General features: G+C 55.1%; 3 protein-coding genes, 17 non-coding genes and 1 pseudogene across 21 annotated transcripts; 16 read left to right on the top strand and 5 right to left on the bottom strand.

The window, feature by feature from the left end:
• The first annotated feature begins 333 nt into the window (after positions 1 to 333).
• Positions 334 to 6,352, top strand: ZNF213 (zinc finger protein 213). Of its 2 annotated transcripts, none has more exons than XM_047087747.1 (6): positions 334 to 583; positions 1,708 to 2,214; positions 2,941 to 3,064; positions 3,255 to 3,325; positions 3,543 to 3,666; positions 4,679 to 6,352. In XM_047087747.1, the coding sequence occupies exons 2-6, from the start codon at positions 1,816 to 1,818 to the stop codon at positions 5,407 to 5,409; spliced, it is 1,449 nt and encodes a 482-aa protein (XP_046943703.1). In that variant the 5' UTR covers positions 334 to 583; positions 1,708 to 1,815; the 3' UTR covers positions 5,410 to 6,352. The 2 variants fall into 2 exon arrangements, with proteins under 2 accessions (XP_046943703.1, XP_046943702.1); XM_047087746.1 differs by having other exon boundaries at positions 334 to 821.
• Positions 6,353 to 7,551: 1,199 nt separating this feature from the next.
• Positions 7,552 to 12,493, top strand: LOC124518050 (caspase-14-like). Its single transcript, XM_047087828.1, has 11 exons — positions 7,552 to 7,626; positions 7,711 to 7,851; positions 7,961 to 8,156; positions 8,268 to 8,356; positions 9,022 to 9,129; positions 9,266 to 9,433; positions 9,980 to 10,202; positions 10,531 to 10,647; positions 11,080 to 11,151; positions 11,642 to 11,745; positions 12,380 to 12,493. Exons 1-11 carry the CDS (start codon positions 7,552 to 7,554, stop codon positions 12,491 to 12,493), a joined length of 1,407 nt encoding a protein of 468 aa, XP_046943784.1.
• Positions 12,494 to 13,288: 795 nt separating this feature from the next.
• On the top strand, positions 13,289 to 13,361 carry TRNAR-CCG (transfer RNA arginine (anticodon CCG)). Its single transcript has one exon. It is a non-coding gene; the product is annotated as a tRNA-Arg (tRNA).
• A 1,512-nt stretch (positions 13,362 to 14,873) lies between these two features.
• On the top strand, positions 14,874 to 14,946 carry TRNAR-CCU (transfer RNA arginine (anticodon CCU)). The gene has a single exon. It is a non-coding gene; the product is annotated as a tRNA-Arg (tRNA).
• Positions 14,947 to 22,314: 7,368 nt separating this feature from the next.
• On the bottom strand, positions 22,315 to 22,387 carry TRNAK-CUU (transfer RNA lysine (anticodon CUU)). The gene has a single exon. It is a non-coding gene; the product is annotated as a tRNA-Lys (tRNA).
• Positions 22,388 to 22,632: 245 nt separating this feature from the next.
• Positions 22,633 to 27,565, top strand: LOC124518049 (collagen alpha-1(I) chain-like). Its single transcript, XM_047087827.1, has 4 exons — positions 22,633 to 22,660; positions 22,911 to 23,432; positions 25,219 to 25,283; positions 25,491 to 27,565. The coding sequence occupies exons 1-4, from the start codon at positions 22,633 to 22,635 to the stop codon at positions 25,596 to 25,598; spliced, it is 723 nt and encodes a 240-aa protein (XP_046943783.1). The 3' UTR covers positions 25,599 to 27,565.
• On the top strand, positions 23,416 to 23,487 carry TRNAP-UGG (transfer RNA proline (anticodon UGG)). Its single transcript has one exon. It is a non-coding gene; the product is annotated as a tRNA-Pro (tRNA).
• Positions 26,268 to 26,340, bottom strand: TRNAK-CUU (transfer RNA lysine (anticodon CUU)). The gene has a single exon. It is a non-coding gene; the product is annotated as a tRNA-Lys (tRNA).
• Positions 27,566 to 29,360: 1,795 nt separating the features above from the next.
• On the bottom strand, positions 29,361 to 29,432 carry TRNAP-AGG (transfer RNA proline (anticodon AGG)). Its single transcript has one exon. It is a non-coding gene; the product is annotated as a tRNA-Pro (tRNA).
• A 195-nt stretch (positions 29,433 to 29,627) lies between these two features.
• TRNAK-CUU (transfer RNA lysine (anticodon CUU)) lies at positions 29,628 to 29,700 on the top strand. The gene has a single exon. It is a non-coding gene; the product is annotated as a tRNA-Lys (tRNA).
• A 2,682-nt stretch (positions 29,701 to 32,382) lies between these two features.
• On the bottom strand, positions 32,383 to 32,454 carry TRNAP-UGG (transfer RNA proline (anticodon UGG)). Its single transcript has one exon. It is a non-coding gene; the product is annotated as a tRNA-Pro (tRNA).
• A 1,285-nt stretch (positions 32,455 to 33,739) lies between these two features.
• On the top strand, positions 33,740 to 33,812 carry TRNAK-CUU (transfer RNA lysine (anticodon CUU)). The gene has a single exon. It is a non-coding gene; the product is annotated as a tRNA-Lys (tRNA).
• Positions 33,813 to 37,239: 3,427 nt separating this feature from the next.
• Positions 37,240 to 37,311, top strand: TRNAP-CGG (transfer RNA proline (anticodon CGG)). The gene has a single exon. It is a non-coding gene; the product is annotated as a tRNA-Pro (tRNA).
• Positions 37,312 to 42,642: 5,331 nt separating this feature from the next.
• TRNAR-CCU (transfer RNA arginine (anticodon CCU)) lies at positions 42,643 to 42,715 on the bottom strand. The gene has a single exon. It is a non-coding gene; the product is annotated as a tRNA-Arg (tRNA).
• Positions 42,716 to 43,861: 1,146 nt separating this feature from the next.
• Positions 43,862 to 43,934, top strand: TRNAK-CUU (transfer RNA lysine (anticodon CUU)). The gene has a single exon. It is a non-coding gene; the product is annotated as a tRNA-Lys (tRNA).
• A 2,497-nt stretch (positions 43,935 to 46,431) lies between these two features.
• TRNAP-UGG (transfer RNA proline (anticodon UGG)) lies at positions 46,432 to 46,503 on the top strand. Its single transcript has one exon. It is a non-coding gene; the product is annotated as a tRNA-Pro (tRNA).
• A 1,152-nt stretch (positions 46,504 to 47,655) lies between these two features.
• On the top strand, positions 47,656 to 47,727 carry TRNAP-AGG (transfer RNA proline (anticodon AGG)). The gene has a single exon. It is a non-coding gene; the product is annotated as a tRNA-Pro (tRNA).
• Positions 47,728 to 51,489: 3,762 nt separating this feature from the next.
• Positions 51,490 to 51,562, top strand: TRNAK-CUU (transfer RNA lysine (anticodon CUU)). Its single transcript has one exon. It is a non-coding gene; the product is annotated as a tRNA-Lys (tRNA).
• Positions 51,563 to 52,015: 453 nt separating this feature from the next.
• On the top strand, positions 52,016 to 52,087 carry TRNAP-AGG (transfer RNA proline (anticodon AGG)). The gene has a single exon. It is a non-coding gene; the product is annotated as a tRNA-Pro (tRNA).
• A 2,501-nt stretch (positions 52,088 to 54,588) lies between these two features.
• On the top strand, positions 54,589 to 54,661 carry TRNAR-CCU (transfer RNA arginine (anticodon CCU)). Its single transcript has one exon. It is a non-coding gene; the product is annotated as a tRNA-Arg (tRNA).
• Positions 54,662 to 59,305: 4,644 nt separating this feature from the next.
• LOC124518095 (uncharacterized) lies at positions 59,306 to 59,406 on the top strand (annotated as a pseudogene).
• Positions 59,407 to 60,948: the final 1,542 nt, after the last annotated feature.

Raw genomic sequence — 60,948 nt, 5'->3', positions numbered from 1 at the left:
CTTTCCCTTCTCGCCCTTAAGTGGGCTTTTAGATTTTCAGAGAAATCTGAAAGCACGAATCTAGACACAGACCTGAGTATGGGGGTATTGGTGGTGAGGCGCAGGGCGCCACTGCCTCCTGATTGGCCAACTTTGGAAATTCTCCCCGTTCATTGGCTATCCATCGGGGAGAAGGCGGACTCAATTGGGCGAACGGCCTCCTGGGGCGTGTAGTTTGAGGGCTTGTTGCGGTGCATGCGCCTTGTTGTTTCCCGGCGAGCCCCGCGCGAACTTCCGGCGCAGGGACCTGGCGGCGGAACTAGGAACGCTGGGCGGTTGTGGGCGGTGTGTATCCCGGGGGCGGGTCCCGCGACGCGGGCCGCCGAGCTCCGAGATCGACGTCGGGGCTCCGGCCGGGGTCGGCGTCCCGAGACGCAGGCCGAAGGGGGTGCGTGCCTCTGGGAAGTGCCGGGGGTGGGGACGCGCCTGTGTCCACTACCCACCCGCTCCCTCTCAGCTGCGCGCAGGCGAGGCCGCCGGGGTCGGAGCGCAGGGCTCCGACCAGGTCCGCCTTCTCGCCCGCCGCGTCCTGCGAGCGACCCTGGTGAGTCCCTGGCCCTCTCCGAGCGCAGCCTTCTCCATGGTCACTGGAGGATGAGGATGGAGAGCGTACCTTTCAGGGGCGTTGCGAGGAGTGTAAGAACAAAGTAAATAAAGTGCTTAGTGTGTAGTAGAGGACTGGAAACGACGTGAATCTCTTACTGGAGCGCATTCGTACCGTGGAATCTCGCAGAGCGGCTAACGAAGAAGCATTGTTAGGTGGAAAAGCAAGTTGCAAAATAGTATGTGCAGTAAGATCTCGTTTATATAAACACCCCCCCCCCCACACACACACACTTGGTTTTCCCCGTTTCTATAGATACCTTTTCAGTAGATGGACAGGGGAAAGTCTGGGAGGTCATATGTTATGCTGTTGATGGGAGGGCGCAACTGAATTACGGGAGTTTCTCTTTTATGTGTTTCTGTATTGTTTAAATCTCCCTCCCCCCTTTATTTCGATGGTCTGTGTCACATTTTTTTGTTCAGAGAGCAATTAAGGAAATTTTCAAAATCCATACTTTTCAGGAGTATTGTAAGAGTAGTGATGTAAGGGATAAATTTGTGTCATTCATTCATACGTACCTGCGGGTAAATGGCTTAGACAGGTGTCTCTGTGAGCTCTTCGCTGGCACCCAAAGTCCGGGATGTGTTTTGGAATTCGGAAGTTTTCAAATTTGAGAACGATAATACAGTACACATGGTATATCAAGTGACCCCACCAACAAAATTTGCAGCAATAGATAATAATCAAACGTATTAATTACATTTTTTCTCACGGTGTAGGACACCTACAGAAATACACATGGTTCGTACAGCTTGATGAATATTTACAAACTGAATCCATACAAAAATGTTTTTGCTGTAAAACATATGAACATTTCCATTTAGTGAGATAAATGGAGACCATAAATACGCTCATATCAGTAGGCCAGGGAGTAAAAGCCTGGGAGCTTGGGATTTCAGAGCTGAGGATAAGGAGCTATGGACCTGTTTGGGCAGAAAAAAGAGAGTCACAGGAGCAAGGAGATCAAGGACAGCCGAAAAAAGATTTCAAGGCCAGGAAAGGCCAGGAGCAGGCTGGTGTTTGCTCATGAACTGCCTCCCTCCTCCTTTTTGCTCTTTCCCCAGGAGTCCTCGTCCAGATGCCCACCCGGCTGCCACAGGAGATTCCTCTGGGAGACTGAGGGGCAGGCTCGCAGGCCCAGATTGAGGCCAACCAGTCCTTAGGCCAGGGGAATGGCAGCACCCCCAGAGCCTCAGGATGAGGCTCCTGGGGAGGGAGAAGGGCTTCTGATCGTAAAGGTAGAAGATTCCTCGTGGGAGCAGGACTCCGCCCCGCGAGAAGACAGCAGGGATTCTGAGGCCTGCCGCCAGCGCTTTCGGCATTTTTGCTACAGGGACGTGGGCGGGCCCCACGAGGCCTTCAGCCAGCTCTGGGAGCTCTGCTGCCGCTGGCTGCGGCCCGAGCTGCACACCAAGGAGCAGATCCTGGAGCTGCTGGTGCTGGAGCAGTTCCTGAGCGTGCTGCCCGGAGGCGTCCAGGACTGGGTCCGCGAGCGGTGTCCCGGCAGTGGGGAAGAGGCCGTCGCCTTGGTGGAGGTCCTGCAGAAGCAGCCGGCGAAAGCGTGGCCACAGGTGAGGGGCCCCTCCCACACCCAGGGCCCCTGGATGGCTCCTGGCTGAAGGGAGGTGGCCGTCTCCTCTCTTAGAGGAAGTCCTCCCTGGAAACGAGTCCTCCAGGGGTGGTAGGGATGCGGGGCCAGAGGGAGCCTCCGCAGGAGTACATCATAACAGGTGTTGCGGTTCTGAAAGACACTGTCCAAATGAGTCGTTTAGTTTTGGTGGCTTTGGAGGGCAGCGGCAGGATCAAAGTGGGCGTGTTCCAGGAAGGCAGATGTTAGCTCCACACAGGCTCTGCAAGTGTTCATCCGTGTTCCGCTGTCGGCCGGGCCCTGGGGGTACAGTGATATGTGTCATGACAGCACCAGAGTGGGTGTGAGAAGCTAGCTGTCCGTGTGAACCCTGCTGTCTGGGGGGTGTTCGATTTTGACCCTTGGGGAGGTGCTAATGAGTGGCTGGGGTGTGGGGCCCGCCCTTGGCCTGGAGATCTGCCCCCACATCCCCTTAGTAAGTGGCTCTGTGATTTTGGCTTTTGGGGGCCGTCCTTGCCTCATGCTTGATCGGGGAGTGCCCTCGGGCACACAGAACATTCTCCTCTGGATTTTCCCGGGACCCATATTGATGTCCTTCCCCACGCCCCCTCCTCCTGAGGGACGTGTCCTGTGTCTCCTTCCCAGGGATTAAGCTCTGTCTCCCCCGTCTGATCTCGGTGCTGATGAGCATGTTGTGGTTCCTGCACAGGAAGTGCCCTCAGAGGAGGTGGAACCCGAGGCCACAGTCCAGGGACCCCCGGCCAAGGGGCTTCCCGTGAAAGTGGGGGCACGAAGCTGGCCACCTGTACTCTGGGAGCAGCACAGCCATGGCGGTGAGTAAGCTGGTGGGCCACAGGTGGCTGGGCAGGGGCCCGGCTCCTTCCCGCTTGTTGCCTTGAGGGTAGCGGAAAGGTTATTTCTGTTCCAAGGAGCCTGGGAAAGGGTGCTTGTGTGTGTGTGTACGTGTGCGAGATCTGGCCCCTGGCCTGGGCTGGCCTCTCTGAGGGTCTCTTCTTTTTTCAGCCCAGCTGCCTGCTCGTAAAGAGGGGAGTAGCGGAGAGAACACCGGCACCAGCTTTGCCTCTGATGTCCACGTGAGTTACTAGTCCCTGTGTCCCCCCTGGGGCCCTCTGTGCTGTCACGTCCCTAAAATGAGCCTCGTCTTCTCATCAAGACCTCTTCTATCCATCTTGGTCCTGCCTGGACCTGTCCTGTTCCCCATCCCAGCCCCCATCTTGTCCCCACCCATGGCTTGCCTGGGGAGGAGCCCTGAGTGGCAGTGCCGAGCCAGGTTTTCTCACCTCACTCCAGGGACCTGTGACGTTTGGAGACGTTCCCTTCTATTTCTCCCGGGAAGAATGGGGGTCCTTGGACCCTGCTCAGAGGGATCTCTTCTGGGACATAAAGCGGGAAAACTCCCGGAACGTTGCCCTGGGTAAGCAGCGGGTGCAGCCAGGATCCCTGGGGTCCTTGGCTCTTCTGAACTGGAGGCGGCACCCTTCCTAGGGGGTCCAGCGCTGGATGGTTGGCCCAAGCAGGCCACACACTCCTGTATGTCCCGCTGGAATCCTCAGTTTTCCCACACCAGTCTTCGAGCTGGCTCGAAAGTGGGCTTTTCCTGGGTCTTTCCAAGAGCACTGGGTGATTTCTTATTTGTGTTAATGTTCGTTTTTGTTTGCCTGTGAGGGTGTGTTACCATGTGAGGGGTGCTTGCAACGTGCCCACACTGTGCTGAGCTCTCATACGGGCATTTTCCTGTGATTCTCACAGCCTGGTGCGTAGAAGTGTTGTCCCGGCTCCCACACAAGGGATCTGAGACTCAGAGAGGCCAAGGGACTCTGAAGTAGTTGTGAGGTCCCCTCGCCTGCCCCACGAAGAGGTGCTGACAGCGAAAGCAGCTGCCGGGCGTGTGCCAACGCCTGGGCCCCGCCCTTCGGGGGCCACCCTCCTGGGGCCCCTCTCCAAGCTAGAGGCTGTCTGAGCACTGTCTGGGCATCATCTCATTTAATCCACATGACCCCATGGGAAGACGAGGATCACTCCCTGTTGAACTCTGTTCTCGAGTCAAGGGACAAAAGCTGGTGGGGTGAGAGCAGCCACATAGGCCGAACCCGTGTGGTTCCTCAGTTTCTGGTAAGAAGCCCTGAGAGCTTGGATAATTTGCAGACTACCTAAGTGGATTCAGTTCTAGAGTTTGCAAAGCCAGGGTTCGGACCGTGGCACACCGGGCCCCAGTGCGGACACGGGGGTGGAAAGGTCAGGGGTGTGATCAGGCAGTGTCTCTGCAGGCGGATCAGCCCAGCCGGACTCCTTCCTTGCCTCTGCCTGCGAAGTGTTTCTCTGCGGGCATTTTATCAGGCCGCTATTTTATGGACGAGGAGGCGGAGGCTTGGGTCTCTGTAGCCCAGGGCTTTCTGATCCTGACTCCCGTTTCTGCCTCGCCCCAGCTCTGGTCCCAGAACCCAGTGGAACCGAAGAGGCCGCCCCCTCTCGGCTTGCAGGCTTGGGGCCCGAGAGCCAGAGCGAGCGGTCCCGGCTGGAGGAGGCCGCCACGGCGCTCCAGGGCCAGGCCGGCGGTGGCGGGGGCCGTGGCGGCGACGTGACTGTGTCCTGGAGCCCCGAGGAGGCCGAGACGTGGCGGGGCGAGGCCCGGCCGGGGGCGCCCCTGGGGCGGGCCGCGGGGGCGCGGAGGGGGCGGCCGCCCACGCGCCGGCGGCAGTTCCGGGACCTGGCGGCCGAGAAGCCGCACAGCTGCGGCCAGTGCGGCAAGCGCTTCCGCTGGGGCTCGGACCTGGCGCGCCACCAGCGCACGCACACGGGCGAGAAGCCGCACAAGTGCCAGGAGTGCGAGAAGAGCTTCCGCAGCTCCTCGGACCTGGTGCGCCACCAGGGCGTGCACACGGGCCAGAAGCCCTTCTCGTGCGCCCAGTGCGGCAAGAGCTTCAGCCGCAGCGCCTACCTGGCCGACCACCAGCGCATCCACACCGGCGAGAAGCCCTTCGGCTGCAGTGACTGCGGCAAGAGCTTCTCGCTGCGCTCCTACCTGCTGGACCACCGGCGCGTGCACACGGGCGAGCGGCCCTTCGGCTGCGGCGAGTGCGACAAGAGCTTCAAGCAGCGCGCCCACCTCATCGCCCACCAGAGCCTGCACGCCAAGATGGCCCAGCCCGTGGGCTGAGGGCTGGCGGGGGCCGCGTGGCCCAGCCGGGGACGGGGCGGTGTCTCCCCCCACTCCGGGCTTCTCCACCCGTGGGCGTGGGCGGCCACCATCCCTGCGCCCCTGCTCGGCCCCTGGGCCTGGCCGACACTCCCGGGGAATGGAAATCCCCTGTCTGTCACCTCCTGGCCATTCCCTGTCTTGCCCCTGGGGTTTCTCTTGCCGCTCTGGCTTCCTGAAGCCCCAGCACGTTCCCGGCCCCTGGCCTGGTGGGGGGCGGGGGCGGAAGGCCAGGGTGTCAGGGATGTGTGAGGACATCCGTCGTTGGCGGGGCTCTGGGTCCCCGCCCCCCAGCCTTGCTTGTCCTGTGGCTCATGTTCCCTGCACCCTGCTGGGGCCCTGGGCCTGGCCCTCTGCCCTGCCAAGCTGTGCCTTCCGGTGGGTGCGGAGGACAAGCCTTGAGCCACAGGGTGCTGCCAGGCTCTGGGAGGGACAGCCCAGACCTGTGAGGATCTGGGTCCCCGGCGTGGCCGCAGGGGCTTTTGGCCCTACACCCCCTCCCGCGGCCAGGCCCTGACCACTGCCTGTCCGGAGGTGGGGAACTGCCCGCCTCTGCACTTGGCTGACTTGCCCCCAGTGAGTCCCTGAGGGCCACCCCTTGCCAATCTAGTGAGGGTGGTGGTGGCTTCAGGGACAGGAGGCTGACAGTATAGACAAGGACGGGGCCTGTGGAGGCTGGCTGCTCCCCGCCGCTCCCCTCTCCAGAGGTGTGGGCTTTGTAATACTTAACACTAGCACTCTGTCAGCACTTGTCGCTGACTCCTTAAGCACTGCATTCCACAGCGCCACCTGCATTGTCTGCAGATTGGCACTCCCAGGGACAGACCACAGGCTCTCTAAAGGAGCTGGGCCCTGCTCTTCTCAAAAGGGCAGCAGAGGACTTTGAATAAATGTGGAAACTTCCTCCAGAGTGTTCTGTTGATTATGTGGTTGCTAGGGGTGGGGGGGACCTGGAACTCCTACTTCTGGGCCTCCTGGCTCGGTTGTCCTGGTGGTACTGGTACTGGGTGGTCACCAGGTGGAGCCACATTCTTGGCTTCCGGGATGGCTGGGTCCCAAATTACAGCCACGAGTGTCCGGACTCTCATCCCTCATCAGGCAGTGCCTGCCCTGGACCGGGGACAGATGAGGATGGGATAACTGGGGGCACCTGCACCCCCCACTACCCCAGCAGGACAGTGGGGGAGCTGAGTGGGTCTTCGCCAGGCCTCACGGGTGAAATGAAGAAAGGGGCTTAGGCGTGGGGTGTGTGGGGAAGCAGGACTCAAGCCGTCTCAGTGCTCAGATCCCTTAGTGGGAGGGGCCTGCTGGCTCAGAATGGGCCCTGCCCGTTTCCCACCCAGCCCTTGACATCTGACCCTTCCCCTCCCTAGCCTGGAGCCCACACAGAAGTGGGGGGTGCACAGTCAGAGGTCATCCTACCCCAGCAGAGCCCTCCCGAAAGGGGGTGGGGGCGGGCGGAGACAGAATGTTCTGTCCCTTACTCTGTGTGCCAGCCCCTCTGGCCCGAGAGCACTTCCTCAGCCAGCCGCCCGTGTAACACTTGCTTCCTCCTGAGGTCACTGCGATGGACCCCTTTTCCCAGATGAAGCGACTGGAGTCTCACGGTGGACACATGACTCCGGTCGGAGTTTTCTCCCTGTGGGACGGCGCCCTTCACCCCTCCTCCCACCCCTGTGTTCAAGGCTGCAGTGTGCACGTGGGTGGGTGCTGTGCACGAGAGAGTGGGGGCTGGCGGAAGCCGAGCATGGACGTTTTTGGTGCTGGTGGCTGGCTCCGAAGGGAAACACTCCCGTGTAACGAGATCAGATAGGAGGTGGGCCAGGAGCTAAGAATAGGATTGGGCATATGCTCCCGGCTCAGGTGAAGGTGTGCCAATGCCAGCCAGAGAGGAGCCCGCTGGGGCCAGGGGACAGAGCAGGCCCTGGGGCGGTGGGGCCCGAGACCCAGGGTTCCAGGGAAAGGGGCAGAGTCCGGCTCAGCTCATAAACAGAGCTGATAGGACAGGGCTGGAGGGGGGAGGGCAAGGATTGGGAGCCAGGGCGTTGGCATGGGGGTCAGGGGGTAAGCTCTGTGCTCAGAGGAAGCCCCCACCCGGCCCCCATGGCTTTCCTGGTGGCTGGGACCCTGCAGGTGGCCTCACAGATCGCAGATGCTCGAGAGAGCCTGGGAAGAAAGGTAGCCGGGGCGCTGCCTGGCCTAGCCTGTTCCCGGCTCTCAGCGGAGCCCCACCCCGGTGCAACTCTGGCCTTGCCTCCCCAGGGGAAGTACAGCATGCGGGGCCCAAGGGTGGCCCTGACCCTCAGCAGCCCTGAGGTGTCAGCCTCTATAGTCGCTGTCCTGGAGGGCGTGTTCCGGACCCTGGGCTTTGAGAGCTGCCAGAGGAGGGAGGCCTCTGTCCAGGTGAGTCCTCACCTGCCTCCCGCCTCCACGCACCCCCCCCCCCAACACCACCACCACCCCTGCTGGTGAGCCTCCCGGGACTCAGGCCCGGCCTTTGCTCTTGCCCTAGGGCTTCCTTGGGGAGCTGGCCGCTTTCCGGGAGCAGCTGGATGCCCTCGGGGGCCCTGTGGGCTGTGCCTTAGTGGCCTTGGTGGCCCCCAGTGGGCAGCTGAAGCAGCCCCAGCAGCTGGTCCGGGAGCTGAGCCGCTGTGGGGCCCTCTGGGGCCGCCCCAAAGTTTTCCTTCTGCTCTCAAGTGCTCCTGGGGGTGAGTGGGCTGGGCAGGGACCCTGGCTGCGGGACAGCGCAAAGCAGAGGTGGGGGAGGGCAGGGGGGCCGAGACCCACCTTTCAGGCCAACGTGCTGTTTCTCCACCCAGCTGCCCCCGAGCCCGGAGCCTTCCTCGCTGGCTTGAGCGAGCTGTGTGGCCGCTTTCCTCACTGGTCTCTGCTGCAGCTGCTGACAGAGGTCGGGGGCCCAGGTCGGGGGGAGGGGGAGTCCCTGGGAGGGGGGCTGTGCCAGTCACTTCCCCTGGCTCTGCTGTACTGTCCTGAGCCTGTTAGATCAGTTGGCTTGCACTTCTGCCCACCCCTGTTCACACTCGCACAGCGACTGTCCTGTCAGACCGGGGGTCCCTGGAGGTCAGAGTTGGGAATGATCCAGGTCTGGTCTGGGCTCAAGGCCCAAAGGTCTCCCTGGGCAGTTGGGTAGCCGCTGGGTGACCCTGGAGGTGAGGGGTGGCCCCTGGCTCTGCCCCACAGCTTCCCCTGCCTGGCACCCTCCCCACGTGGTACCCCCCCACGGTGAGCCTTCCCAGACAGGCTCCAACCTGCTCTAGGGAGCACCCATCTCTGGGCCGGGAGTGGTGCCGTGGATGGCACGGCCGCTCTCCACTTGAGGACGCCCCTGATGTTGAACCTCAACTAGGACCTCCCCTTTGTGCCCTCCCCTTCTTTTGTCTGTCTTTTCCTCCCTTAATTCTGCTAGGGGACCCCAAAGAGACTGCAGGAGCCGTGAGCCGGCCAAGCTGTTCCCTGAAGCCAGCGTCCTGTTCCCTCCCGGAACCGTGCCCCCCCCCCCCCCCCCGTGGAGCAGCCCCCTGAGGCGTTCTCTGGCCTCACCCCCGCCCCCAGGTCTTCTGCAGAACAGCTGAAGAGTCCGAGGCCACCTACTGTCCAGTCCTTCGGAGCTCCTTGCGGGGCGCACTGTGCCTGGGCGACGTGGAGCCCCGGGGGCCCGAGGTGAGGGGGACGGCGTGGGGTGAACCATGTGGCAGCAGTCGCGAGTGGGAGAGAGGCTCCGGGAGACCTGAGGTGGGGGAGGTGAGGAGCTGGGAAGCTCGCAGACCACGCCGAACGCTCCTGTGCTTGTCCGTAGCCAGAACCCAGCCCCGCTGCTCGGTATGACCTGTCCGGGACCAGGGCCGCCCTCCTCCTGTCCGTGATCCACGGCCGGCCCGGGGCCCAGCACGATGTGGAGGCGCTGGGGACCCTGTGCCAGGCCCTGAGCTTCAAGACCACGCTAAGGACAGACCCCACGGCCCAGGTGAGGTCTGGTGGTGCCCTAAAGGAAGGGCGCCCCCAGCCCCAGGACTCCAGCGACTCTCTCCCGGGCCCCCCCCCCCCCCCGCCCCTTGTCTGCCTTCAGTCCTTCCTGCTGCGTGCGTGGGGAGCTCACTCCCCTGCCTCTGGGCGCCCAGTCTCCAGGGCTCCTGCAGCCTCCCACACTGGCTGACCCTCTACTCCTCTGCTCCAGGCCCCAGCTGCACCCTCGAGCTTTTCCTGGGAGGGTCTCGGGTTCCTTCCCCGACACCCGTCAGCTCATTGCCCCTCACGCGTCTTAACTTTCTGGAGCAGCCTCCCCGTTGGGGCCAAAGGCCCAGCTGTAAGAGGCTAGAGCCACACGTCACCTCCAGTTGGGCCATGCCTTGTGTTGCAGTGGGGGGTTAGAAAGAGAACTTCCGCTGTGGCCTGAGGTGGGCAGGAGGTGGTAAGTAGGGTGGGGGGGGGCTGGACAAGCCTCCCCGGAGGGCCACCAGGTATTGGGGAGGCCATGGCCCTGGCCCAGGCCTCAATCTCGTCCCCACCCCAGGCTTTCCAGGAGGAGCTGGCCCAGTTCCGGGAGTGCCTAGACGCCCACAGGGCCCCAGTGAGCTGTGCCCTTGTGGCCCTGATGGCCCACGGGGGGCCACAGGGACAGCTGCTGGGGGCCGACGGGCGGGAGGTACGGCCAGAGGCCCTGGTGCAGGAGCTGAGCCGCTGCAGGGCCCTGTGCGGCTGCCCCAAGATCTTTCTGCTTCAGGCTTGCCGTGGGGGTGAGTGGGGTCCTACCCCCCACCTGCCTCCTCCCGTCCTAGCTTCCCACACCCAGCCCTCGGCGACCCAGGACTTGCTGTCCACCTTCTTCAGGAAGCCTGAGCGCTGGTGCTTTACCTGTCCCATCTCCGGGTCTCTCCGGGCCTCTCCTAGAAGTCAAGTCCACCAACTTGAGCACTTCACCCTCAGCTCTCGTTGTTCACTGCTCTGGATTTTCTAGTCTCATGGGGCTGCCCTGGAGTTCTGGGGGGTGGGCTATGGGCCCCTGGAGACCCCCCCCCAGGTGTCTGCTCAGTGAAAGGGCCTGTGTGTCCCCTCCTCTTCCAGGGCATAGGGACGCCGGTGTGGGGCCCGCAGGTCTCCCTTGGTTCCGGCGCTGGCTGCGGGCATCACCCACCACCCCCTCGCATGCCGATGTCCTCCAGATCTATGCTGATGCCCAAGGTGGGCGTGCCTTCCTTCTGGAGGCTGGGCTTGGCCAGGGGCTACTGGGTGGCCTCTCTGGCCTGCATTTCCAGGGCTCTGAGCTGGGGGTCTGCTGCCCCCAGCATCCTCTTGGCTTTGCCAAGAGGTTGGGAAGGAAAACCTTCCTAAATTGCAAGGGCCTTTGAAAATCGAGGGCTTCTTCCCCTACTTGAGCCTCGAAACAACCTCGGAGTCAGGAAGGTGAAATAGCTCTTCTAAGGTCACAGAGCCGATACGTGATGGGGCTGAGCTTTGAGGTTTTGTTTGGTTGTTTTTAGACTGCAGTTCTGATTTGCCTTTTCCGCCCTGTGTTCATTCCACTGCCCTGGGTGTCCTTGAGCCGGACTGAGGGGGCAGCCCCGGGGCTGGTAGAGTCCCAGGGTGCTGGGTAAATGCTGGTCTTTCTTGCAGGCAGCTCTCCCTTCCCCACTGCAGGGAGCTCTGACCAAGCAGACATCCTGACGGTCTATGCAGCTGCCGAGGGTAAGGGGACGGGTCATCAAGAAGCCCTGTTACACGGGGCCCTGCATCCTGGCTGGACATCTGGAGTGGCTTGAGGGACAGCCAGGGCGTGGCAGTTGGGGCACAGGGGCACTAGCCCCTTTTCAGTTAGGCCATCTTCCTCCCATGTCTATTATTTATAATAACAGTAATGATGGTGAGCGTATATTGAGAGCTGACCGTACGGAGGGTTGCAGGTCCGTGAGGGCTCTGCCCGGTGCCCAGAAGGTGGTAGGTTCACAGTGAATATGTGTTCCACGTTCAATGCAATTGTGTATTCAGTCCACAAATATCAAGCGACAAGTTGTTCCAGAAGCAAGAAATTCCTGCTCTTTGCACCATCCCCTTGCCAGACCCCTGGGGTCCTGTCTCTTTGCCACCCCCCCTTTTCCCCCAACAAAGAGCCCCTGGGGATTGGAAGGCCGCGGTCCTGTCCCGAGTCTGACGCTCTGACCCTGGTCTTCTGGCCTAGGCTGTGTAGCCTATCGGGATGAGACAGGCTCAGACTTTATCCAGACGCTGGTGGAGGTCTTCAGAGCTGACCCTGGGAGAGAAGTTCTGGAGCTGCTGACTGAGGTGTGTCGGGGGAGAGGCAGAGCCCTGGGGAGGGGGGCTGGGTTCATCCTTCTCGCCATCTCTTAACTCTGTCCGTGAGCCACACTCGCCCCTCGGTGCTGGGCGCTGGCCGGGCGAGATGGACGGCAGTTATTAGCCACATGCACTCCCTTTCCGCCGCGGAGAAGACGGGGGGAGAGAATCCGCCTGTCACGCGGGGCCCCTGGGAGTTGCAGTCAGGCGCAGAGTGAACCTGCAGGGGCTGTGGGCCGCAGGCTTTATGGGGGGGGGGTGCCCCCTGCTTCCTGCAGGAGGAGCTGATTGGCTTGTTTGAATAATTTCACTACCTGCAGGGAACTGAAGCCCCTCAGGTTAAAAAAAAAAATGTTCATGTTAATGTATTTATTTTGAGAGAGAGAGTAGCGAACGGGGGAGGGGCTGAGAGAGAGGGAGAGAGAATCCCAAGCAGGGTCCGAGCTGTGAGCGCAGAGCCCCACGCAGGGTCCATCTCAGGACCCGTGAGATCATGACCAGAGGGGAAACCAGAGTCAGACGCTCAGCCGGCTGAACCCCCCCCCCCCCCGGGCGCCCCTGAAGCCCCTCAGATTGAGGCCAAGTGGAGCGTGGCTGGGTCTGACTGGCGTGGGCCTCGCAGGTCAACCGGCGGGTGTGTCAGCTGGAGGTGCTGGGTCCCGACTGCCCGGAGCGCCGCAAGGCCTGCCTGGAGATCCGCAGCTCGCTGAGGCGCCGGCTCTGCCTGCAGGCCTGACCGCGCGCCGCTGCCCCGGGGGTGCGGCCGGTGGGAGCCACAGCCCGGCGCCGCCGCCGACTCCACCCGCGGCCCCCCGTTCCTCATCTGTCAGTGGGGGCGACAGCCCGGGCGCGGGGCTCGGCCGGCGTGCTAGAAGCGTCTGTGCATGACCGAGAATGCGTCCGCTCGCGGGGAGGCGGGGCAGCGGGAGGCTGCAGGCAGGGTGCTCGGCACCCAGTAAGGGTGCATCTGTGCTCCCGGGAGCCAGGCTGGGCCCTCCTTCCTGCGGGCGGAGGGGCTGAGGAGCCCAGCACGGGCCAGGCTGGGCTGGATGTTCCGAGCAGGGGCAGCCGGGGCCCACGTCGCGGTCTCAGCTCCCGCACCCCGGCGGCGCCCCGCGCCGGGGCCGCGGAAATGCGGGAGACGCGGTCAGAGTCTAGTCTGGAGGCATGACACTCTGGACCGAGCCTTGCAGGTGGATCGGTACTGTGAATGAGGGGAAACAGGGCCTGGGGAGCGCTGGGCAGCTCCCGACTCAACGCGCTCCGGGGCCACGTGGGGGAAGAGTTCCAAAGGCGCCTGTTAGGGCAGGAAGGGCCTGCGCGGCCTCTCCGGGGCTCGAACTCGTAAGCACAAGTCGGAGGGCGGTTCTCGCGGAGCCGCCTGGGCTCCTCTCGGCGCCGGGCCCCGGCTCCGCCCACATAAAGCCCGAGGGGGCGGGGCTCCTTGCCAGTAAGAGCATGCGTATTGCGGTACAACACGCAGGCGCCTGAATCAGCTTTATGAGAAACGCGGTGGGAGCGCCACCGGCGGGGCCGCGTGGCCTAATGGATAAGGCGTCTGATTCCGGATCAGAAGATTGAGGGTTCGAGTCCCTTCGTGGTCGCTGCGCAGCTTGTTTTTCTCCCTCCGATTTGCCTTTTCCCTCGGTCGGGACTGCGCCCTCCGCGAAACCCTAGGTCGCCTGGGCCGTGCCCCGCCCGCTGCCCCGCCCTCCGGCACCTCGGCAGCCGCCGCGCGCCTGCAAGGGCGGAGCTCAGGAGCCAGCGCCTGGTCCGCACGCCCGCGCCCCCGAGGAGCTGCGAGGCCCACCGGTGGCCGGAACCTGAAGCCACCGGCCGCGAGTCCCGGGGCCCACTAGGCACTGGCTGCACGAATACAGTTCTGAGGACCAGAGCTGTCGCACATGAGAGGTTGGACCTTTGGGCGCGGGGGGCGCGCGGGGACGCGCGGGGGGCATGGGAATTGTTCCAAGGGCTCAGGAGACAAGTGCGTTCCAAACTATAATAGATTATCGTGATTAAAAAAAAGTTTTGGGAATTCTGGTGGCGGTTGGATGATATTGTGCATGTAACTGATGCCACTGAATTGAATTGTACGCTTAAAAATGGCTAAATTGGCTATAGCGTTATATACACATTTTTAACAGAATAAAATGTTTTAAAAATCTAATAGATTATTTGGATTTCTTGCAACGATAGCGTACCCTTAAATGACTAGCGTGGGTGTATATTTAAACGTTTAAATATAAACAATATGCCCAGGGTTGGGTTATCATTTTACCTGGGGAAAAAAATGTCTCCACTTGAGGAACTGTGTTCTCGCCAAAGGATTCTGGCTAAGCCAGCTCACCTAGGTGACTTGACCTCCTCCCACCTGGTGACCGCTGGGGCAGTGGCAGCCGGAGCCCACATTCCGGAAGGTGCGCGCAGGTACCCTGGGGTCATGTGGGGTGTTACCGTGTTTGTGGTGCTTCGGTGGTTTGAAGCTTCTTTAGGACCAACATTTTGGAGGTGAGAAAGAACACCCATCCTCTGGTGGGAAAGCTAACGCTGGGCTCTCATCCTCACGGGCACAGCCAGCCGGTCAGATACGGGGCCACTAGGGAGGCCACTGAGCTCTGTTAAAAGCGCGGAGACCTGAGCCCAGGTAACACCTCTTGTCTGCGGGCCAGTGTAGGGAGGAGGACAAGGACAGGGACGGCGCTTTTCCCACTCTCCCGGCTGGCACCCCCGTCCTCTCCTCTCCGACGTTTTGCATAGCCAGCTCCTTCTTGCTAATAGATAGTTACCAACGAGCCCGGATTCTCCCGCAAGGAGAAGGAAAGGGCTCGCCCAGGCTTTGATGCCCAGGCTTCTCGCACCCTAAGCGAGGATCACACCGTAGGCCAAAGAGCTGAGCTGACACCTGTGGCCCCGGTTCTTTAGGTTCCATCTGCGTGTGCGCGGTCCCTCCGGGGTCCCAGGACGCTCAGGAGCGGGTGAGCGCCGGGTGAATGCGGGTGCTGAGGGGCAGGACGGAGACCGGGACGGAGCGGGGAGGCTGTGCGTCATTTGTGGGAACCACGGGGAGGTGACCGAGAGACTGGTCTAGGACCATTACGAGGGATCTGCCGCCGGCCCCGGTGGCCTAATGGATAAGGCATTGGCCTCCTAAGCCAGGGATTGTGGGTTCGAGTCCCACCCGGGGTACGGGGGGTTAAATTTTAGACCTCTGCCAAAGAAAAAACCGAATCGATTCCCTAGTGGAGGAAGCAAGTTCCTGGAGTTTTTCCAGAGGCAGACCTAAGCTACTGACAATTCACTGCAACTCGGTTTTCTAATAAGGGGTGCACGTTTCCAGCTTTCACAAGAGAATACTTGCGTCGTTCAAATTTTTCAAATAACCATCCATTCTAGCATCCTTTTCTCGTAATATAAAGGAATAATTGTTCGTTTTCCCAGGTGTATTAATTTTATTGTGGTTTCATATATTTTTAAGAGTTCTTATCTTTTATAAACAGATCCAGTCATTTAGAGATTAAATTATATGACAACTGTTGTGCTTTAAAGCAGCGGGCCGAGTGCTGACTATGGTTAGTAATGTGTCCCGCATGCCTGAAAGTTGCTGTGAGAGGAGATCTGGAACCTTGTCACCACGCACACAGAAAAAGTAACTATGTGAACTGCTGGATGTGTTGGCTTCACAGTGGTAAATATTTCACAAATGTATTGGTAAATGATTGGTAAATATTTCACAATCACATTGCACACCTTCAATGTATTTCATTGTTATTTGTCAATTATATCTCAATAAAGCTAGGGAAAAATAATGAGTTGGATGGAGGTGTAGACGAAACAAGCCTATCTGTGAATTGATAATGGCTTAAACTGAGGGGCAGGACACATTATACTATTTCTCTGCTTTAGTGCATGTTTGAAATAGACTATAATAAAGCGTTCTCTCTCGGGGCCCCTGGGTGGCTCAGTCAGTTAAGCGTTGGACGTCGGCTCAGGTCATGATCTCACGGTTCGTGAGTTCAAGCCCCGCCTTGGGCTCTGTGGTGACAGCCTGGAGCCTGCTTCGGATCCTGTGTCTCCCTCTCTCTCTGCCCCTCCCTTGCTCATGCTCTGTCTCTATCTCTCAAAAATAAGCAAACATTTAAAGAGAGATAAAAATGAAGCTTTCTCTCCTTTTAATCCATGCGATCTCTGTCTTCACCCCGAGGTAAGAATCTCCCAAGCTTCGCGACAGGAAGCAGAGTAATACTGGAGCTTTATAAACGCATATAAAATACAGTTCTCTTTTGCCTTTAGAAACCACTAACGAGACTTCTGTTCATCCAGCTTCGGCCTTGCTTCTTCCACTCTCCCACACATCCGGGGCCCCGTTGCCCCCACTGGAGTCAAGGACCTCATCTCAGTGCCGTGTCTCCCGTCATCGAGGGCGACCTGAGGAGAATGGGGGCCACAGAGCTATGCAAGGGTGCTGCTGCTTCCCGCTTCCCTCGCTGACATTTCCCAGTGCCTCGCTGAGAGGAATGTTCTCCGGGCGCTCGGGGGCGGGGGGCGGCTGTGCCCGTCGTGTGTGACACATCCCCGCCGGCACTGCCGTCTCCCTGTCTTCGGCTTCCTTTCTCTGCTTGAAGTTCTCACACGTGTCTCCTTAAACATAGGCTACCACGGAGTTCAACGCTGAGCCAACCAACCAAGAAACCTCAGAGAGCCACAGTCAGCCGCACAGGGTAACGTGTTAAATACAGGCTTTCTGGGAAGTGCCGCCCCCTCCAGGTCAATAAATTCACCAGCCGCAAAGCCAAATCGGATCTCATCCTGCTCGCTCCAACACCCTTAGCTTCATTCCCACACAGATCCCCTGGGTTTCTGCTGGCCTAAAGGAACACCACTGCCAATTCTTTTGGTGTCTAAGGGATCTCCTCCCGGGTCAGCTCTTGTCCTCAGCGCCCACAGCGTGCTGGTCTGACTGCGGTTATGGGGCCCGGCTCACAAGGGTGGTGGGCGTGGGCTTGGCGGAGGCGTGGCTTCCCCTTGCGAGACAGCCGCTCCAGCTGAGAGGATTACAGCACGTTCAAGCGCAGGAAGGCTACTCTCCGCAGATTCCAGGCTGATTTTGCTGGCAAGGGAGCTCCAAGTGGCTGGGGGCATTCGAGACCCCCCAGAGGTCTCCGTGCCTCGGGCTCCACTTCTGCATCACCGTCGCCATTTCTTTCACACAATAGATGTCCCGAGGCTGGGAACCCAACTTCCATTGTCATTCTACAACGTGCACCGTTTACCTACGTGTTTGATCTTTATAGCCATATCAGCCCTGCAGCTGTAAGAGACGATTTGGGCTCAAGGTCGAAAGGTCTGGTTTTGTCATTTTCTTTCAGTGAGCCAACCAGCGCCCCCAGAAGAACCCCTTTCACGCCACTATCCTCATAATCACCTTTACTGCCACGGCAGTATAGGACAGCAGCCGCAGGGTCCTTCAGGGCGATGCTTTGGTCAGCACTCCATCACAACCGACCAGGTGGCGTGCGGCTCGATCTCGATGCCACCACATGCCGTGGATTACCAGCAACCCCTTTCCCGTTGGCAAGGAGCTCAGTGGCATTTGAGCCCAAATTCATTACCAAATCAGGGTCCAGGCAGCAGTCAGAAAACCCATCCGTGGGTGTTGGGGAGAAAGAGGGAAGGTTGGTTAAAGGGCACAAACTTTCCATTGTGAGACGAATAGGGTGAGGGGATCTCACATACAGCATGGCGATGATAGTTAATACTGTATCGTATGCTTGAAATTTGCTACGGGAGTGGATCTTCAGTGTTGACCACACACACACACACACACACACACACACACACACACACACACACGGTGACCATGTGAGATGATGCATGTGTTCATTCACGATTACCCTGTGTTGATTATGGTAATCATTTCACAATGTATACATATATCAAACTATCACATCAAACACCTTCAGTATACACGGTTTTTGTCAATGATATCTCAACGAACCTGGGGAGAAAAGAAAAGCCATCTGTTATTTTAATGAACCATGATTGAATGAACAATGATTCACTAGATATAAAGAGTTGCTAAAGGGGCAGTAAAGAAGGCAGAAAGCAGTTACCACCTATAGGGCTGGGGTGGGGGCGAGGGAAGAGGTTGGGATTATTAAAAATCGAAGCTTGGAGGAAGCCTTAAGGAGCTGAAAAGCAGATGTTGGAGAAAGAGTGCCTCTCAGCTGGGATGGGTGTCTCTGAGTTCAGAGGAGGGTCCCGGGGACCTCAGGCAGCTTGTGCCGGAGTCTCTAATGAGCCGTGAGGAGGCTGATTCTGTGAGTGTGGGTAAATGTCAAACTGGATTCAGTTGTTGTTCCTGGGATGAACCGTTGCTGCCTGGATAGAACCGGTGGTGGTGGTGGGAACAGAAAACAGGAAGTAGGGACTCCTTCCTCCTCCTCCAGCCTTTCAGTCTATGCCTCCTGTGGGCCAAAGCTAACAGGGATCGGCTGTTAAAGCAATCACCAAGTAGGGTCTGGAAGGGTGAGTTGGAAGCCGGCGATAGCAGCGTTCTAATCGGCACACCTGCTCTGTCCTGCTTCCTGAACGTGTTCAGGAATGAACCCATTGCTCAGAAATCCCTGCCTCGGGCTTGCTTCTGGGAAACTTGTCCTTCAACGGTTGGAGCCGGACTCTAAGAATGAGATTCTAAAGTTGAACCACCCGCTGGCCGCCTGGCCCGGAGGACACAGCACCCGTGGTGGGAGGGTTTTGAGAAATGCAGAGCAGGTGTCGAGACTTCCGGCCTGTGCTGACCGGGGATAGACCAGAGGAGCTGGGAAGTGAACTGCCCATGTCTCCGGGTGCCTCACAGACACAGCGGGAAAGATCTGGTCGAGACCGTGGGATTATGCGGCTGTTGTTGTCTTTTTTGGTAAGTTTCAATTTTAATTCCACTTAGTTAACATTCAACGTAATATTAGTTTCAGGTGTACGATATCATGATTCAACACTTCCATACATCGCCCTGCGCTCATCAGGCCAAGTGCGCGTCTTAATCCCCATCACCTATCCCCCCCCCGCCCCGTGCCCCCACCCTCTCCCCTCTGGTAACCATCAGTTTGTCCCCTATAATTAAGAGTTTGTTTCTTGATTTCTCTCTTATCCTTTTCCCTTTGCTTGTTCTGTTTCTTAAATTCCACATGTGAATGGACTCACACGGTATTTGTCTGTCTCTGACTGGCTGATTTGGCTCAGCGTAATACATTCGAGCTCCATCCGGGTCATTGCAATGGCAAGATTCCATTCTTTTTTATGGCCGAGTAATATTCCATGGTGCATCTACACCACGTCTCCTTTATCCATTCATCAATCAATGGACACTTGGGCTGCTTCCATAATTTGGCTGTTGTAGATAACGCCGCTATAAACATCAGGGTGCATGTATGCCTTTGAATTAGCGTTCCTGTATTCCTGGGTAACTACTCAGTAGTGCAATCGCTGGGTCATAGGGTAGTTCTCTTTGTAGCTTTTTGAGGAGCCTCCATACTGTGTTCCAGAGCGGCTGCACCAGTTTGCATTCCCACCAGCAGTGCAGGAGGGTTCCTTTTTCTCTACATTCTTGCCACCACCTGGTGTTTCTGGTCTTGTTGAGTCTAGCCCTTCCGACGGGTGTGAGGGGATAGCTCATTGCAGTTCTGATTTGCATTTCGCGACAATGAGTCATGTTGAACATCCTATCATGTCTCTGTTGGCCATGTCTTTGTCTTCTTTGGAAAAATGTCTGTTCATGTCTTCTGCCCATTTTTTTATTTCAAAATAAAAAAATAAATACATGTATTATTAATTATTAATAAACAAATAAAATCTTTTTTTTAAGATTTTGTTTTTTAAGTAATCTCTACCCCCAACATGGGGCTAGAACTCGTAACCCTGAGATCAAGAGTCGCAAGCTCCCCTGACTGAGCCAGCCAGCTGCCCTGTGTCTATTTTTTAATTGGATTATTTGGTTTTGGGGTGTTGACTTGTATAAGTTCTTTATGTATTTTGGGTACTAACCCTTTATCAAATATGTCATTTGCAAATACCTTCTCCCATTCCATAGGATGCCTTTTAGTTTTGTTGATTGTTACCTTTGCTATGCGTAAGTTTTTATTTTTATGAAGTCCCAAGAATTTATTTTTGCTTTTGTTCCCTTTGCTCAGGAGATGTATCTAGAAAGAAATTGCTACGGCTCATGTCAAAAGCGTTACTGCCTGTGTTCTCAGGGTTTTTATGGTTTCCGGTCTCACATTTAGGTCTTGAATCCATTTTGAATTTATTTTTGTGTATACTGTAAGAAAGTGGTCCAATTTTGCCAAGACCATTTGTGGAAGAGACAGTCTTTTTCTCGTTGGGTATCCACTCCTGCTTTGTCGAAGATTAACTGACCATAGAATCGTGGGTTTATTTCCGGGTTTTCTATTCTGTTTGATTGATCTCTGTCTACTTGCATGCCGGTACCATATGGTTTTGATCACTACAGCTTTGTGTTATAAGTTGAAGTCCAGAATTGTGATGCCTCCAGCTTTGTTTTTCTTTCTCAAGATTGCTTTGGCTCTTCAGAGCCTTTTAGGATTTTGAGGATTCTTTGTTCTAGTTCTATGAAAAATACTGTTGGTATTTTGATAGGGATTGCCTTAAATGTGTCAATTGCCTTGGGCTGTATAGACAGTTAAACAATATTTGTTCTTCCTACCCAGGAGCATGGAATTTCTTTCCATTTCTTTGTGTTATCTTGAATGTCTTTCATCGGTGTTCTATACTTTTCAGACTCCAGGTCTTTTCGCCTCTTCGGTTAGGTTGTTGTTGAGTAGCTTTACCGCACGGACACAAAAGAACGACAGACCCATGTCAACTAATCACCCGTTCAAAGCACTTGGGCAGAACCCAAAGCAACCCACGTGCCCTTCGGCCAACAAAGCCCAAGAACAGGCTGGGGGCCTCAGTGTGAAAGTAGCAGATCTTGAGGAAAAGGTGACCCTCCTAGGCCAATGTCAGAGTGCTGGGAGGGAAGACGTGAGACCCAGAGACTTGGAGTGGGGGTAGCTGAGGGCGGGTGCGGGGACAACCTGGAAGTCTCTGGGCCCAGGCTTCCACCCGCCCCCACTCTGTTCTGTTTCCCCGGAGAACTCTGATACACACAGTCTGTTTGGGACGGGTAGGGCGCCCCAGCCCGGCGCCAAGCGGTACCCGGCAGGTGCCTCCTCACTCCCCAGCCCACTCCCCACCCCCCACGGCAGCCTCGGTTTCCCGAGCCAGGACCTGGGGTGGCTGGATGCCAGAGCACCATAGGCACCCGGAGGAACGGACCCCCGGAAGCCCCAGATTCGCAGACGACCCGACGTGGTGATCAGGACTGGCATCGTCAATCCTTTGGGCTCTGCTACCCTTTCACAGAAGGGAAGCCATACTTCTTTCCTGGCTGCTTGCTCTGGTGGGAGCCGGACACCGACCTGTACTCGGAGTATCCCGTGATTTCCAGTTTTCTTTCTACCTTAGAAAGGGGAGAGGAGCTGGGACAGGGCTGGACAGACGGTCTCTTCCCTGTCACTTCCCCGCCGCACCAGGAGGGAAAGCCTCGGAAGGCAGGGGGCACGGTATTGGAGAAAGGGAGGGTCCGCGAGGGGATACAGAATGGGGGCCCCATGCAGGCCTCCGTTCAGGGCCAGAGTCAGTGAGTTTCCACCTTTAGCTGGAAATCCACTCCAAGTACTCTTTCGTAGCTCTCCTTCAGCCTTTAGAGCTGAGACTTAAACTCCTAAGCAGTGGGTTCGAGTCCTAGGTTGGGAGCTATGTTATTTTGGCCTGGTTAGCCCTTGCCCAGATCTTTCCAAACTTCAAGGAGGTTCCTAGCAGGGAAACTACTGAGAGAGGCTCTCTCCGCTGTGTGTGCTGTATATGGAACTTCTGTGTAAATGGCAACTTTTAAAAATTACTATATATATATATATATATATACACACACTATATATATATTTATACTATTTATATTTATACTATATATATTACATATACTATATATTTATACTATATATTATATATACTATATATACTATGTATATATAGTATATAATTATATATACTATATATACTATGTATATATATACTATAGTATATATAGTATATACTATATATAGTATATATATTTATACTATTACTGTAGCATATATATAGTAATAAATATATAGTATATATATATACTATATATATAGTATATATATATACTATATATATAGTATAAATATATATATAGTGTATATAGTATATATAATATATAGTATAAATAGTATAGTATAGTATAGTATAGTATAAATATATAGTATACACACACACACACATATATATATATAAATAAATAAAACATAAAACACGAATGCATCTCGCCTCTGTGAGGTTCCTCCGTGGTCCCTCTGCTGTGCTAGCCTCCCCGGACCATCTGCATGTTCCACTTTGGAAGAGTTTTAGTTTATATTATACAGACCAGACCCAGTCACCTGTTTCCGTTGTGTCAAGCTGGCTCAACAAAAGTTGCGCCCAACGTGGGGCTCGAACCCACGACCCTGAGATTAAGAGTCTCATGCTCTACCGACTGAGCTAGCCGGGCAGCCGTAAGGGGGCCGCTCTTCCACAGGCTGATTGAGGTACTCGAGAACTTTCCTGTTCTAAAATTGGTAAGGACAGGCTCTGGATCCTGTGCGCGCTGCAACCCCGGGCAGTGGAACGCAGAATTGGCGGACTGTTTTCAGCCAGGAGCGAGGGCGCCGCCAGGTCACCGTGTGCCGTCCTGTCCTGTCAGTGCGTCTGTGTGGCCCAGTAGCTCAGGGGAGCCGGCAAGTCTGGAGCAAGAGCATGGGACGAGTGTCACTGGAGACGGCCGGTAAGGAGCCCGCTGTGATCCTCGCTTAGGGTGGAGAGCTGCCAGGTTCCGATCACGGAGGCTCCCTCGTTTTGAAACCCTCGGCCCTTTTTAGGGCTGGCGGCAAGGAGCAATCGGGAAGACTGCGGGGCCTCGCCGAGGGGACGAGCCGGGGAAACCCTCCTTCCCAGGTGGGTGCTGGACCCCGTGTTAGAGCAAGAGGAAAGAAAAGTTGGGAGCGTTCGCGCACCTGCAGATGGGAAGAAGTGAGCGGCGACCCCGGTTCTGACCCCCGCTTCGGGGTTCCCCGGTTGCGAGGGGCTGAGCCCGGGTCCAGAGGGGGCTCGGCGGAGCACAGGAGCCCCGGGGTCCTTTGCCGAGCGGCTGGAGGCCTGGCGGGGCTGGCCGGCCGAGCCTCATTCGCAGGGTCCCGGACTTGGGTCCCACGTTGGGGGAAATTTCTGGGCTGGGGCCCACGTGAGACATCGCCGTGCTCACCTGGGCCCCGCAGACCGGCTTCTCTGGTGGCTCCGGGCGGGGGGCCCTGGCAGGGGCGGGGCCGTTGTGCTCGGGAGGGGAGGCGGGGAGAGGGTCCGGGGGCCGGCGGGTCCCCCCGCTCCCTCCTCGCCCCACCCTCTCCCCTTCCGGAATCGAAACCGAAACCTCGCCCCGCGCACCTTTCCGAGGGACCAAGAAGCCGAGACTTGGTGGGACGGGAGCTCGGAGCCGAGGACGCAGGCCTCCAGGGAGACACCTCACGACCTGCACCGTGGGACGGCTCGTTGGTCTAGGGGTATGATTCTCGCTTTGGGTGCGAGAGGTCCCGGGTTCAAATCCCGGACGAGCCCGTCTTTGTCTTTTCGGAGGGTCACGATGCGTGAAGCCTCAGGAGGTCCGGGATCAGAGAAACTGGTCGCCCTCTCACCTGCCCCCAGGCCAGTCTCACCTGTCATTGAGCAGGAGACCTGGTCTGCGTGCTTGTGCACTGTTTGCACACGCCAGGTAGTCCCCGGATGGGGGGCGAGGGCCCGACTGAGTCTGGGCGCCTTCTTCCCTTTTGCCTTGGCGTGTGAAAGGTCTTGTTTGCAGACATCTTCTTCTTTCTTGAGGGGCTACCAGAAGGCCCTTCCACAGACAAGGGAGGGAAGGAAACCACAGTGGAAATTGGGCCTGGGGAGGGCCTGGGCCTTAGTGGTGGGGCCATGCGGGGCACATGGCGCCTCGGATCCCCGTGCGGGTCCCCACAGGCGCTTCCGCCATGTTGGAAGAACCGCAGGGTTTCAGTAGGTTTTATTACCATTCAGGTATGGTGGGACCGGCGCATGCAGCCATTGAAAAGTCGGGTTATTCCCCACAGCTCCCGAGAAGGGCACGCCTGGCCCCTGGGCGTGGGGACAGCACAGGGGAGGCACCGGGTAGTCAGGCAGCACAGGAAGTGAGGAGAACGCGTGGGCAAGAGCCTTTCTCCTGGTTTCGGTGAAGCTGGTTTGAATTAACTTCAGCTGCCTCTGGGACATAGGCGCCGTCCCTAGTTGTCTGTTTCCTGGCCTTGGGGTGATTCTGGAAGGTGCATAGTAACCCCCAGTCTGAGAGCCCCATGCAAAAGGCGACGGGGGGTGGGGGCGCTCTGGTCTCCAGTTGGCTTGCGTCGGAAATGCACCCTTTAAGAGTCCGTTTGCTAATCTCTAGGAATTGGCTGACCTTGGGAGGGAAAAATCCCGCCAGGGTCAACAAGGCCACGGACGTCAAAGTTTCAGAATATAGAAAAGAAAAGACCTGGTTAATAAAGGCAGGGCGGGAGGTTTTGGTGGACATTTCAGCGGCCCCCCCAGTCTGGGAAGAGCTTCCCGATCTCAATCAAGTCCGGCCTGGGGACTGTGGCCCGGAGCCCTCACCAGGCGAGCGGCAGTGGGGCCAGGGCCCTCTGCACGTGCAGACCGGTGGGCCTCCCCTTGACCCAGGCAGCCTCTGCTTTCTTCACGCAAGCCCCAGGGCGGTGCGTGCTGGCTGCCCCTTTTATGCCCCCTGTTGCTGGAGTCCCTGAGGGGAGCAGGCCCAGAACCCTTGAAGACTCCTGCGCTTATGGGGAAACCACTACCACCCCCAGTGGCCCAGTGGCTCCTCCCCCAAATTCTTTTTGGAACCAGCAGCATCCCTCCCTCCGGCCTGCCTTAACCCCTCCTGACTCCAGTGCTCAGGGTCTGCCCCCCACCTTCACACCCAGGCCTGGAGGGAGCTTTGGCCGGGGCTCCGCGGGGAAGGTCCCTGGGGAGGAGGGCACGTTCTCTCTTCTGCTTCACGTCCCTGAGGAGCCCACACTTTCCTCCTCGCAGTCTTTTCAGGGCATGAACGGAGGCCCCAGCAGATCCCCGTAGGGACGGACCAGAGACGGTCCCGGTGCGCGGCAGACCCAGAGCGCACCTGGACCCCGGTGGCCGGATGAGGTCTGGGCCCCAAGGCCGGTGTCCAGGTGTGCTCAGTGGACAAGGGGACGCCTGGACCCTGGTTACGGGCAGCGGTTTCCCCTGAGGGCTCCCCAAATTTCTTAACGTCCTTCCTCATCCTTTCTCCACCTGTAGACACTCAGCTTCCATCTGGGTCCGAGCGGGGTGCAGATGCACGTCTTGGAGCCTGGGGGCAGAAGGTGACACTTGGGTCAGAGCGGGGGGTCCCTCCAGTGTATGGCTTGGGAGGGGTGGGGTCCCATGGGAGAGAGAACGGTCCCGCTCCAGGGGTGCGGGGTCCAAAACCTGTTCTCAGCTCCACTCCACAGCCTGGCCCTGCGCGTGGTGACAGAAGGAGGGTCTGGGGGTGCTTTCCCAAGCCGATAGCCTCAGTTTCCCATTGGCAGGAAGAGCGGCCACCCCAAAACCCAGACTGGGACCTGCTGCCTTGGAGTCTTAGCGTGTGGCAGTGCTGCCCCCCACCCCCTGCCATTCTCCTGTCCATAGAGACCTGAATCAAACCCTTCTCTGACACCCACAGGAAGTGGGGACAGTTCCCAACCAACGAGCCAGAGCCGGAAGGGTGGCTCCTTGGTCTAGGGCTTTGATTCTCCGTTAGGGTGCGCGAAGTCCCAGGCCCAAATCCTAGCCGAGCCCTGCTTTTGAGAGTGTTTGGCAGTGGGCGCGCTGCAATCACCAGGACGCGTGGACGTGCCCCCCCAGGCTGTCACCCTCCCCTACTCACAGTGGTCCGGGGCCCTCTGCCCTGAGCGCCTCCCCAGTGACTGATGATCGTGCCCTGGAGTCCCACGTACACCCTGACCCCCAAAGGGACAGCTTAGCAAAAACTGGAGCTTGTCACCACCGCGCACGTGGCATCCTGCCGTGGCGTCCCTCGGTCGTGCAGGTGATAGTTGTGGCTCCTTCCCTTAACTAAACCCAAGAGAAAACTGTGACCGTGGTGGTTTTTCTCCTGTAGCCGGGTCCAAATCTCTGAAGAACCGCTTTCTAAGACTGCTTTGCTCAAAGAGGAAGTTGAGGAATAAAGCGGCTGGAAGCCGGTGTAAGGAGTGGGTGTCCTTCATCACCTCGGATGGCTTTGGTGCGTCCAAGAGGTTTTACCTAAACCGAATATGCCAAACCGAATATGCCAGGAACTGCTCAGCGGTCTCTTTCTAAAAGGACGCCCAGCGTGGGGCTCGAACCCACGACCCTGAGATTAAGAGTCTCATGCTCTACCGACTGAGCTAGCCGGGCAGCCGTAACCAGGGTGCTGCGGCTGAGTTTCAGAATTTGTTGGGCTGCAGACAAGTCAAAATGGCTAAGCAGTTCAGGTCTTGGGGACAATGGGGACGTGACCACTTCTGGAGTCCCTCGGGGCACTCTGCGTGTGGGAACTGCTCAGAAAGGGCTGCGTCCCCAGCCCGGCGTGGGGAGCGGGGAGCCGAGTGGTGGAGGCTGAGGGGCCGCCCTGACCCCCCCCCCCCCACACAGATAGATGGGCTGGGGGGGGGCAGCCGTAGGGAGCCCTGAGGCGTGGACGGGACTCAGCGGACCCGAGCCAGCTGACCCCGCCACACATGGACAGGCGGCAGGAAATGGGGAAGTGACAGCGGGCCCCGTCCTCCCTCACGTAATCAGACAAACCTGCGAACTTAAAATAATTATTAGACCCACCAGATTCCACCCGTTCGCGGGAAAATTCCCACCTATGCTTCCTTTGAATTATCAAAAATCAATTTATTTTTATCAAAAAATTAAAAAAATATATATATTTTGCCCCCAAACCTTCTTGGTCTGCCCTTGGGCAACCCTGAGCTGCTGAATCTGCCCCCCACCATGGTCGGCTGCGGGTGGGGGCGGGTGGGGAGCGGGCTGGGAGACCCCAGGGTGCCTGCCTCCCGCTCGCTGCCTTGGGATCCAGTCTCCAGGTTTCAGGGCCAAGAGCAAGGTGTCCCTGGACGCAGAGGTTCGGTCCTAGTGTGTCTGCATGCCTGAGCCCCAGGTGGGTTGGGGCTGGGGCAGCCCCCACCGCACCCCCCTCTCCAGAGCAAGGAGGAATTTTAGGTAAACAGTAGGCTGGGAGTCGGACCCAGCGGTTCTCTGCTCGTCCCCCGCCCCAAACTCTGGAGTCGGGGTGGCTCAGTGACTCTGCTGAGGATCTACTGAGATTCCAGGCTCCACACCGCAAGTGCGCGTGCGGATCTGGCCCGCATCCTGAATACAGCTCACCGGTGTAGACAGGAGGAAGGAGGCAGCAGGGAGCTGGCACACAGACTGGGGAAGACAGAACACGGAGCGCATGGTGCAGTGGTGTTGCGTGTGTGCAAGGCACTGAGGGTGTTTGAAAACAAAAGGACTTTGCTCGCAGAGGTATTTGCTCCCCACCCCAAAACGAAAAGCTTTTATGGTTGAGGCTATACGGTATGTGCTTTAAAATGAAAAAGTGGAGGAGGACAGGTTTTAAAAATACACAAAAACGGGGGAGGCTGTGCGGGGGGGGGGGGCGGGCAGAGAGGTTTGAGAATTCTGTATTTCTGCTCAGTTTTGCTGCGGACCTAAAATTGCTCTAAAAAATAAAGTCTGTTCTTAAAAAAAGGCATAAACAGGGACGCCTGGCTGAGTTGGTAAAGCATGTGGCTCTCGATCTTAGGGTTGTGAGTTCAAGCCCCATGTTGGGTGTGGAGCCTAGTTAGAAATAAGAATGAAAAATACACAGATAAATTTGAGCTGCTATTTCTTCTAATGCATTTAGCCCCATATTTCTTCTCTTTTGGGTCTCCAATGACTCCATTAGATATTTTGTTAAAATCCCAGCAAAACCTTAAGGCTTCTTTCTTTCTTTCTTTCCTTCCTTCCTTCCTTCCTTCCTTCCTTCCTTCCTTCCTTCCTCCCCTCCCTCCCTTCCTCCCTCCTTCCTTCCCTCTTTCCCTCCCTCCTTCCTCCCTCCCTCCCTTTCTATCTTCCTGTTCAGTGAGTCTTTCCTCCGTCTGGTTCATCTGTTTGTCGCCCAACCATTACGCTGTTTTATTTCAGCTATTACATTTCTCAGCTCTAAGTTTTCCATGCGGTTATTCCTTATGTCTTCTGTATCTTTGAGACTTCCAAGTTTTAATTTTGTTTCACGTGCGTTCTTCATAGCTCCTTCCAGCATTTTTAGGATGGCTGCCTTCTACCTCTCCTTTTCAGATGGTTCCAGAATCTGTGTCCCTGTCTTTCACTCATCTTTTCTCCTTCAAGTGGGATTTTCCTGGTTCCTAGTAGGACCAGTGGTCTGCAGCTCCGTCATGTTTGGACAAGTTTGGTGGTATGTTTTGAAACTCTAGATCTCATGTACATCTTCTGATTCAGCGCGCTCCTCTGACAACGCGCCCCCCCCCCCAATGGGAAAAGAAGATTCTACCTTGTTGCTGCCTGGGGGGCGCAGTTCACGCAAGGTGGGGCGTCCTTATTGAGGGGCAGGAGCGAGAGTTTAGGCTCCCCACCAGGCCTCTGCTGTCACCCCCTGGCTGGGGGGAGGTGGGGCATCCCACCACACAAAGAGAAAGCTGGAGCAACGTTAGAGGCTGTAGTAAAGCAAGGCTTCCGGGGCTGCTGCTGGGTCCTGGGCCCTGCAGGTTTTGTTCAAGTCCCAGGAAGGGAAAGGGGAGGTGAGGGGACCCCGGGGCTGAAGTCAAAGTGTCCATTTCGAGAGCTGCGTGCTCTGGGCAGGCCCTGCCCGCCACCAGACGCTCCCCTTCGGGCAGGGTGATCGCAGGGAGGCGGGGGAGGAGGTTGGAGGGGGAAGTGTCCCCGGAGGCTCCCCGGACCCGCACTGGTCATTAACAGAAGAAGCAATGCTGGCCGTCAGCCAGAGTCTGGCTCCTCGGGAACATAGTTGGGGGGCGGAGCTTCCCCGCCCGGTCTGGGTCCCCTTGCCACTCCCGCGGGCGCAGGACCCGGGCCACCCAGCCCAGCCGCCGTGCTGGCTCAGCGCTCCCCCTGGCGGCCGGGAAGAGAATCACCTGGGAGTGCAGGAGCGGCTGGAGGCCGGTGAAGGGCCGAGTCCCTGGCTGAAGCCGTGGCCTCTCACGTCTGTGTGGCGCCGCTGCTCCTGGACATCTCTCTCTGTAGGCCCCAGCTCCCTCAATTCGATGTCGAGCTCAAGTTCAGGACTCTCTGGCCGCGGGAGCGACGGTACATCAGGTGGCGTTTGTTCCTGCACGTGGCTCTGGGCTGGGGACCCAGAGCTTCAGCAGGGCCCTGGGGGAATTTGAGAAAGGAGAAGGAAAAGGATGGGGCTCGTCCGGGATTTGAACCCGGGACCTCTCGCACCCTAAGCGAGAATCATACCCCTAGACCAACGAGCCGCCCCTGGCAGCCGCCTACTTCTCCTTATTTCTAGTATCCTCACGCCCTAGGTGCCCACCTCCCTGCGGTCTCCTTCTCTGGGGACAGCCATGCCCTCACCGCCTCTCCCGAAGCAAGATGCACTTTTGCCTCGGCTTGTAGCACCTGCCTTTAATACTTTGAGTAGCGGGGAGGTAGGACCAGTGTTTGTCCTTGCCCGGCTAGCTCAGTCGGTAGAGCATGAGACTCTTAATCTCAGGGTCGTGGGTTCGAGCCCCACGTCGGGCGTGCGCTTTTGCCTGATAAAGAGGCCAAAAGACAACTCAACGCAGGGAAGGTACGTCGCAGATCCGCCATTTAAAGAGGCTTTTAACGATCTCAGGTAGATGCTACCAGGGAGGCGTCCGCGTGGCTGCGTGGCCCTCCGAAGCCTTGCACGGTCTCTGTGCTCCTGTGAAGCAATGTAAATATTTGGGCCCACCAGCCAGCTTCTGGGTGCTGGCCCGAGGAGACACATAGCTATATCTTTTCTTAGATTAGTAACCCGACAGTGACCTGCGCTATCACATTTGACTGGGGAACAGGATGCAAACCCAGAGCTCGGTGTCTGTGTGGGTTTGGGGGTGACTCTCTAGGTCCCGAGTGGGGCTCCCAGGAGGAGGCTCCTGATCGGGGCCGCTCCAGTGCCTGAGGAGGGACTGCGCAGAATTTCCCTCCCCCACCCCCACCCCCACCCCGAGGTTGGTGGCCTGTCAGCTTTCCTTCACTTCTCCCCAGTGAAAGGGAAACAGACAGGGGGCATTTCGTTTTCTATTTTGGGGAAGAGGGAGAAGGAGGGTATGTGCTTCCCATCAGCTGACTTTCTTGTGTTCTCTTGCAACGGTTTAGGCTCGTGAAAAGACCCTGCTACGTGTTGGACAGGACTGTGTTTTCTTTCTTTTGTGGTGGGGACCCAGGTTACGCTGGGAGACACCCCTCCTCTGGACCCTGGGATCTGCTAGAGCCCCCTCTGTTTCTCACTCAGGGCACTCTTAGTCTCAGTAATCTTTCCCGGTGTTCTTGGGGGAAAAGGAAACTCAGTTTATTAGGGACTTAGCTCCATACACCTTCGTCGCTTCTTGGAAAAAATTCTTACCAACTCGGTGTCTCTATTAGCTTCCCGTGGCCGCCGTAAGAAGTTACCACAACCTGAGCGATTTAAAACAACAGAAATATATTTTCCCACGCTTCTGGAGACCAGAGTCTAAAGTCAGGGTGCCAGCTGGCCATTTTTTCCACTCTCTTTAAAGGCTCCAGGGAAGAACCCCTCCTCGCCTCTTCCAGCTTCTGGTGCTCTGGCCAACTTTGGCTTCTAGACTCATCACTGCGGTCTGTGCCTCCACTGTCACATGGCTTTCTTCCCTCCACGGGCCTCTGTGTCCTCATATAATCTTTCTATAAAGACACCTGTCGTTGGGTCAGGGCCCACCCTACTCCAGGATCTCACTGTATCTAATTACTGTGCAAAGACCCTACCTCCTGAGGTTCTGGGTGGCCACGGTAGTCGGGGGACACCATTCAACACTCTTTTTTTTTCCAAAAAATTTTATGTTCCTTTTAGTTTTCTAACTCACAACCCCAAGATCAGGAGTTCAGATGCTCTACCCATTGAGCCAGCCCGATACCCCATTTTCTTTTTATTTTTTTTAATTTTATTTTTTAAAAATTTACATCCAAATTAGCATATAGCGCAACAGTGATTTCAGGAGTAGATTCCTTAGTGCCCCTCCCCCATTTAGCCCCTCCCCCCTCCCATGCCCCCCCCCCAACCCTCAGTTTGTTCTCCATATTTATGAGTCCCTTCTGGTTTGTCCCCCTCCCTGTTTGATATTATTTTGGTTTCCCTTCCCTTATGTTCATCCGCCCTATCTTCTTATTAAATAATAATTCTTTTTTTACTGGGATATGTGCAGTGGGCGGGCCCTGTACGGCTTCTCCAACCTTGGGATGAGATTGCGTACTGCCTCGCACGGTTCCTATTCCACACTGATTCTCTTGCCCTGCTCGCGCAGATACTGTGGGAAATCCAACGTTGCAAAAATATAGCATCGTCAAAAGTTCAAAGTCAGTGTTCAGGGAGTGCGGTGTCTGATGGATGTTGAGGATTGATGTTTCCCTCAAAACTTTTAAATATCCCTGGGCATTTTTACATACTCTAAAGGTGCCTCCGCACATCGCAGACTCAAGTCCGAAGCACCACCTTTGCGTGCTTTAGGAGCAGAAGTCGCTGGCGTCACAGGGAACTCATGCTGGTGGCTCCTCGGGGCGGAGGTTTGGGGGTGATTGTTTTGGAAGTGGCTGTACCCTGAGCCCAGTCCCACTTGAGGGTCCTGTCTGTGACTGAGTGGTGCCTTGACCCAGCCCAGCCTTTCAACCATCCGCAACACCGAGGGCTCAAGACCCCAGGTCGGCCGGGGGTATCCCTCCCTCTTGGTCTGAAAAGACAGCACAGCCAGGCCCCACACTGCCTACTTCAGAAAGGCCTCCTGGATTGAATCTGAGACCTCACATCTAAAGCAAGACAAACATCCTTAGGCCAAAAAAAGTCCCTTTGGTTGGTGATCCTTGGTGGCTCCAACTTCTCTCCCTCGCTTGCCTGACGCACTGACTCGGTTTCCCTTGGCCAGGGAGGAGTATGCCCTCATACCTGGAGTCTGGGATGGTAACTCTGGACCTTGTTTTCAGACGGGTCCCCCCAAGGGGCCCCCAGTGCTGGGCACAGCAGAGGACACAAGGACAGCCTAAGCAGAGAGTGAGTGCAGGTCCAGGCCAGCTCTGAAGGCTGGAAGGTCTTTTAGTCACAGTCGTGTGGAGTGATGGGTCTCTGGGTCCCTGCTCCTTCCTGGCCCTGAGTGGACTTTGGTCCCTTTGTCAGCAACAACCTGACCATCTGGAGAAGGAAAAAAAAAAAAAAAAAAAAGGCAGAGACATGGGCTCGTCCGGGATTTGAACCCGGGACCTCTTGCACCCAAAGCGAGAATCATACCCCTAGACCAACGAGCCAAGCCAAATTGGCCCTGCCCTGTCTTGTTAATTCTGTCCCCTGGCTTCCCCCTCCTTAGGCTGCAGTGGTGTCCCAGATGCCTACCGCAAGGAAAGAGGATTGGGTCACCGTCCAGAGAGCCGTGAGGTTCGACACTACGGGTCTTAAAGGCTCAGGGGTCAATTCCCCCCCCCCCCCCCCAGAGCCTCTGTCACCAGGACCTCCCTCCAGCCTTGGACTGCGGCCAGCTCCAGGACCGCGTGGGGGGTTCCCGGGAGGGGGGGGAAGGGACTCAAACCCGAGACTAGGGCCTCCCGTCTCGAACCCCCCAGCCCGGGCTGTGGGCCTCTGGCCAAAGCCGGGTCTTCTCTGTTTGCGGAAAGGGGAACTAGGGTCCGGGGCAGACCCAGAGGCTCTTGTCCTCGGCCAAGCCCGCCTTCTTCTGGGCTCAACCCCCAAAGCCCCCGCGGGACTCTGGGTCTCACGAAGCTCCCCTTTGCCCCGGCGCCGGGCACCGTCCCGCGGACGCATCCCTGGGCTGGGCGGACGCGCGGGGCCTCGAGGCGCCGCGCTCATCTTCCCTTCTGGATGGGCGACGATTCTAGAAACCAACCGGAAAGGAAGAAGGTGGCCCGACCCGACCTTGCGCGGGGCCCCCGGGGCGCTGGGGGTCCCCCTCCCGTCCTGCGGCGGGTTCTCTGGGTCTCCCCGTCCACGCCGCGCCGCCAGCCCTAAAGCGAGGTGTGGGACGCGGTGGAGGGTACGCGGCGTGGGGGCAGGGGGAGACGTTGAGAATTTGAAAGAGACCGGTCGGTCGGGGATTTGGACCCCGAGCGCTCTCAGGCGCAGCGGACTCATCCTCCAGGGCCATCTTTTCCCACTCAACACCAGTGACCTTGACCTCCCGTGCTCCCAGTCTGCAAAAGGGTCCCGAGGGACGGAGGGCGGGAGGGCTGGGGGGAGCCTCGGTTCCCATCCCAGAGCTGGGAGGGAAGGAGGCGGGTTGGCACTGCTGAGGCCTGCGTGCTGCCTCCCGGGGCCGAGCGACCGTGGGGTTTCAGGGACTCGTGCCTGCGTGGCACCGGCTTCCCAGCGCTGCCGGGCCCCCTGGGCCTCCTTCTGTTTGTCCTTTTGGGTCAGAGTGTCCCCGATCCCTGCCCGCGGCCTTGAATTTCGGGTTCCACCCCCCTTCCTCCCTTGCTGCTTTCACTTCTGAGGTTCACAGGGGCGGGGCTGCGATGAGGGGGAGGCCGTCTTGCCCCAGCGCTGCCTCCCTTTTCCTTTGAAGGAGGAAGCAGGTGCCATGCCCGGCTAGCTCAGTCGGTAGAGCATGAGACTCTTAATCTCAGGGTCGTGGGTTCGAGCCCCACGTTGGGCGCGCATTTTACAAGCCTGGGCGAAGAAAATGAATGCTTTCCCGCCCTTAAGAGTAAGCAGTTACCACAACTCACGTTTCAGGGTCTGACTCTCAGGGGGACCCAAAGACCACATCCTTGTGCTGGATTTGGAAGGACTAGACGGGAGAAGGGGACACCTTAGAGTTGCTCAGGTCTCTACCTCTAGGTCTAGTCTCTTCTAACAGAGCTGGTGGACCGAGTTGCTTTTGCATTTTGGGATTTAAATGTGTATCTAGTCCATGGAGAGGGAGTCATTCCTGCAGTTCCGTGATCTCACGCAGCACACTCTGAGCATGTTTCCTAACTCTTTTGAGGACACCAGGACTGCCCAGTTGTCTGGACCCCTGGGGTGGATGTGGTCCTCGCATCTGATGCCCTGGACTTTCCCAGAGTGCGTGCCGATGTGAATTCAAGATAAAGGAGCGAGGTCCCTCGCCTCCTGACCCCGGGCTTCTGAGTTCATGAGAGATCCACGGGCTACAGTTCTCTCCTCCCCCTGATTCCCTTACAAGAGCCAGGAATTCAATCCTGTGAAAATTGCCTTGAGTTTCACTCATAGACCGAGGGGAGTCCTTCCCAGCTGGGACCAAGGATAAGCGCCTGGCTTTTCCAGGACACTAGGTGGTGGGGATGGGATGGAGAGACGGGGGAGGGGCTGGGGCTATGGAGGCGAGAGTGCCACACCAGCCCTCATGCTCAGGGTCATAGAACAGAGTCCACGGGGCAGGGGGCGGGGGGGGGGAGGGGGGAACAGGAGTTTTTGCACCGGGAGGGTCTGTCTGCTTATCCCTCGACTGGGAGAAGAAACCCTGAGCCCTTCCTTTAGCGCAAGTCTTGGAACTTCCTCCTCCACCCCAGGAGACCCAGTCCCAGGGTAGCTGGTGTCCAAGGCGGCCGCGCAGCTGGGATGTTCAGAGAAGGGAGAGGGGCTTCGCTCAGAAGCTGGACCAGCGCGGACAGAACACCTCCGCTCTGCTCCACAGTCCCCGGCGAACTCAGGGGACAGAGCACCGAACTCTTGATCCACTGCCTTTGGAAGAAAGATCAGGGCTCTAGAAGCCAAGTTTGGCTCAGTCCTAACCTCCTCGCCGTTCGGGCGGTGGTCCTTGCCGTGGCACCTGGGCTGTGGACAGCCGGGCGTGTCCATGTGTGCGAGTGTAGCCGATTACCGGCAGGTGGACCCAGAGGGGTGCACAGGACCGGCCAGCCAAGAGGGTCCTGGGCCTCATGCAGCAGAGAAATCAGGCGCGAGTGGAGAGGAGGTGGGCGCAGTTTGTTGAAGACGTACAGACGTGGACGATGTCTAGGAGGCCTGGAAAGGAAACAAGAGTCTCGTGTCTGCTTGGGGCCTGGGGTTTTTGCTGAGGGTGGCGGTTCGGTGCACGTGTCTTCCGAGGCATCCAGAACAGAGAGGGGTTAGGTGTTCGCCGTAAGTCCCTGCTCTGAGCCAGGGGTCTTGATGAGTCGGTGGTCTTGGAAAACGTTCAGGACGACTCCCGCCCCGTCACTCCTTAGATGTCATCTGTTTTGCTGGAGGACTCCGAAGGAACCATTAATCCCTTGACCTTTACCAGGAGGACATACATCGTCTGTCCCCGTGAGGTGTGTGTGAGGCAGGGGTGTGGGACGTGGCGGGAACGGAAGCGGAAAAAGGAGCAACAAAGCAGTTCTTCACGGGGTCCCTTTAGGTTCTCTGTCTCACGCTACCCAGGCGGCATGCGCAGTCCCTCTAAAATACCCAACGGAGCCGTCCCCAGCCAAGGTGTGACCTGTGCAGATGGGCCCTGGCGGCCAGGCTAGGCCAGTTCGAGCTGCACTGCCTCCCACTGTGCAGATGGAGCCTGGCGAGTCTGGCACTTACCTGTGCTTCGTTAGAATGTTACACTCTTCGCCCGAGGAGCGCAAGCTTCGTTAGCGGAACGCAGGACACATACATAGGCATATTTTCTGGGTACTCCTACACAAACTTACGCCCCCCCCCCCGCCTCTACTTTCGAGGACAAAACTCCCATTCTGAGTAGTCATCCGAACCCTAAACAAAAGAAACCCGCTCACCCCCACTTGGGGAGTCAACGGCTTTGGAAAGTATTCCCCACGATCTCCTTATTTGCTGCAAATCAAGTTCCCTTTGTGTGACCGCCTCCCCCCAGCACAGTCTCTACCTGGAACTCACCAAGGAGGAAACTTGCGTGACCCTCTGTCACAGGATCACATGGGGAATGGAACTGGGGGGGTCACTTGTGTCCTTGGCCTCTGAGACTTGCAGAGCTAGAGGTCAGTGCCGCCGCCCCTCCCCGTCTCAAATTAGCCAGCCTGGGTATCTGGGCATGTCCTGGGAAGAAAGGACCATCATTCCCTTACCTCTTTTAAAAAGACTGGAGCGGTGAAATGAGGGCTGGGCTAGATTTATTCCAGGAATGCAGGGTTGGTTTTATGTTCAAGATCGATCAAAGTAGTTACTCATGTTGAGGGAATGACCAAGAACAGTCATGTGGTCTTCAGAAATGTTGGTAAAAACGCCCGGATTCAATGCACGCCTGTATTCATCAGGGTTTCTGGTTTCTCTATTTTATGACGGTTTGACCTCTTGGGGGCCCTGCCGGCTGAGGCGAAACCCCTCCACCCAGGGCTAATTCCCAGAGAGAGGAAACAATTTGCCCGCCAACAGGACTTTCGTAGGCAAACCAGCCAACGCTGCGTCCAAACTCCTATCCACCTCCTCACCTGACTCAGGCACCACCCCTGCCCTAAGTCACCTGCGGCAGATACCAGACAACGAGGGACAGCCCCTGCGTCCCGCATCTCACTGAATTAGTCAAGCTAGCCGATCCGAAACTCTTCACCCTGCCTTGGTTTGCCTTTCCCACCGAAACGGTTCGCCCCGAACTGCGGGAAGTTCCCAAAGGGGGTCGTCGCCCATCCCGCGGGGCTTAAGGATGAGCAGCGAGAAGCGGGGTCCTGGGGTCCGCTGCGGGCTCTCCCTTCTCCCGCGCCCAGACTGGCTTCCCTGGCGCTGAGCGCATAAAATGGACCGGTCACCTCCTCCTTCGCCTCTTCCTCCTCCTCGACCCCGTCTTACGGGACCAGGCCTGCTTGGTGCCGGTCCCCTTCCTCTCGTCTGCCCCCCAGCCGGCCTCCATAGCCCCCACCGCCGTGGCCGCCTGAAGCCTCGGGGTCCCCCGCAGAGCGAGTGCTCTTGCCGCACGGGCCCTCCGGCTCACCCGAGCCCCTCGTCCTCCCCTCCCCCACAGTATGCTCCCCACTCCCCTGGGGGCAGGAATCGGCCCCCGATCCGGGGCATCAGCCGAGCCGTCCTCCTGGGACGGCGCCGCTCAGCCAGCCTGGGATTGAGCCGGAGGTCACGCGAACAGTTGTGTGCGAAGCTCAAGCAACCTCCCATGTGTGCGAGGCTCGTTGGTCTAGGGGTATGATTCTCGCTTCGGGTGCGAGAGGTCCCGGGTTCAAATCCCGGACGAGCCCGGGGCGCGCGCCCCTGCTTTCTACCCTTTTACAAGGGGAATATGGAGCTCAGGCCCTTCCTTCCCGGGGACCTGACGGGGCTGGGCCGCTCGTGCTCTTGGGGGTTGTGGGGGAGAGCGGCGGGGCTTCGGGCTACAGGCTGGGGCGGGGAGGGGGGCGCGGTCGGCCAGTCCACTTGGTGGCCAGCCCAGCTGCTCTCCTCTCTGCCACCCCCGCGGGACCCCTGTTTCCTCCAGCGGGCCCGCCTGAGATGCGCTGACGTGTCTCAAGGAAAGTGAGGGCTCTTACTACGTGTGGCAGCGACATTTTGGGTATATTAGGTTATGTAAAATATATTATCTCCATCAATTTTACCTATTTCTTTTTACTTACTGTTGTGCGTTTTCGTGTGCCACTAGAACATTTTAAGTGGCAGGCGTGGCTCATATTTGTGGCCGGCAATAACGCACCACGCTGGGCCAGAGGCATGACTCTCATTGTGGGACGCAGAGGTCCTAGCTCCAAATGCGGATCGACCTCTTGATGGTAAAAAAAAGTTCCCTTCCGGTTTCGGCACCGCAACCGGGGGTGGCCCTCCCTCCCCGCCTGGGTTCTGGACCCTGGACGAGACACTCGGCCATGCAGACGCTGTTTTCCCCATCTGTGAAATGGGAACAGTTCTGATTCAGAACGATTTATTTAAACGACCGTCTTTTCCGCCCCTGGTTCGAAGCGCCCACTTTTTCACAAATCAAGAGTCTGAGTGTATGTGGTTCTAAGACTTCGCTGCTTCGTACCGCGGTCTGTTTACTCTCGTGCCCAACCCAGTTTAGCTTTCATGGGCAAGTCTTGATATCCAGGCGTGTGACTCTCTCAAATATGTTTTGGTGATCCCTGGCCCTTTGCACTTCCATGTGAGTGTGAGAATCAGCTTGTCAGTTTACACAGAAATGGCGATGGGGCGTTTGACTGGTACAGCCTTGATTCCGTAGGGCATTTCCAGGTCATTTGATGCCATTACGATATTGAGTCTTTCAACTCATAAACATGGTATGTCCCCTCATTTATTAAGGTCTTCTTTAACTTCTCACAGTAGCGTTTTATATTTTTTCTGAGATACGTCTTGCATATCTTCCATTAGAAGTTTTGCTACGTATTTGATGTTGTTGAAACTATCGTAAATTGCATCCCTTTGGATAGAATGTGTGATTTTTTGCAGATATGTATGAAATACAACCAATTTTTACGTATCAGTCTTGGATCCAGTAAAATTGTGAAACTCGTGTCATTTCTAATTTACAGAATTTTCTGCATATTCAGGCACATCATCTGTGAATAATGGCAGTATCACTTAATTACTTCTGATCTTTATTTATACCTTAAAAAAATTTTTTTTTAATGTTTATTTCCGAGGCAGAGAGAGACAGAGCATGAGTGGGGGAGGGGCAGAGAGACACAGAATCCTAAGCTGTCAGCACAGAGCCCGATGCGGGGGCTTGAACTCACAAACCCTGAGACCAGGACCTGAGCCGCAGCCGGTCGCTCAACCGGCCGAGCCACCCAGGCGCCCCTCTTTATCACTCATTTTAAGCAATTTGATTATGATATGCCATGATATAGTTTCCTTCATATTTCTTTTTAAATTATCTATCTATCTATCTATCTATCTATCTGTTTTATTTGAGAGAGAGAATGAAAGGAGAGAGAGGGACAGAATCCTAAGCAGGCTCCATCCTCCACGTGGAAGAGGCTGATGTAAGGCTGATCCCACGACCCTGGATCATGACCTGAGCAGAAATCAAGAGTCGGTGCTCAACCGACTGAACCACCCAGGAGCTCCTCCTTCAGACTTCTTATGCCTGAAGTTTGTTCGTTTTTTTTTTTTTTTTTTTTTTTTTTTTTTTTTTTTTTTTTTTGGTGGGGGGGAGTCTGTGGATTTACAGTTTGGGTCAAATTTGGAAATTTTATCATTTTTTCAAATATTTTTCTGTTTCTCCCATTTGCAGGTATTCCAACTATGCACATATCAGTCTCCTTGAAATCGTCCCAAAGCCGCCGATGTTATGTTTCCAGTCTTTCCTTTCTGTGGATTTTATTTTTAATCATGTCTATCGCTATGCCTTCAAGTTCACTAATCTTTTCTTTTACAATGTCTAATCTGCCACTAATCTCACCCAGTGTACTTTTTACCTCAACTATTGTAGTTAATCTACAGAAGTTAAATTGGCTGTTTTTCTCTGTGTCTTCCACATCTCTACATATTCAATTTTTCCTCTAGCTTCTTAAATATATAAGGGTTTTGGGGGCGCCTGGGTGGCGCAGTCGGTTGAGCGTCCGACTTCAGCCAGGGCACGATCTCGCGGTCCGGGAGTTCGATCCCTGCGTCAGGCTCTGGGCTGATGGCTCGGAGCCTGGAGCCTGTTTCCGATTCTGTGTCTCCCTCTCTCTCTGCCCCTCCCCCGTTCATGCTCTGTCTCTCTCTGTCCCAAAAATAAATAAACGTTGGAAAAAAAATTTTTAAAAATATATAAGGGTTTTAATATCCTTGTCTACCAATGCTATTATCTGCTTCATGTCTGAGTCACTATTAATTATTTTCTCCTGACTATGGGTATATTTTCCTGCTTCTTTTCATGTCTGCTAATTTTTAATTGAATGCCAGATGTTTACAATCTTATTCTGGGGGGTGCTGGATACTTTTGTATTCCTATACACATTCTTGGACATTTTTCTAGGATGTGTGGTTAAATTTCTTGGAAACAGTTTTATTTTGGGGCGGTCTTGCTTTTATTTACTTATTTTTAAAGATTTTATTTTTTGAGGCACACCACACCCAACATGGAGTTTGAACTCATGACCCCGAGATCAAGAGTCCCATGCTCCATGGACTGAGCCAGCCAAGCACCCCCGGGGTCTTGCTTTTACAGTTAGGTAGGTGGAATCTGACTTGGCCTATGAGGGGGTTTTTCTTTACAGCTGGTATCATGGTACTTCCTAGTCCTTCCAGGGATGAAAACCACAGCAAGCAGGGGTCCAGACACTCAGTGGTGGGGTCCACAGAGGGCAGGTGTCCTCAACACCCATAAACACAGTTGGTCCCCTGGTTAGGCTTTGCTAAGGGCTAAGTATCGGGTTTGAGTCTGACTCCGGGACTTTGCTTTCCCGGAGGGCTTGAGGTTCCTCCTGGACCTGGAGAACCACGGAAAGTTCCCAGTGTTGGCTAGCTTACTTGGCAAAGCACAGCGCCCTCTCCCAGTCTGGGTTGGGAGCTCCACTCTGGCCTTTGTCCTGGGCTCATTAGCCACAGCCCGTTCCATTTCCCCCAACCTCAGAAAGGTCTCCCCATCTCAGAAAGGGTTCTCAGTTCCAGGCAGCTGCACAAAGATCTGCAGGGTCAACGCTGGGCCCATTTATTGCCGGGAATCCTAGGGAATCGCTGAGAAAATCAGCCAATGGCAGAAGCCACACTCACCGCGCCCCCGCCCCCCAGCTCCTCTCCGGATTTATTTGACGTGAGGACCTAATTGACAGCCAGCAAGAGCGGTGCTCCCTATCTTCAGGGAGGATGCAAAATCCTGCCAGCTTTCGTGGCACTGCCGGGCCGGTGCGGTCCCCCTCGTGCACCCTCTCCCGGGTCAGATTTCTCAAAATGTAGGCTTTGTTCAGGATAAAATGAACCAAGGGCAGAGGCCCACGTGAACGTTTCTGGCCTCAGCCAGCTGTGAGGGTCTTGGCGGTGTGGAGGGGAAAGCAGAAGGCCCTCTCTAGCCCGGGGCACGCGCAGGAGGGGGACCCAGTCGGTCACAGAAACACCAAATGTAAGGTGTCAGCATCCGCAGTGGGGGGAGGGGGGCTGATCAGCAGCACCGTCCCTGCAAATCTGATGTCCAAGGTGGGGCTCAGTTCTACAGTCTTGAAACTAAGGGTTTTACTGAGCCTAGCCAGGAAACTTCAGCAGGTCCCCCCACCCCCAGCCCCAGTCCATCAGAGGACTTCGGGAGGCGACAAAATGTCCGGGTTGAGTCAGGCCCTGAGTGGGGCGTGGCCCGTCCTGGGATCTACCCCTCCAGGCACAGAGCGCGCTCTGTGCAGCCTTAAAGGTCTGGGATTACGGACAGGTGGCTCTAGGACCTCCTATCCGGCACCTCCCCCACGCCCGTCATCGCCGACAAGGGATAAGGAAATCGGCCACCCGCGGCTGGTGTGGACAGAGATGCGAGGAGCCTGGCCTGGAGCTGCCGGGGAGTCCGGTGAGGGGGGCGAACAGGGTTGGAGCACGTGCTGACATTCGGGCGGTGGACTCAGATCCACTTCACGGATGGGCTCTGTGGCCGCTTGGTGGCCACCTCGGTCCCCAGGCCCGAGGTGAAGAAAAGACAAAGGCTCTCCCACTCTCACACTTGATTTAAATAAGTCACATTAACTGGACGATAAGTGTGGGTTCTAGCCTTCTGATTTCTCTCAGGATGACTCACTCCAGGCTTCTTTTGAAATATCAAAATATCAAATATCATTTTCCCCGCTTCCTCCTTGCCACCGTCGGGGTCCTGCCCTGCAGTGGACATCTGCATCTTCAGGACTTCGGCATCCACGGCCCCACCCCACCCCATCGGTGAGATTTAGGGACACAGCTCCGCTAGGGGACACTAGGGCCTGGTCCTGGTCCAACAGGCAAGGCCGTTGGAGGAAGAACACCCCCCCCCCACCCCCCGGGGCAGGTTGTCATGTTTCTCCAGGAAGAGAGCCCCCCCACCCGGGGGGTGGATCCCCCTCCTCCAGGAATTGTGGGGTTTGGGGAAGGGAGACTAGGATTCTGCTCTTGGGATTGTTATTCCCGGACCCCGGAGGGTTCAGTATTTGAAGGTATGTGTGATCGTTCTCTTCTAGATGTTTCTGTCTTTTTTTGCACGTGGGTCCAGATTGGGACGATATGCCGGGTATGGTCCATGGGACTTTCTCGGCTCTCCATTCCCCCCAAACCCCGCCAAAAGCTAAGAAGAGCCACCCCGCACACAGGTTCCAGGGATCAGGACCACCCTCACCCCCTTACCAGGAAAGCTAGAGGAATTTAACCAAAGGGCTAATGGGTGGTGGCCCAGAAAAAGTTCTGCCCTCAGCCCCACCCATCAGCACCCAAACCAGCTGAGCGCAGGCGTGCTTTCCGCTCTGTGAGACACCCCTCACCCGCCCCCCAGCTAGCTCCAGTCCCTTCTTTCCTCACCTTCGCGGGTATTAAAGAAAACACCCGTGCCCCGACCTCGGGGTCCTAGGAGGTGCCGCTCCCGGGGGGGCTGACAACAGTCTGGCCACAGAAACCACCCCAGCGCAGGAATGTCAAAAACACGACTACCCTACCCCGGGTGGGACTCGAACCCACAATCCCTGGCTTAGGAGGCCAGTGCCTTCTCCATTAGGCCACCGGGGCGTGCCCCTGGGGCGCAGGCTCCCTGGCCAGCACCGCCCCCTTCCTCACTCCCCGCTGGGCTGGCGTGCGGGCACCTCCACGGGTCTCTGAACGCCGGGCCTCGGGCAGCATCGGCGCGCGAGACCCGTGGAGGTGCCCGCGCGCCGATGCTGCCGGAGGCCCCGCGTTCAGGGCGACGTCTGTCCCCCGCATGTTGCTGCGCGGCTTCTTCGTTTCGGGCCGCGAGCGGGCGGGGAGTCCTGGCACCACCCCGTCCCGTCGGGTCCCGGTGCCGCCCCCGCTCCGCAGCCGCCCGAGTCCCCGCCGCGCCTCGCGGGGGCGAAGGTGGGGGCCGGGCGGCCGAGGGAAGCGTCCCCGCGCGTGCGTCTCGGGAATGGACCGCAGAGGCCCGAGCCGAATCCCCCCTCCCCTTTGTGGTATCGGGGGACACTTGGGGGGACCATCCCTCGGGTCCCTTCTCCCGCGGCGAGGTGGGCGATCAGAGTCCCTAAGGGCCCGACCCGTCGTCTTCGTCCTTTGGTTTGAGGTACGGTGCTTGTTTGGGGGACGAGCGGCCCTGCGCCCGAGCCTTGGGCGTCCCCGAGTGTCCAGATTCTGCTGGTTCCGGGGGTGGGGGGAGGGCAAGAAGGTGTCTCGCCTTTCTAGTGCCAGCACAGATAGGACAGGTGGTGGCTGCGGTTTTCTCCTGCTGGGGAGAAGTGTCCCTCACTCCGCGTCGTGCAGAGGGACCCCGCTGGGAAGGACCCCGGGACCTGAGGACAAGGAACGAGGTGGGGCGCGAGCCGGGACCCTCCGCACTCGCACTCGGACCCGCGCAGGCCCCTGTCCTCCGACAACGCCCTCGGGACTCGGACCCAAGACCCTGCTGCCGGAGAGGCGGCCGCAGCTCCCCCGGATTCTGGGCGCCGGGCCTGCGGACTCCGGGAGCCCAGATCCCAAGCCTTGCCACCTGAGGTCGCAGGAGGTGGCTCGTTTCCTTCACCGCGGGGGCTTCGGCGGGTCGTTTCACGTTCAAAGATTGGGACCTCGTCCCCAGGCCTGGAGGGGCGGCTCCTCCGTTTCGCCCGGCCGCACCCCCAGAACCTCTGCAGCCAAGTCACCGGAGGCTTCAATACAAAGGACAGAGCGCCCGGGGGTGTTCCGGTCGCCCGGCTAGCTCAGTCGGTAGAGCATGAGACTCTTAATCTCAGGGTCGTGGGTTCGAGCCCCACGTTGGGCGGGTGTACCTTTTGGGCTTCAGCAGGCTTTTCAACAACTCCTAATCCCCACCCTGAGATCTTCCTGAGAAAACAAACCTCTGGTTGCTCATTCTATGACAAGAGCACGCGGTTCGTGGGTGTAACCTTTACCCTCAAGGGAGACATTCTGAGGCACTTTATCTTTAGAGTTTTAGTTTTTAGGGGCGGTGGTGGCTTAAGCCTAGAAAGGCAGAGCCAAGCCTACAGGGGCAGGTCCCTATAGGTGGGGTCTAGGTCCTTTCCCCTACGGACCGGGTCCCCCTGCCTCACTCACAGGCGTGAGTCGGCTTTGGGTCAGTCAGGATCAGTCCGTGGGGCCTTCTCCACCCCTCATCCCAGATGACTCTCACATCCCCCACCTTCTCCAGGGGTGGGTGATGAGGTTGTCAGACCACAGGGTAGGCCCAGATGGGGGTAGTGGAGGGGGAAGCATCAGATCTGTGCACCTGGGAACCCAGAACAAGAGATGATCTGTCTCCAGAGAAGGGGAGTGGGCACGGGGTCAGGCAGGAAGGGAACACCGATCCCGGAGGCCTCCACAGTGTGGGAACTAGGTGAAGGGGCCGAGGATCCTCCCTGGTCCCCCTGCTTACGGTTCTGCTTCCTTTCAGACTCTACTCTTCTCCCCACTCAGTCTGCTGTCCTTGAGGAGGATGAGCTGAGGCTCTTATCCCAGGGACATGGCCTGAAGTCCACCTTGGGCCCACCTTTTATAGCCCTGGACCTGTGGGTGTAAGTGAGGCCTTCACCTAGACATTGTGGGCTCCCAGCTTGAACAAATCTTACCATCTGTCTGTTGTGAGGCCCAGACCAACCTGGAACCCATAAAAGAGAATAACCCAGATGATACGCCAAGATGTGGCCTCCTGGCACTTTCCAGACACATTCGATTCAGGCCCCCAGGAGTGAGCTGCCTCCCCTGCCCTCAGTAGCCCTTTGGGACACCCTGGCCCTGCAGGGATGGACAGAGAAAGCCAGGAGCCCAGGTGATGGTGAAGACAGCGGAGGGAATAAGGAACAGACACGTTTAGAATTAAACCTGACCCCAGTGACAGGGGCCAATTTCTGGGGCTTTCTGCTCTCCCCACCCAATTGCAGGTGGCTCTACTCCCTCTGTGCCTGCCTTCCTTACTCCAGCCTGGCAGTGCTTCCCTGCAGGGACCCCTCCCAGTGTCTACGAGACCCTGTTCACAGCCCTCCTGTCGCTGGGAAACTATTAGCAGGTTGGTACTCACTGTACCCCCGGCCTCAGCCTCAGGGGAACTCTGTGCTTTCTGGAGAGATCCTGTGGGGGGGGGGTGGGATTTTCCTTGGCTTGTGGGCTGGGGCCTTGAGCCTTCCCCTAGATGGGAAACGTGCAGAACACACATTCTGGGCAGTTCTTTTAGGGCTGCAGGAGAGCTACAGGACTAGGCTCCACTATTTTCCATCTGGGCCCCGCAGATCTGGGCCCCCGAAACCCAGCCTCTCAAGGCCCTCAGTTTATCCAGCTGTGAAGTGGGGATAATCCCAGCTCATGACTCAAAGATTTGTTTGGGATATTAACTTACTTAACTTTTGTTGTTGTTGTTGTTGTTGTTGTTGTTGTTGTTGTTGTTGTAAAGTATTTAGAACACTGCCCTGAGACATTAACTCCTGTCCCAGCTTCAAGTTTGCTTGCCGGCCCCAGTCCTCCTTCCTGACTGAACCGAGCAACTCCCGGCTGGTGGAAGCCCAGGTTTTCTCTCTGAGGCCCCTCTTAGTTCTCTCCTTTCCTGCGTCTTCTGCTTTCCCATTTCACACTCGTCCGGACCCCTTTGGGCAGGAACTCGAACAGTCTCTTGTCCCAAATTGGCAGACCCTGGCTCTGCCCCACTCCCTGCGAAGGAGCTGGATCTCAAGACCCGAACTCAGTGTCAGAGTTCAGCGAAGTATTTCAAGGGAATGAGGAGTCGAGGGGTCAGGCCTGTTTTCCCGCCCCTGAGAAGGGGCCCCAATGATCAGTAGTTTGTGAGTTCCAGTATCTGTTCCGTCTTCCCCCGCCCACTCCCGTCCGCGGCCAATGTAGAGCGCTCCAGCCCAGGAAGACAGGCGCCGCTGATTGGAGGCAGAGCGTCGGTCCCGGTTTGCGACCAACTGCGGGTGAGCTGTGTCCCTCGCAGTCCACCCTGGGCACAGCTGCAGTTCTCTTTCCTTCGCTGGATGCAAGCCTGGGCCGGAGACGAGCCCTGCCCTGCGCGCTGCCGCGATCAGCTGCGTAGCTGGGAAGCGGTGGGTTGGGGAGAGGCCGCGGTTCGGTCTTCCTTCCGCTGGGGCCGCTTGTGGAGCGTTGATGAGCCTAGAACTAACCCTCGGTCCGAAATCTGACAGAGGCTGCGAACCCGCGAACCCACAGGGCCGGCTTCACAGGTGCACGCGCTGACAACTGAGCTATCGGGGTGATTTCAGCGCTTCCGCGTGCGTCAGCGGCAGAAGAAGGAGGGAGAGACGTGTCGTGGTGGCTCGTTGGTCTAGGGGTATGATTCTCGCTTTGGGTGCGAGAGGTCCCGGGTTCAAATCCCGGACGAGCCCCCCTCCGTTTTCCCGTCCGCGTTTTCAGCGGAGACGGCACCCACCAGGCTGAGGCTCCCGATGGCACAGCCCGTGTGGGACCTAGGGCACCGTGAGTCGTGAGACGCCCATGGTCTGTATCTCCCGTGGCTGGGATTCCGCGGCACCGAGGTTAAAGGAGACCGCTCGGGGAAGTAAGAGGAGGTTATCCAAAGTAAGGCAAAGTGCATCGTTAGTTCTTCCGGGGGTACAGATGATCTCCGCTGGAGTCTCAGGTGAGTCCTACCCTTAGCTTGATTTTTTTTGGGGGGGGGAGGGAGGAGGGGAGAGAGGGAGCGACACCCCGGATTCCGTGGGCAGAATTTCATTCCCCCGGGCTTGCCCAGATGAGAGCTCAAGGAAATGCGCGCCATGGATGGGGAGGGGTGGTGGTTAGGTGGTCAGACAGCACAAAGCGAACCCGCTAGCCCAGATCTGCCGGGTCCTCGGGGGATGGGTCGCGCCTGGACACGGGGAGGGACACAGAGACAGCAGAGTGCCGGGAACCCGACCCCCGATCCCTGGACGCAGTCCTTCTGCCCCAAGGGCGGTGTCCTCATCCTCCCCACTCCCTGAGGACCTGAAGACCCTCCTCCCGCCCCTGCTGAGCCGGGGAGGGCATCCCTGAGCCGCCCCGGTGCGGGGTCTGGTTGATGGTCTGATCCACCCCCCTCCAGGGGCCAGCCCCTCCGGGCCGAGGTCACCCTAGGGCAGGAAGGTCGCTGGCCGCCTGGTTTAGTCAGCTTCGTGGGTTGTAGGCTCCACGTCGGAAACTCGATGTCTTGGTTTGATCTTGCCAGGGGCGGGAGAGGGGAGAGCAGCCGGGAGGCGCTCCTGCAGAGTGACCGCAGGGCGGCGCGGGGACTCACGGACCCCCTGCCCGGCTGGCCGCCCTTGCGCGCCGGGGGCGGAGCGCGGAGCGGAATCGGCGAGGCCACCTTGTTGGGGGCACGCAGGAACCGCTCCCCACTTTATGGGCGCAGGGAGTGTTAGGTTCCCCCCACGGCCGTGGATCCCAACCTCTAGCCCTTCTCCACGGATCTGAAACCGATTCCCCTCCCCGCGCTGCTGCGCCGTTCCCGCCCTGGACGCCCTATCGGTCACAAAGAGGAGATTGGACACGAGCTGCAGCAGGGCTCGTTGGTCTAGGGGTATGATTCTCGCTTAGGGTGCGAGAGGTCCCGGGTTCAAATCCCGGACGAGCCCTTCTTTTTGTCTCCCCGTGGATCGGAGCTGGCCCGAGACCCCCACCCCCACCCCCGCGCCAGGCTCCACCGGGGGAGGGAATCTTAAAAAGGCCTCAAGCTGGCTCAGTGCCGCCCACCGCTGCCTTTAAAATTTAATTGGGGCCCAGTCGCCAAAGCGTTGATAGAGCCACGTCTCTAAATGCTGCTTTGTCGGTCGGAGTTGGAGGCACCGGGGTGGGAGAAAGATGTCCTTCCTGTGCACCAGGACGCCTTTGGAGCGGCAAGGCGGGGCCCCCAGCGCGGTCCCGGGCTCAGGAGTGCGGGAGCTTGAGGACTAGCCATGGACTTCTGGTTTTTGCAGCGTGGCGGGAGGGACCCCCAGACGCCGAGCCCTTCCCCCCACACATGGGCGTGGCCTCCTGGGGCTCTCCCCGCAGCCCCTGCCCTGGTCCCTGCCTTGGTCGGGTCCCCTCCCCCCTTTTCTGCAGCTCCGGCTGTGTGTGGATGGGGGTCGCCTTCGCCGCGTGAGAAACCGACCGGGTCCTGCCAACACGTCGAAGCTTGAAAACCTAAGCATTTGAAGAATAGTGGGCGTATTGGTCTGAGACCGTGAACTCGTTGCCCCACTAGCTAAAAGGTCAAACAGATGTTAACACTTTAAAACTGTATTAGAGAATAATATGTTGCACGTGTGACTAAGCCCGACAGACCACGTTCAAGAGCTCTACAAGGGTGGACGCTGTTTTGCAGAACCTTGAGGCGGGGATGCCTCCAGGTGCCAAATTCCTATAAAACACTCCCTCAGGGGGGAAGGCACCTTTCCTCCCAGTACCGGAACTGAAAGGAAAGTGGGACTCAGGGGACAGGGATGAACTCCTCCAGCCTTTCCCTGCTCGTCGTCGGGCTCCGGGCCCAGGGAAAGCACTTCTGTGGAGTTGCAAGTTCCCAGCAGATGTCTTCAGCATGTGTGGAAACAAGAGTGCCATGGTGTGACAGGACCTTCTGCCTCTTAGAGGATCTGAAGGATGTTACACCGGAGAGAAGGAAGCAAAAGAACGTGGTGGTGGAGAGGACCATGGTGTTGGACAACTGTTGGTCTTCCTTTTTGTTGAGGATGGTGAGTTTGAGAGCGCACTATGAACCAAGGATCATGAACAATCCAATTCTGTGTACTTGAGGACCGATTGGGGGAAAAAAAACAAAACCCTCAAGTAGAAGATTTAATTTAAAGTGACCCATGAATGGTAAGTCCTTGAGCCCCTGGCAGAAATCAACAACAATTTTCTGTGCAGAGGCACTTTTATTCTAGGTCTCACAGAATTCCATACATCAAGAAATTTAGAAGGGAAATGGGCAACTCACAAAACAAACAAGAACAACAAGGAAATAAGGCACCATGAGCAACAACCAATGAACAACAAGCAATGGAAATAAAATTGCCAAGATTTCAGATGCTAAGATTGTAAGACACAGATCATAATACAACTAATCTTACTATGCATAAACTAATGGAAGACTAATTAAAATATCTTTGAGAACAGAAGCTATGTAAAATGCTCTAGAAGATTGAAAAAGATGTAAATTCCTCTAAAAATGAAAACACACAAAAAGTGAAACAAAATTCAACAGATGTATCTAACAGCTTAAAAAGGTGCAGAAATAGTAAATGAAAAATAGGTCAAAATATATACCACAAAACCCCAAAAAATCCCAATATGATTACAGATTAAGCAACACACCTTAGAAGTTCCATGATTGAAGAACAAATTACAAAGAAAGTTCGAAGAAATACATACTTTAAAATAAATGAAGGTGAAAATACTGTATACCAAAACCTGTAAGACCTAGCTAAAGCAGTAGTTGATAGTCTTAGATGCATATAATAGAAAAGAAAGGTTGAATAGTAATGTCAAGAAGTTAGAAAAAGAACAGCAAAAATAAACCCAAAGAAGTTAGAACAAGGGAAAAAATAATAAGATAGGAAATCAGTGAACTAGAAAACAAGCATACTGTAGAGATTAATGACAAATCCTCAAGCAGATCTTGAAAAAAAAAGTTATTGATAAAACTTTGCAAAAACTGATTACAAAATAAAGGAAGAAGACACACAACCCATATCAGGGATAAGAATGACTTCACAGTCATTACATAACTTAAAAGCATATGCTAAACAGCTTTGTGAAAACTTAGAAAAATACATAATTCTTTGAATTAAAAAAGCATGCCTTGTGCCTGAGTGGCTCAGTCAATTAAAGCATCTGACTTGATTCAGCTGAGGTCTCGATCTCAGGGTTGTGAGTTCAAACCCCGTGTTGGGCTCTGCGCTGGGCAGAAAGCCTTCTTAAAAAACAAACAAACAACAACAACAAACATGCCTTGATGGGATCAAAATGGAATAAAAATGTAAATGACCTTTAAATCAATAAAGAAAATGAATCAATGGTCAAAAATTATCCTCCAAAGAAAATTATTGACTCAGATGGCTTCAGTGGGGGCATGCTACCAAACATTCAAGAAACTAAATTTTAATCTCACACAAAATCTTTCACAGAATAGAAGACGGAATCCCACAACACATTTTACGAGGCCAGCACAACTCTGATATGAAAACTAAACAGCACGAAAAAGAATTTTAAAAGCACATAATCTATAATCTCATGGAAATGGATGGAAATTCTAAAACAAAATACTAGCAAGCCAAATCTTATGACATATAAGAAGGATAATATTCCATGGCCAAGTCGAGTTTATCCTAGGGAATGCGAAGTTTATTTGACATTAGACAAATCTGATGTATGCAACAAATTCAAGGAAAAGTACTCAATATAATCTAACTTCCATTTATGACTTTTAAAATTCTTAGGAGGGGCGGCTCAGTGGGTTAGGTGTATCACTCTTGATTTTGGCTCAGGTCAAGATCTCCTGGTTGGTGGGTTTAAATGTTGCTTGGGGCTCTACCCTGACAGTGCAGAGCCTGCTTGGGATTCTCTCTCCCCCTCTTTCTACCCTCTCCTGCTCATCCCCCCCCCCCAAATAAATAAACATTTAAACAAATTCTTAGCAAACTAGCAAAAGGAGATAACACCCACAATTACCAAAAATTATCTACAAAACACTACAGCAAACTTCATACTTGATAGTGAGTCCCTGGCAATATTGTCTTTGAGGTTGGAGATAGAAGGATGCTGTCACTCTTTCTATTGAACATTTTGTGGGAGAAACTGGGCCACTCATACACTGCTGATGGGGAAGGAAAACGGTCTGGCCACGCTAGGAAACAATGTGGCAGTGTCTTTAAAAGGGAAACATAACTACCATATGACCTCGATTGCACCTTTGGGTATTTATTTGGGTGTTACATGTTTGTTAACAGCCCCCCCCCACCAAAAACAAAACAAAACAAAACAACCCCAAAAAACCCTGGAAATAATCCAGATGTCTGTCAAGGGGTCAGTGTTTAAACTAACTGTGGTACATCCTGTCTTAGGCTTTCTCTCCGCCGCTGGCTCCGGCCCCTTCACCCAGCTGCGGGGGCTACTCCTGGGCCTGACGCCAGGTCGGCCTCGGCGGGCACAGGGCCCAGGCGGGTTCCCCAGCTAGAGGCCCCGAGGACGGGAGGGAAGTCCTGCGCTGGCAGCACCCTTGCTGCAGTGGGGAATTTCTGTGGGGCCCGGGGGTCTTGGCTACTGAACCGTCCCTGGTGCTCAGGTCCAATTCATTACTTTACCTGGTTCCCATCAACTTCAGATCACTTTAGCATCTAGAGTCACGACCAAGGGGCGCCCGGCTAGCTCAGTCGGTAGAGCATGAGACTCTTAATCTCAGGGTCGTGGGTTCGAGCCCCACGTTGGGCGGCTTGTTTTCTTGGTTTGGGCCGTAAAACTCTGCAGGAGGCGTTGAGGAAGTCGTACGGACACCGGGGGCTGCGCCTCCACGCAACGTGTCCCACTGACCTAGAATCGAAAGACACGCAACGCTGCCCCTCCTACCGGGACCCCCGCGCTGGCTTTTGCCCCAAGGTGTCGTCAGGGTGCTCCTGGCCGCGAGGAATGTCTGCAGAGTGACTTCAGGGAGGCGCCGGGACGCACGGACCGTCTACGTGGCCTCGGGCTCCTTACTGCGTCAGCGCTGAGGCCACCGGATTGGGGGGGGGGGCGTGAGGGGCCCGCCCACCCGCTTCTGAACTCAGCCGTTCCCCGCGGGTCTGAAATCCGAAGCTCCTTCTCGCGTCACTTCCATGGTCCCGCCTGTCCCAACCCCCGGGTCGCCACGAAGTCATAAAGAGAGTCAGAGGCACGCGTCCCTGTGGCTCGTTGGTCTAGGGGTATGATTCTCGCTTAGGGTGCGAGAGGTCCCGGGTTCAAATCCCGGACGAGCCCTGTTTTGGTGTGTGTGTGTGTGTGTGTGTGTGTGTGTGTGTGTGTGCAAAACCCTCTCAGAGATTGAGGAATTGTCCCGGGACCTCAGCCACTGGGCGTGGAAACAGGACACTGCAAGAGAGAATTAAAAGAGAATCTTTGAAAGCCTACGGTCGACCCCGGGTGCTTTTTTTTTTTTTTTTTCAATGTTTATTTATTTGTGGGACAGCGAGAGACAGAGCATGAACGGGGGAGGGGCAGAGAGAGAGGGAGACACAGAATCGGAAACAGGCTCCAGGCTCCGAGCCATCAGCCCAGAGCCCGACGCGGGGCTCGAACTCACGGACCGCGAGATCGTGACCTGGCTGAAGTTGGACGCTCAACCGACTGCGCCACCCAGGCGCCCCCCCCGGGTGCTTTTTAAAAGTTTTTAAATCGGAATCCTGGGGATGCAGACGTGCAGGCCTCCCCGGGGAGGGCGCTCCTCCCTCGGCTGCGTCAGGTTTAGTGCAAGGCCAGTCGTTGGGGGAGGGGAATCCGTGAGAGGCGACGCTCCCCACAGTCACAACTTTGAGGTTCAAGTCCAGCAATGCCCGGGTGGCATTCAGAGGCCCGCTGCTGAGCATCCAGGATTTCATAGGCCGGTGCGCACTTGGGGAGGCGCTCGGGCCCTTCTCCCTTCTCCTTTCTTCCCCCACCTCCTCCCTCCATTTCCTTGTCCCTCCCCTGCCTTGGTCCCAGAGCCCACCAGGGGACCGAGTGCAGTCACGCCTAGGGTCCTGCGCTGCTCTCTGAACGTCAGGCTGTGAGGTCCAGGCGATCGGAGACCCAGGTGGGGTTTGACTTTGACCCCTAAGGAGTTCCAACCCCTGAGAGCTGCTTTCCACCACGGGTGAAGGGTCCCCCTTTCTGGGCAACTGTGGGCAAATCTCAGGCCAAATCTCTTTCTTCCAGAGCCCATGCAAGCCCCCGCGGCTGTCCGTCGAATCAGATTTCCTGGGGGGAGTCATCCCTGTCCCAAAGTTTTTTTTTGTTGGTTTGTTTTTAACCTTTATTTATTGTTTCTAAAAAATTGTTAGTAGTTTTGAGGAAATTGCTACAAAGAAAACCACCGGGAGAGACTGACAGTTTCCAGTAACACAAATGGGCGGGATTTGGGGGGGACCAACGCACTGGCTAAAAACAGCGGGAAATGCTGGATATTCAAAACAAACACACATAAAAGCGATGAAGAGCTTTCGAGAGAGTGAAAAAAAAAATTCCTGGCCACATTTACACGGATGTGGAAAACCACCGGGGTGCGTGGATCCCCAAACCTGTGGGACGCACCGAGAGCATTTGCCAATCTCCGCAAACAGGCGACGCGAAGGCAGAGAGCAGAACTTGCCCCTGAGTCCCGCCTTGAACCTGTGGCCCCGAGAGAGGAGGATGCATGGATGACCCCTGTCCCGCCCCCACGGGCCGCCGGCTGCGGCTGGACAGCGCGTTTCAGGGGGCCTTCGCCTTCTCCTGCTAAAATGCAGATGATTTTAAATAAAAGGCGAGTGAGTGCGGAGACCTCTCTCACCGGAAGGGCGAGGTCCCCCTCTCCCCCGAATTTTGTTGCACAAATGATAAAGGATACATTTGGAGGTGTGGCGCGAAGGAGGCTCTGAGGTCCCGGAGATCTTAGGGCGATGGGGAGAGAGAATCATGAGCGGCTCCAGATTCTGCTGAATTTTTTTTTTTTTTTTAATCATTGGCTACATTACAAGCCTCAGTGAATAACTGGGGGGGAGTGTTGCGAGGAAAATTGCAGGGTGTGTGTGCACGATACCCGGACCTTCGGCTCCAGGCAGCCCTAAGCGGAGGGGTTTGGTCTGGCGCTCGGTGCCAGTTCTCGCGCGCGAGCCTGGAAAGGTGAGGCCCAGGGTAGAATCTTCCGGGATGTCTCCATCCCCTGGATGTCAGCCAAGCCCGGAGGTGTGGCGCCCAGCGCGGGACCGCGGCGCAGGAGGCTCTCACTTCGGCCCGCGGGGGAGCCTCGGAGAGCCCGGAGGGTCGCCTCCTCCCTGCACGCTGTAACGGCCCCGCACCGTCTGCCTCCCAGCCCTGCGCTCTGCGGGGTCATTGGTCACGCTGGGCCCGGAGAGGACCGAACACTTGTCAACGACACAGCCCGGTGGCCAGGCCCAGCGCTCCACCGTCTGACCCAGCCGGAGCCCCCTACTGCACTCTGAATCCATTCATCCGAAGGAGAATCCAGTGCGTTTCTGAGCGTGGGACCCCTTCTGGAGCAAACAGAAGAGCCAGACTCCGCGAGGCCTGTGGAGGAGCTGCAGGAACGCAGGCAGAGGAGGGCGCTGCGGGTGGCGACTGCGCCCCCTTGCGCGGGAGCTCCGCGGAGAGGGGGCGCTTGTTTCCAGGAGGGCGGCTCTTCCTGGAGGCTGGAATACACACTACGGACTCGGCCTGGTTTTGAGTAAAAACCCAAAGCAATCTCTGGACCACTTTCTAGCCACTAAGCAAGCATCTTGGCGGTTGCCCCAGTGGCCTAATGGATAAGGCACTGGCCTCCTAAGCCAGGGATTGTGGGTTCGAGTCCCACCTGGGGTAGTGGGGTGGGTCTAACCTTTACATGTTAGAGGGACGTTTTAGGTTCCAGGAACCGTATCCCGAACGAGGTGATGGATCGGGTATAATCAACTCATGCTTCCAATGTTCAGACTTGCAGGGGCCTGAAAGATTCCAGTATGAGAGAGTTGTGATCCTATTTCCCTAAAATGGCAACTCCCAACCTTCAGCCCTTTTTTTGCAGGACTGCCCAAGAAAGAAACGGTGAACACGCAGAAACACACAGGGGAGGGGAGAGAAAAGAGACTCTAGCAAAATGCAGAGTATGGAACTCAACAGGTACACAGAAAATGTGGAGAACAGACGTTGCACCTGTGATATAAATGTCAGAACTGAGTGGGCGCTTGGCGAGAATTGAGGTGATGCACGCCAGCAATGACATTGTCTTGATCTGGGTTAAGATTATGGGTGACTTTCTGCGTGGGGTTCTGTTGTTTCAATATAATTACTTCTGTGACTGTTTATAGTTCCTCCAGGGCCTCAGTGTTAGAATCTCAGTGTGAGCCCCGTGTCCCCGGAAATACCACGCCAGGCTTTTGAGTTTGCTAAGGTGCCCCATCCGGAATTGAATGTCAGACTAGCCACCTCTAGTCCACACCAGGTGTGGAGCCTACTTCAACAACAACAACAACAACAACAACAACAACAAAACATTTTGCTAACTGCTGTATTACCAGTAGGGGCTTATAGTAGGTGCTCAATAAACACTTGAGTGAATGAAGACTCTCTTAGGCGAGTGGCTTTGGGTATGTTCGGGCACCTTTGGGACCTACAGCTTATGGAAGACACAAGCTCTCGGCGTGGGGACGTATTCCTGCTGGGTGGGTTTTGTGGTTGAGCCCCTGCCTCAGGATCTTGGGCCTTGGAGTCCCTGAGCCACCTGCTGACCAGGAGACCTGGGTCGAATCCTGCTGGGCCGTGTGCACGTCCACGTCCACGTCCCTAGGCTTGCACACTAGGCAGCAGAGGAGGGCGAGAAGGCCGACTTGCCTCGAATACATGCCCAGTAGACGTCCTCGAATGAAACTTCTTAAGTTGGCAAGACTCAGATCTTTTGATGTGCCTCGTCCTATGTCATTTAAATTAGATGTATTATATTCTCAACCTTAGCATTTTTGACACCGTGAGCCAGATCATTCTCTGTGGTAGGGGGCTCTCCTGTGCAGTGTGGAATGTTTAACAGCATTGCTGCACTTTATTTTCTAGATGCCGGTAGCACCCCCATAGTTATGACGACTAAGAATACCCCCCTATGTCCAGTGTCTTATGGTTGTGAGCCACTTGTCTAGAGAAGCAAGCCCGTAAACGTGGGTGCAAACAGTTCTCATTTGAGATCAGACAGGAGAGCTAGTTTGGCACAGGGCCAGGTACAGAGCTGGCCGGAAATCAGCCTGCCATGGCCAACCTAGAAGGCAGCTTGGTGGGGTCAGGAAGTGGGCTATGTACAGGGAGCTAAACAGATAAGTTAATATATTGAGGTTAATGGGAACCAGATTTCTCAGTGATGGAAATGGGAGGAGAGAAGGCTTCCGTTAATCCTATGGTGTTGTATCGGAATTGGAGGTATTAGTGATTTTATGTGATAGCTTGGTAAAGGTTGCGTCACTGGGAAAGATGGTCGTGGTAGTGAGTTTGTAAAAACAATTTTTTAAGTTTATTTTGAGAGCGAGAGAGAGCACGCGCACAAGTGGACGAGGGGCAGAAAGAGAGAGAGGATCCCAAGCAGGCTCCACTCTGTCTGAGCAGAGTCTGACATGGGGCTGGGCCTCATGAACTGTGAGATCATGACCTGAGCTGAAATCAAGGGTCAGAGGCTCAAGTGACTGAGCCACCCAAATGCCTCTATGACATATTGCTTTTAACATTCCTTCATAATCATTGTATCAATCACTTATTTCACTGGGAATTAAAGAATGAAGGTTTCTTAGTTCTATCATTTTTCTGTATTTCTTTTTTTATTTTTATGTGAATGTAAAATTAGACAACATAAGATAGATCGTTATTTTTTTTACATGGAATGTTTCATTTCATTTTTTTTTTTTTTACATCCAAGTTAGTTAGCATATAGTGCAACAGTGATTTCAGGAGTAGATTCCTTAGTGCCCCTGACCCATTTAGCCCATCCCCCCCTCCACAACCCCTCCGGTAACCCTCTGTTTGTTCTCCATATTTATGAGTCTCTTCTGTTTTGTCCTCCTCCCTGTTTTTTATATTATTTTTGCTTCTCTTCCCTTGTGTTCATCTGTATCTTAAAGTCCTCATGTGAGCGAAGTCATATGATATTTTTCTTTCTCTGACTAATTTCACTTAGCCTACTACCCTCCATTTCCATCCACGTAGTTGGGCTCTTTCCATACTTTGGCTGTTGTTAATAGTGCTGCTGGAGGGGCGCCTGGGTGGCGCAGTCGGTTAAGCGTCCGACTTCAGCCAGGTCACGATCTCGCGGTCCGTGAGTTCGAGCCCCGGTTCGAGCCCCGCGTCGGGCTCTGGGCTGATGGCTCGGAGCCTGGAGCCTGTTTCCGATTCTGTGTCTCCCTCTCTCTCTGCCCCTCCCCTGTTCATGCTCTGTCTCTCTCTGTCCCAAAAATAAATAAGCGTTGAAAAAAAAATTTAAAAAAAATAGTGCTGCTGGAAATATTGGGGTACATGTGTCCCTTTGAAACAGCACACCTGTATCCCTTGGATAAATACCTAGTAGTGCAATTTCTGGGTTGAAGGTTAGTTCTATTTTTAAGTTTTTGAGGAACCTCCATACTGTTCTCGGAGTGGCTGCTCCAATTTGCATTCCCACCAGAAGCGCAAAAGAGATCCTCTCTCTCCGCATCCTCACCAACATCTGTTGTTGCCTGAATTGTTATTGTGAACCATTCTGACAGGTGTGAGGTGGTATCTCATTGTGGTTTTGATTTGTATTTCCCTGAGGGTGAGCGATGTTGAGCATTTTTTCATGTGTCGGTTGGCCAGCTGGATGTCTTCTTTGGAGAAGTGTCTATTCATGTCTTTTGCCCATTTCTTCACTGGATTGTTTGTTTTTTGGGTGTTGAGTTTGAGAAGTTCTTTATAGATTTTTGGATACTAACCCTTTATCTGATATGTCGTTTGCAAATATCTTCTCCCATTCTGTTGGTTGCCTTTGAGTTTTTCTGATTGTTTCCTTTGCTGTGCAAAAGCTTTTTATCTTGATGAGGTCCCAGTAGTTCATTTTTGCTTTTGTTTCCCTTGCCTCCGGAGACGTGTTGAGTAAGAAGTTGCTGCGGCCAAGATCAAAGAGGTTTTTGCTTGCTTTCTCCTTCAGGATTTTGATGGCTTCCTGTCTTACATTTAGGTCTTTCATCCATTTTGAGTTTATTTTTGTGTCTGGTGTAAGAAAGTGGTCCAGGTTCATTCTTCTCCATGTCGCTGTCCAGTTTTCCCAGCACCACTTGCTGCAAAGACTGTCTTTATTCCGTTGGATACTCTTTCCTGCTTTGTCAAAGACTAGTTGGCCGTATGTTTGTGGGTTCATTTTTCTATATTTCTTAATCGGCATTATTCTGTAAAGAAGAGCTTTCCCCCCAAAATGAACCCAAGATGAACTTCAGATCATTTTTAAAAGACAGAGTGCATGCTAAATTCTTTCCCTTTAATTACTGATTTTCACCTCCAGTTATAGCAAATTACCTTATATTTTTCTCTTTTTTATACTATTATTACTGATTCCTAGATTTTAATATTTTAAAGTGTTGTAATTACTTATAGTTATTATTTATTTATTTATTTGATGCCCAAATTGTTTCGAATTTGGCCAGTGGGGGGGGGGAGTCTTTTCAATATCACATCTTTATTCCTTTTGAAAGATCTCTATTTATTCACATATCTTTACTTTGAAAAATTTCAAGCCTAAAGAAAAAGAAAAATGTATGGATGTAGTGGTCCATTTGAAAGTCATTTACAGTTTAGAAATGTTCTCATTGAACTTTGAGTATTTGCTTATTTACTTACATACATATAATGTCCTAAACTCACCTTATCTTATTCCTGCCCAGACTTGCAATCAGCCCTTTCTCTATGGAATCCTAATTCTTTTTAATGGGAAATGGTGTTTAGAAGCCAAGATCTAGGTGCTAGGAGTGCTCACTGATACTGGGTTATCATTAATTGCAGATTTTTTTTTTTGTTTGTTTAGTTCACCTTTTAGAACAGCTTACTAATTTATCCTTTTGTCTTAAGTGTTCATTCTCCAATCCTTTGTACAACTCAGCTGTTGGAGCAAAGAGTGGATCTTAGTAACTAGATTTTTTGTTCAAGGACATTCCTTCCCATTCCCATTCTTTGTATCTGTTTGGGAAACTCCTCCCTGCCTACATTTAGTCATGATGATAATGTACATCACTGGATTCCCACATGGAATGCATTGGGCTTAAGACCCAAGACTACCAAAACATCCTACTCTCCCATCCAGAATGATTGGTTCGGATTTGGGCATATGATCCAAGAAGAAATTATCATGGTCTCACCTGAAGTTATAAATAAACACTGGTAGGGGCACCTGACTGGCTCAGTCGATAAAGCAGGCAACTCTTGATCTTGGGTCCTTGAGTTTGAGTCCTATGTTGGGGGTAGAGTTTACTAAACAAAATCACATGCTTGCTTTGGCAGCACATATACTAAAGTTGGAACGATACAGAGACCCACCCTTGCCCTTGCGCAAGGGTGACACGCAAATTCGTGAAGCTTCCATATTTAAAAAAGTTGCGAAGCCTCATCCCAAACCTCTGAACCACTCCACGGTGCCTACACCGAAAAGGGGATAAATCTTTAAAAATAATTTTAGGGGTGCTTGGGTGGCCCAGTCAGTTGAGCACCGACTTTGACTCAGGTCATGATCTTGTGACTTCAAGACCCGTATCAGGCTTGCCGCTGTCAATACAGAGCCTGCTTTGGATCCTCTGTCCCCCCCCCCCTCTCTCTCTCTGCTCCCATGCTCTCTCTCAAAAATAAATAAAACATTAAAAAATAATTAAAAATTTTTTTGACATGCATTTATTATTGAGAGACAGACACAGAGCGTGAGCAGGTGAGGAGCAGAGACAGGGGGAGACACAGAATCCGAAGTCGGCTCCAGGCTCTGAGCTGTCAGCACAGAGCCCGATGCGGGGCTCGAACTCACAAACTGCGAGATCATGACCTGAGCCGAAGTTGGTCGCCCAACCAACTGAGTCACCCAGGTGCCCCAAAAAATAATTTTAAAAGGGGGCACCTGGGTGCCTCAGTCGGTTAAGAGTCTGACTCTTGATTTTGGCTCAGATCATGATCTCATGGCTCATGGGTTCGAGCCCCACACCAGGCTCTGGTGCTGGTGGTGCAGAGCCTGCTTGGGATTCTCTCTCTCCCTCTCTCTCAAAAATAAATAAGTAAACTTAAAATTTTTTTTAAAGAATTAAAAAAAAAAAAACCATGGGTAGAGAGAAGTTCTATGTGCCCAGCGATTGCTAGTTTAGGAGGATGTGAGTTTGGAGGTACTGGTGGCCATCTTGTCTGCCACATGGAGAGACACAGTCTGTAGAACGAAGTCAAACAGAAACTAACAGAATAGAGAGATAAGAAATACATGTCCTGATGTCGTTATTTGGGTCCCTGAATCTAGCCCTGCCTGAAACTTGCAAGAAATTTGGACTTTGCAATTACATCAGCCAATAGATTCCACTTCTTAAACTGGTAGGAGTTGGTTTTCTGTCGCTTGCAAACAGTGTCTTTAGTAATCCAGTGACTACTTTCCCCTCCTCCACAGATTTTTGATAATTCACATGGTGAGGTGGTTTTAGGTCAATTTTTGGAGATGGAATGTACAGAACTTGATATCTGATAACATGTATCTTATGGAGACCTGGGGATTCCTATGGCCCTGAAGTTCTTACCTTGAGTTACTGGGAACAAGTGAATGATATTTACTAAGACATCATAATCAGCATGAAGAATACATTCTTTATAAATAACCTAAGCGTAAGATCACTTAGAGTGACACTGGTCTCCAGAAGACTTTTTTTAGTGATTCAACTGGCACTTCTGATTGAGGTGGATGGTTTTTAAGAGTAACTCTTTAATATTATCAACTTAGGAAAGTAAATTTTACAGTGCATAAGACCAAGAGCTTTATGGGCGCCTTAAAGCCAGATCTTGCCTTCAGTGCTATGTAGTGATACTTCCTGGACTCAGAAATTCTATGTTCCTCATTGGCACCCATGTTATACTAATTTATAAATGGACTCAATAATGGTTCATAGTCTACC

Source organism: Lynx rufus, unplaced genomic scaffold, assembly GCF_022079265.1.
Source record: "Lynx rufus isolate CCGP_SWC_20201006 ecotype Redwood Valley unplaced genomic scaffold, mLynRuf1.p SCAF_23, whole genome shotgun sequence".
In the NCBI taxonomy this organism is placed as follows: domain Eukaryota; kingdom Metazoa; phylum Chordata; class Mammalia; order Carnivora; family Felidae; genus Lynx; species Lynx rufus.
This window is presented reverse-complemented; position numbering and strand designations above follow the sequence as displayed.

Excerpts from the sequence above, each read along its gene's own strand:
- LOC124518050 (XM_047087828.1), top strand. The coding sequence starts at position 7,552 with ATGGCTTTCCTGGTGGCTGGGACCCTGCAGGTGGCCTCACAGATCGCA. Across the intron at positions 9,130-9,265 it reads TGGAGCCCCGGGGGCCCGAG|CCAGAACCCAGCCCCGCTGC; the intron begins GTGAGGGGGACG and ends GCTTGTCCGTAG. Across the intron at positions 11,746-12,379 it reads TTCTGGAGCTGCTGACTGAG|GTCAACCGGCGGGTGTGTCA; the intron begins GTGTGTCGGGGG and ends TGGGCCTCGCAG.
- ZNF213 (XM_047087747.1), top strand. The coding sequence starts at position 1,816 with ATGGCAGCACCCCCAGAGCCTCAGGATGAGGCTCCTGGGGAGGGAGAA. Across the intron at positions 3,326-3,542 it reads GCTTTGCCTCTGATGTCCAC|GGACCTGTGACGTTTGGAGA; the intron begins GTGAGTTACTAG and ends ACCTCACTCCAG. Across the intron at positions 3,667-4,678 it reads CTCCCGGAACGTTGCCCTGG|CTCTGGTCCCAGAACCCAGT; the intron begins GTAAGCAGCGGG and ends GCCTCGCCCCAG.
- LOC124518049 (XM_047087827.1), top strand. The coding sequence starts at position 22,633 with ATGGGACGAGTGTCACTGGAGACGGCCG. Across the intron at positions 23,433-25,218 it reads GACGGCTCGTTGGTCTAGGG|ACACTCAGCTTCCATCTGGG; the intron begins GTATGATTCTCG and ends CTCCACCTGTAG. Across the intron at positions 25,284-25,490 it reads TTGGAGCCTGGGGGCAGAAG|GAAGAGCGGCCACCCCAAAA; the intron begins GTGACACTTGGG and ends TCCCATTGGCAG.